Genomic DNA, 68,051 nt, shown 5'->3' with positions numbered 1-68,051 from the left:
GGACCATTTTTAAAATCAAGCTTTTATTGCATACCAGGCTCTGTGCTGAAAACATTTTATGTACGTTGTCTCATTTAATCCTCATACAATCTTATAAAACCACCATTATTATTCTAAAAACTTTTTAAAATTATTATTTTATAGATGTGGACACTAAGACACACAGACGTTAACTTGCCTAAGGTCACACTGGCAGCGAATGACAGAGCCAGGCTTTGAGGCTGTGCAGTGCCACCGGTCAGGTGTGTCTTCGTGTGTGTGAGTCAGGAGAGGAGGCCACACTCATCCGGGGGTCAGGAATGGCTTCCTGTGAAGCTGAATTTTCAGTGGGGCCTTGAAGGAGAGACTGGATTAGAGGTACTGGGTTTTGGGCTGTGAACATTCTAGGAACAAAGGTGACAGACATGTAGGGTGACCGAGGAGGAGCACGTGGGCCAGGAGAGGGGGGTGTGGGTGTGGACGGACCGGAAGGAAACGCAAGTTCATAGGTTTGAGGCCCTGACTGCCAGGTTAAGGGTTTGGGGCTTGTGGCTGGCAGCAAGATGGCCCCTGAAGACGTGCATGTTCTAACACCCAAAACCTACAAATATGTTACATGTCAAAAGGCACTTTGCAGATGTGATTAAGTGAAGGGTTTTGAGATAGGAAGATTGTTCTGGATTATGCAGGTAAGCCCACTGTAATCACAAGGGTCCTCAAAGAGGGAGGCAGGAGGGTCAGAGTGAGAGGAGGAGATGTGACGATGGACGAAAAATCAGAGAGAGGGATTTGAAGATGCTGTGCTGCTGGCTTTGAAGATGGAGGGAGGGGCCAAGAGCCAAGGAATGTAGGCAGCTTCTAGAAACTGGAAAAGACGAAGAAATGGATCCTTTCCCTAGAGCCTCTAGGAGGATGCAGCCCTGCCCATACTGTGATTTATCCCAGTGAAACCCAGTTTGGATTTCTGACCTCCAAAACTGGAAAAGAATAAACATGTATTGTTTTAAACCACTCAGTTTGTGACAATTTGTTACAGCTGCAGTAGGAAATGAATACAGGGCTGTAGGCTGAGCACTGCTGTGGGGTACCAGGGCTTTCATCAACATTGTCTCATTGCCATTTTAGAAAGCTGGATTCAACCCCACAAATATTAACGGAGCACCTCCCACGTAGAGGCACTGCGCTTAGCTATGGGGAGATAATGGCAAAAGGAGCTGGGCAGCCCCTGCCCTGGGTGGAGCTACAGTTTCATCTGAAGTTGCTCTAGCCCCCGCATCAGGGTAGAGGCTGGTGCAAGATGAGCAGATTATCACTAACTTGCAGGCTGAACCAGTTCCCAACTGGCAGTTGCAGGGCCTATGTTTGAAGGGAGTCATCTGAAGAGCTCTAAGAAGCACTTCTCAGCAGATGTGCCAGAGCCAGCCAGGACAGCCACTTGGTACAGCAAGTTTGTTCCCACTGCTGCCCACCACCCTGTCTCCACAGTGCAGCCAGAGAGTCTCATGGGCAATGCGGGGTGTGTGTGGGGGAGGTTCCCACAGGGGATTTCTCAAAGCACCAAGTAGGAGTCTCTATGGTAGGGGAAGTGTGCTGGGGGAAGGCAAGAGGGGCCAGCCACCCCCAGCTCCTCAGCAATTTCACCCCTAGGGGTGTACCCAACACAAGTGTGGACATACATGCACCAAAACACATACACCAGAATGCTCATGGCAGCACTGCTGTGGCCCCTGGCAACAACCTAGATGTCCATCAGTAGTAGAATGGATGGCTAAAGTGGGCTTTAGTCACACACTGGAACACTACACAGCAATGAGAATGAATGAACTATGGTTAAACCCAGCAACACTGATAATTCTCACCAACTTAATATTGAGCAAAAGAAGCCGGACACAACAGAATATCTATTACGTGACTCCGTTAATAAAATGTTCGCAGAGAGGCAAAAATGGATCTCTTTTAGAAGTCAGATCAGGGGTTCCCCTGGGAATGGGGGGAGGGTGGGAGCTCACAGTGATTGGGAGGCAGCACAGGGGGCTTCTGGAGTGCTGGCAATGTTCTCATTCTGGACACGGGTAAAACAGGAGTGTTCACTTTGTGATAATGCATTGGACTGTACACTTGTGATTTTTGTATTTTCTTTGCGAGTATTATATTGCAATGAGAAGTTTATTTTTAAAATTATCAATGAGCATAGTATAGTGATTGGTGTATTTTGGTGGCTGTGTGATGAGGAGGGCATTGGTTGGGAGTTACAAGGCACAGGTTCTAGACTTTACCTGCCTGGATGAGGATGCCATGTGACCCTGTGACCCCTTTTGGGGCCTCAGTTTCCTCATGCAAAAATTAGAAGCATGTGTATGTGAATTATATGATTTTTTCAGAAACGCAGCACAATGCTTAAACTGTGGCTAACCTGACTCCTTATTTAAAAAAAAAGAAAAAAGAACCTAAGACTTGGTCAGAGCTGGAGCTATTTTCCTGTTTCCTTGTAAAAGTGGTCATGTGAAGATTTGGCTCCATTACTAATGGTCCAGCTATCTGACCTTGGCCACAGAAGCAGGTGTGAGGTGGACTGGAAAGAACATGGTGGGCTTTGGGATCATTCAGTCTGGGTTACAGTTCTGGCAGGGTCCCTGTTTTAGTTGTGTGTGAACTTGGGCAAGCTACTTAACCTCTGAGTCTCAGTTTCCTCACTGGGAAAATGAGGGTGAGTGTGCCCTCTCTGCTGGGCAGGTGTGAAGGTTAAGTAAAAAGTGCCCAGGGACTTCCCTGGTGGTCAGTGGTCAGGACCCCACACTTCCACTGCAGGGGGCACGGGTTTGATCTCTGGTGGGGGAACTAAGATCCTGCATTGCCTCGCGGTGCAGCAAAAAAAAAAAAGTGCCCAGCCCTTGGTAGATGTAGCTACTTTCTCTATATTCCATGAGGTCCCAAAGTTAGGTAGGTATCCTGCTGGGACCAGGCCAAAGAAGACATCTATCTGACCATTCTGACACTTTGCTGATCCAAACTAAACAAAGCAAGTAGAGATGGCTGGGGAGCCCTTGGGGAGCAGAACCCTCCTTTACACGTGGTACAGAGACTGTGTCATGGGGGCCCCCCTACCCAGGCACCTGCCTGTGAGTCCTTGGGAAGCTGGGGCTTGGAGAGGGATCAGAGTAGAGGGAGGGGTACAGGCCAGTGTTCTGGGGCCTGTCGTCACTCCTTGTGTGGCCTTTCCAGTGCCTTGTGGATGTGCTAACAGCAGGTGCTCGGAGGTCCAACCTTTCATAATGTGCTCAACTCTGGGCCCCTCTATGAGGGGCTGTTGACAAACAGGACTCCAAAGAAGAGTCCTGGGGAATGGGGAAGGATCTTGACACACGAGGGACAGCTGGAGAAACTGCTGGGGTGGGGGCAGTGTAGCTCAGGTAAGACTCTAGAGGGCCTGGGGTCATCGCTTTTGCTAATCCAATGGGCTCTCTGAATTTCCTGGCCTCCTGTGTGGAGGTTAGTATTTTCCCAACCCCAACTCTCTCAGAGAATCCAAATCTCTGAGAGAGTTTTATTTTTTAATGACTTATTTTTTAATTATACACACACACATAAACACACACAAAATATATGTTCAGGCAAAAAAAATGGAAACACATAGGAAAGCAAAATAAGAAAATAAAAATCACCCATAATTTCATCATCAGAGATAGCTGATTTCTGTGTATATCCTTCAGATTTAGATAATAATAACCAGATATATTTTATCAGTCAGAGCTTTTGGTGGCAGGCAACAGAAACTGGCTCTGGTGATTGCTATTAGATAAGGTATAATTAGCTGCTGTATTAGGAAAACTCCTCAAATTACAATAGCTTTACACAGCATAGATTTACTTCTTGCTCACATAAAGCCCCAAATAGCTATTCCTGAGGGCTGTGGGCATGTGGGGGGGAAGCTCTGCTTCACACAGATGTACAGATACCCAGGCTGAAGCTGGCTCCATCGTTCAATACATGGCTTCCAAGGTCAGCAGCCAATATGCAGCCAGCAGACAGAGGAAGACAGAATGGAGGATTATGCAGGAGGATTCTGTGGGTCTGCAGTGGTGTCCATACTTTCCCTTTACATTCCATTAGCCAGGATTCAGTCATGTGGCCCCACCTAATGGGAAGGCTGTAGGAGGACTTGTGGAATTGACAGGATGCTGGGCCCCCCACCTTGAGACTGAGAGGTGTTTCCAGATGCTCCAGGGAGCAAAGAAGCAGGAAGCAATAAACATGGCAATCACCTCATAGCCAGGCAGGCTGGCCACTGCTGCCTCTACCAGGGCTGCCAAGAATTGCCTCCAATTCTTTCTCAACTCCTGGGGTGAGCCCATAAAAGCAAAAGGGATAGGAAAGAAAAAGCCTACAAATGTAAATTTTACCTCCCACTCCCCAATTTGGAGGTGTTTTGTCCTCAGGGGATCTCACTCCGTGATTTCCTGGGTCCTTGACCTACCCCAATAAGTTTTGAAACAGTAAGTACATAAAAAGATGCTCAGCATTGTTGGTTCTCAGTGAAATGCAAATTAAAACCATGAGGTATGACTACTCATTCACCAGAAAGGGTTAAAATAAAAAACACTGACAAAACCTAGAGCTGACAAAGATATAGGGCAACTGGAACTCATACACATTGCTGGTGTATACAATGGGAGTAACTGGAGAAAATTGTTTAGCAGTTAAAGATACACCTATTCTATGACTGAGTAAGCCCACACCTGGGTATTTACTGATGGGAAATGAAGCCATATGTTTACACAAAGATTCATACAGCAGCTTTATTCATGATAGACTAAAATAGGAAACAATGTAAAAGTCCATCATTGGGGGGGGGGTGTGGAGTCAAGATGGCAGAGTAGGAGGATGTAGAGGCCTGCTGATGTCCCAGGCCTGTCCCTCCTCACAACTAGGGCACCTACCAGGCACTGGTGGGCAACCTTGTACACCTAAGGGGATGGGAGGAATCCCCGCTCAGCTAGGTAGGAAGTGGTGGGGAAGGAAGGTGGGAGGAAAAGTGGAAGTGGGATGGGACCAGTGCCCCTGAGGAGTGGCTGGAGAAGAAGAGGGGTTCCCACACTCAGAGGGGCCCACTCACGGTGAGGGGATTAGCAGGGACAGGGAGAGATCTTCAGGGGAATAGGGGATTGGAGGGGAATGTGGCCAGCATCTCCCCTGCTCGCTTGGGCCCCAGCGAGCCTGCTGGTGTCCCAGGCCTGAACCTTCACCCTCCAGGGCCCCCTCCAGCTATACAGGTACTGAGCCTAAGCCCCCCACTCTGCCCCCCACCACCTGGGCCTTTTTTTTTTGGCTGTTGTGGTTCTGTTTTGCTTTGCTGTTTCATTTTTATTTTTATATTTTTTATTTTTCTAATTTTATTTTATTTTTTATTCTTTGTTATTGTTCTGCTCCTTTTTGTTTGTTGCCTTTTTTTTTTTTTTTTTTTTTGCCATGCCATGAGACTTGTGGGGTCTTGGTTCCCAAGCCAGGGGTCGGGCCTGAGCTCCTGTGGTGGAAGTGCTGAGTCCAAACCACTGGACTAACAGAGAACCTCAGACCCCAGAGAATATTAATCAGTGTGAGCTCTCTTGGAGGTCCTCATCTCAGCACCAAGAACTGGCTCCACCCAACTGCCTGCAACTCCAGTGCTAGATGCCTAAGGCCAAACAACCAGCAAGGCAGGAACACAGTCCCATCCATCAAAAAAGTGAGACGACAAAAAAATATGTTACAGATGAAGGAGCAAGGTAAAAACCTACAAGATCAAATAAATGAAGAGGAAATAGACAACCTACCTGAAAAAGAATTCAGAGTAATGATAGTAAAGATGACCCAAAATCTTGGAAATAGAATGGAGGCAACAGATTGAGAAAATACAAGAAATGTTTAACAAGGACCTAGAAGAACTAAAGAACAACCAAACAGTGATGAACAACACAATAACTGAAATGAAAAAATAAACTAGAAGGAATCAATAGCAGAATAACTGAAGCGAAGAACAAATAAGTAAGCTGGAAGATAGAATGGTGGAAATAACTGCTGAGGAGCAGAATAAAGAAAAAAGAATGAAAAGAAATGAGGACAGTCTCAGAGACCTCTGGGACAACATTAAACACACAAACATTTGAATTATAAGGGTCCCAGAAGAAGAAGAGAAAGAGAAAGGGTCTGAAAAAATATTTGAAGAGATTATAGTTGAAAACTTCCCTAACATGGGAAAGGAAATAGCCACCTAAGTCCAGAAAGCAGAGAGTCCCATACAGGACAAACCCAAGGAGAAACATGCCAAGGCACATATTAATCAAACGAACAAAAATTAAATTCAAAGAAAAAATATTAAAAGCATCAAGGGAAAAGCAATAAATAACATACAACAGAATCCCCATAAGGTTATCTGCTGATTTTTCAGCAGAAACTCTGCAGGCCTGAAGGGAGTGGCAGGATATATTTAAAGTGATGAAAGGGAAAAACCTACAACCAAGATTACTCTACCCAGCAAGGATCTCATTCATATTCGATGGAGAAATCAAAAGCTTTATAGACAAGCAAAAGCTAAGAGAATTCAGCACCACCAAACCAGCTTTACAACAAATGCTAAAGGAACTTCTCTAGGCAGGAAACACAAGAGAAGAAAAACACCTACAAGAACAATTAAGAAAATGGTATTAGGAACATACATATCGATAGTTACATTGAATGTAGATGGATTAAATGCTCCAACGAAAAGACACAGACTGGCTGAATGGATACAAAAACAAGACCTGTATATATGCTGCCTGCAAGAGACCCACTTCAGACCTAGGGACACATACAGACTGAAAGTGAGGGGATGGAAGAAGGTATTCCATGCAAATGGAAATCAAAATAAAGTTGGAGTAGCACTACTCATATCAGATAGAATAGACTTTAAAATAAAGACAATTACAAGAGACAAGGAAGGACACTGCATAATGATTAAGGGATCAATCCAAGAAGAAGATATAACAATTATAAATATTTATGCACCCAACATAGGAGCACCTCAATACATAAGGCAAATACTAACAACCATAAAAGGGAAAATCAACAGTAACACAATAATAGTGGGGGACTTTAACACCCCACTTACACCAATGGACAGATCATCCAGACAATATAAATAAGGAGACACAAACTTTAAATGACACAGTAGACTAGATAGACTTAATTCATATTTATAAGACATTCCACCCGAAAGCGGCAGAATACACTTTCTTCTCAAGTGCACACAGAACATTCTGCAGGATAGATCACATCTTGGGTCACAAATCAAATTAAATTTAAGAAAATTGAAATCGTATCGAGCATCTTTTCTGACCACAACACTGTGAGCTTGGAACCCAATTACAGGAAAATAAAACTGTAAAAAACACAAACGCATGGAGGTTAAACAATTCACTACTAAATAACCAAGAGCTCACTGAAGAATTCAAAGGGGAAATAAAAAAATACATAGAAACAGATGATAATGAAAACACGATGACCCAAAACCTATGGGATGCAGTAAAAGCAGTTCTAAGAGGGAAGTTTATAGCAATTCAATCTCACCTAAAGAAACAAGTAAAATCTCAAATAAACAATCTAACCTTGCACCTAAAGGAGCTAGAGGAAGAAGAACAAACAAAACCCAAAGTTAGTAGAAGGAAAGAAATCATAAAGATCAGAGCAGAAATAAATGAAATAGAAACAAAGAAAACAATAGAAAAGATCAATAAAACTAAAAGTTGGTTCTTTGAGAAGATTAAAAAAGAACTGATAAACCTTTAACCAGTCTCATCAAGAAAAAAAGGGAGAGGATTTAAATCAATAAAGTTAGAAATGGAAAAGGAGAAATTACAACTGACACCACAGAAATACAAAGGATCATAAGAGACTACTACGAGCAACTATATGCCAATAAAATGGACAACCTAGAAGAAATGGACAAATTCTTAGAAAGGTATAAGTTTCCAAGACTGAACCAGGAAGAAATAGAAAATGTAAACAGACCAATCACAGTAATGATGTTAAATGTAATTAAAAATCTTCCAACGAACAAAAGTCCAGGACCAGATGGCTTCTCAGGCAAATTCTATCAAATATTTAGAGAAATGCTAACACCCATCCTTCTTAAATTCTTCCAAAATATAGCAGAGACAGGAAATCTCCCAAACTCGTTCAACAAGGTCACCATCACCCTGATACCAAAACCAGACAAAGATATCACAAAAAAAGAAAATTACAGAACACTACCACTGATGAATATAGACACAGAAATCCTCAACAAAATACTAGCAAACAGAATCCAACAACACATTAAAAGGATCATAAACCATGATCAAGTGGGATTTATCCCCGGGATGCAAGGATTCAGCCCTATATAGGAACAAAACTGGGTCATTTGTAGAGATGTGGATGGACCTAGAGTCTGTCATACAGAGTGAAGTCAGTCAGAAAGAGAAAAACAAATATGGTATATTAACGCATACATGTGGAATCTATAAAAATGGTACACATGAACCTATTTGCAGGGCAGGAATACAGACACAGACATAGAGAATGGAAGGGTGGATACTGGGGTGGGGGAAGGGGAGGGTGGGATGAATTGGGAGATTAGGATTGACATATATACACTGCCATGTGTAAAATAGATAGCTAGTGGGAACCTGCTGTATAGCACAAGGAGTTCAGCTTGGGAGGGGATATATGTATATATATAGCTGATTCACTTCGTTGTACAGCAGAAACTAACAGAACATTGTAAAGCAATTATACTCCAATAAAATAAAATGAAATGAAAGGAAAAGAAGTCCATCATAAGGATAATGGATAAATAAATTGTGGTCTATCCATACAACAGAATTCTTCTCATCAATGCAAATGAACTACTGATACACATACAGCCATGGGTAAATCTCAAAAAAATATACAATGAGCAAAACCAACCAGACCAAAAAATATACATACCATATGGTCCCATGGATGTGGAGTTCAACAGCAGGCAGACTCAATCTGTGGTGACAGCTCAGGATCCAGTGGTCCCCTCTTATCCACAGGGGATACGTTCCAAGACCCCCAGTGAATGCCTGAAACCACAGATAGTAATGAGCCCTATATATACTATGTTTCTTCTTATGCATACATACCTATGATAATGTTTAATTTATAAACTAGGCACAGTAAGAGATTAATAACAATAACTAATAGTAAAATAGAACAATTATACCAATATACTGTAATAAAAGTTATGTGAGTGTGGCCTCTGTCTCTCAAAATTTCTTATTGTACAAACTGCATGCCTTTTCTACCTTCACTAAGCACTTACCAGGCACTGTGGCCATAACTCTTTCAGTTTGAGGTGTGACAGCAAAACTTGCTCGAATTTCTTTTTCCTTCTTCACCATTTCACAGATAGAAGATTCGTTCTCACCAAAGATCTGAGCAACCTCAGCATACAATTTTTCTTTCCTTATTAAGTCAAGAACTTCCACCTTTTCACTTAAAGGAGGCACTTTACGGCTTCTCTTTGGCATAGCTGAATTGTCAGCATCACTACTCTTGCACTTTGGGGCCATTATCGAATAAAATAAGGGTTACCTGAACACAAGCACTGAGGTAATGTGACAGTCGGTCTGATTATGGAGATGGCCACTAAGTGACTCACAGGTGGGATACGCAGGATGGCACGAGATTTCATAATGCTACTCAGAATGGCATGCAATTTAAAATTTATGAGTTATCTCTGGAATTTTCTATTTAATATTTTTTGACTTCGGTTGACCACAGGTAACTGAAACCGTGGAAACTGAAACCATGGATAAGGGGAACTACTGTAATGAGGAAACTTTCTGGGGTGATGGAAATACTCTCCATCTCTTGATCTGGGTGGTGGTCACATGGGTATACACATGTGTAAAGTCATTGATCGGTCCATTGGAGTTCTATGTATTTTACTATGTGTAATTTATACTTTAATAAAGTACTATGAAAACCTAAAAATGATAAAGGTTGGCCTCTTTTGGGGTTACAATGGCCCCTCTCAGGTTCACGCTGGGATGGGATTTTCTGAATTCTGCCCCCTTCCTCTGGGTGTGTAGGGGGATGTACTCTCTGTGGCTGCTGGGAGTGGGACTTGGACCCAAGTTTGGGACACTTGTCACCTGGTCTCTGGGAGGCATGAAGCAGGGGGACATGGTGCTCTCTCTCCCCACTGTACAGTGACCAGAGGTTTCTGTAGAGACCTAGACTCTCTTGGTCCTCACTGGCAAACAGTATACCTCGCTGCTGTTTTTTTTTTTTTGCGGTACGCGGGCCTCTCACTGCTGTGGCCTCTCCCATTGCGGAGCACAGGCTCCGGACGCGCAGGCTCAGCGGCCATGGCTTACGGGCCCAGCCGCTCCGTGGCATGTGGGATCTTCCCGGACCGGGGCATGAACCCGTGTCCCCTGCATCGGCAGGCGGACTCTCAACCACTGCGCCACCAGGGAAGCCCCTCGCTGCTGTTTTAATTTGCAGTCCTTTGATGAGCAGTGAGGTTGAACTTTTAAAATATGGTTACTGGCCATTTGCAGTTTTTTTGTTCAGAGCCTGATGTTTTCCAGGGCCCTCTTCCGCAAACTACTCATCCACTAACCAGAAAGGAAAGATATATTTCGGACAAGCAAGCATTTCTAAAGGATCTCTTTTTCGCAGCAAAATTCTGTTCTTTCTTCTGTGTTTCTCCCAGGAGGGAGTATCTTTTTAGAGGGGTTTTTTTGGTAACGACAATAGTAATAATTATAAATGGAACCAGATGATCATTAAAGTAGGTAAAATAGGCTCAAAATCCCCAAACTCGACAGCTGGTAGCATTCCAGAGCTCTCCCCACAATTTCGATACCTTCCCAGAGGCTGAGGGTCCTGCGGCCTTCTCTGTACAATATGCTCAACCCCTCCTTCTAGATCTACTCTACCCTACAAACACTCACACACACACACCCCGTCACACACATTCACGTGTGCATGTACACTCACTCACAGCCCCCCCCACCAAATGTCTGTGAGTTTAGCAGACTAAAGATGGGCTGGGATGGAGGTGAGGAGACCGAGGAGGAGCTGACAGCCCCCTTCATCCAAGATGCTCTTCCAGCTCTCCTCCCTCCTCTCTTCTCATTTGCCTCCACATTCCTTCCCCAGGACATAAATTCCTCCTCTGTGTCATGCCAGGCAATTTGCCATCATCTTTTAAGGCCCTGCCCAGAGAATCTCAAATGCCTCTCTAATGTGTTTACTAACATTGTTTCCAAAGATGGTTTCCATTCTGAGAACTCAAAGCCATCTACTTAGATGTCCGTGTTTCTTTAAATGTTACTTCCTGTCATCACAATAGAATTGCGGTGTCTCTGCTTCTGAACAGATTCCAGGCTTGTTCACCTAAGTCCTGAGCTGGTGAACAGCACTGCGCTATTCTGACAGTGCAAATAAGGGTCCTGAGTGGGACTTGGAGCCAAGAAGGATGAGCCGGGTTCAGACCATGGAGAAACTTCAATGCCAAGGGAAAGAATTTGGATTCGATTATTCCGTTCAGGGATCCATCAAAGGCTTTAGAGCTGGATTGTGACTGGAAGAGAACTGGGCTTCTGGAAATTTCACCATCTGGCTGCTGCATAAGTAGCTGGCATTGAAGGAGAGTGATTAGAGGGGGCTAGGCAAGGAGGATGAGGGCTTGTCTTAAGGCAGAGGGCAGATCTGGGAGGCTTTTCTGAGGAGTAGCCAGAGCCTCCGGTGACGGGGAAGGAGAGAGAGAGAGGAATTGATGACAGCCTGAGTGCCTAAGGGGGACACCAACTCCTCCCTCCTGGGCTGGGATAGTCTGTAATTTGCTAAGAACCATCCTTAACATGAGACAGGACCAGTCAAGGACATGGACAGATCTGAAGAAACTATTAAAGAAGTATGGCGTTAACTAGACACACAGGGCGTCCTAGAACAGTGGCGTCATGAAGGTGTCTCAGCTCAGTTCTCCTGGAGAAGGGAGAGAGACTTCAGCCTTCCATCCCACTGGGCTTTTTGTATTTCCCAATGTGATACTTCTAGGCAGATGCATTTACACAGCTCTTTGCATCAAATAACAGCAGCCAACATTTATCGCATGTTGTGCCGAGTACTGTCCTAAGAGCTTTTTACTGGGTAATTTATATATACGTGTGTGTGTGTACAATCATATATATAATCTTATATATGCCCCACAGCCCCATGAGGTAGGTACTCTTTCATAGATGACAAACTGAGGCAGCCAAGTTAAGTAACCCTTGGCCAAGGTCACACAGCTAGGGAGTGGCAGAGCCAGCATCACACCCAAGGGTGCTGATGGGTTTATTTCCTGGAAAGAACCAAATTAGGAGACAGCAGAATAGGCTTCTGGGCCCGGCTCAGCAGCTGAGCAGGGCAAGGTGGGGCAGGTCATCTTTTAAATGCACACCCTCTCATGAGGGTGAGGAGTGATGGATGTTTGCGACCTTAAGGTGCTAGTTTCATAGGTATATACATATATCAAACTGTATCAAATGGTATATTTCATTATGTGCAAGTCATTGTATGTCAATTATACCTCAAAAAAGCTGTTTTAAAGAACTGATGACAATTATATGATGAAATTAAACTATCTGTACTATTTCTACAGGAACTCTTATCTGATGTGACCGCATTGCCATGTTTGAGCGTGATGCATGAAATTCATGATTCACTTCTGAACCGAAGTGTTGCTTTGAGAATTCTGCTCTGCTTCAGAAGAGCAAAGTGTCTCCAAATAAAAACTAAGAGCCACAATAACTCAAGAAATGTTTTGTCACCTGGCATTACTGAAAACAGAACACAAAGGATGCAATGAGGCTGTTTACAACAATATAGCGATTTTGCTGAAATAAAGGAAAACAATAAATATTATTGAATAAATATACAACAGTTTCTTAAAGTGCACCACTTAAAGCCCTTTGGGGGCTTCAACTCTTAGAATCCAACTCTGCCCAGTGGTCCACACCCCACTCCGTCTCTGTTCCAGAAACACTGGTTCTTTGAAGAGGTCAAGGTCTCACACGTATCAGGGCCTTCTCCCTCTCAACCTCTAGGTCTCAACGTGAACATCACACACACAACACACGCGCACGCGCGCGCGCGCACACACACACACACACACACACACACACACACACACACACACACACACACACACACACACACACACACACACACACACACACACACACACACACACACACACACACACACACACACACACCCTCCCTCCCTGACCGCCCAGAACTGAATACTCGTCCTTCGTGGCTCTCATCAAAATGCGGAGTTAGAGGTTTATTTACCCGCTGGCCCGTGTAGGCTTTGTCTGTTCCCAGATGTGCTCCCAAGCCTCCCACAGTGCTGGGATGCAGAAGGTGCTTTCCTGATGTGCTGAAAGGACAGATCCATGTCTTGCCTCTGGACTCTGTGACCTCATGAGAGGGGTGCCCTGATGGGAACGTTGTCTGTAAAGTACAAATATGCAGCAGGATGACCACTCCCTCACTTTCTTAGTTCTTTCTCCCCCAATGAGAGGCACCCCCGACCTCTGGGGGCAGCCACTCTGGATGAAGGCTGAGCTCCAGGGGGGAAGCAGGCTCTCAGAGACCATGCCCTCACCCACAGAAACATGACAGAATCTTGGGTTTTGTCAAAGCAAGGTGGCTGTGGATAACTATTTCAATACAAGTTCTTGGAAAAACTCCAGGGGCTGGAGTGCTGGGTGTTCCCGAGTGCCGAGATGCAGGTGCTCAAGCCTGGCCAGACTGTGAGCTCCTCCAGGGCAGACTCGGCCTGCATGCAGCACTGTACTGCCAGTGCCCAGCACAGAGCCAGCACACAGCACGTGCACACCGACGATCTGCAGTGGTGCAACCAAGAAATTCCATTTTGAGAGCCCTGGCTCTCTGCCAGGCACAGGTTAATACTGTCCCCATTAATCTTTCCAATAAGCCCACGAAGTCAGTGTTCTTATCTCCGTTTTACAGAGGTGGGAATTGAGGCTCAGGGAGAGGTAATTTGCCCAAAGTCCCACAGCCAGTGAGAGGCAGGGACTCTCCAAGCAGAAGTCCTTAGGGATAGTCAAACAGTGGCCTGGAGTGACAACTGCTATCTTAGGGGCCAACAAATTAACATCCTCCCATTGGAGAAACCCTGTGACACCCCTCTGCACCCCGCAAGCACCAGCCCCACCGTTCCCGGCCTGGGTGCCGCCTGGGCACTGACCTTCTGCTCCTTTCACCACCCTAGCCTCTCATGGTTGGGGCTCCTCTCCACATCCTGCTTCTCTTGCCTCTCTGATGGCTGTTCTTCCTCCTCCCACTTCCTAAAGGCAGGTGATCCCCATAGTTTCTCCTTGCTACCTTCTTCCTCTCTCTACACTCTCCCTCTAGGCCAGCCTGTCAACCCCTTGGCCCCTCTTTGGAGGGGGCTCTCACATCTGCACGTGCAGCTCAGACCTCTCCCAGCCCCTGGTTATTCCTCCCAGAAGGCTGCTCCTGCTCTGAGACATTCAGTGGCTCCCAGGGGCCATCAGAGGAGGAACAAACTCCTCCTTGAGGCATTCGGGGCTCTACTGTACCTATCTCCACTTCTCTCCCAACTCAGAGCCTTCATCCATGCCAGCACTGTGCTCCCTGCCTTTATTCTGCTGTCCCTTCAAGCAGGATCCCACTCCCTCCCACCTCTGCCCCAGGTAGCTCTCACTGCCTGGTTTATGGCACATACCCTCCCCCTGGAAGTCCTTCCAGACCCCTTCCCCAATCACAGGCAGCTCTCCCTCTTCAGTAGACTCCATGGAGAACCTGTCCCAGGCTGCCTTTGCAAGAGCTATTTCTGTGCTTGCTTTGACTCTCCTTCCACCCAGGGTCACATGGGGAGTTTGGTACTGGGAGTCAGGGAAAATGCCCAATCTATGACTTTTAGTTTTCCCTCTGTGTAGAAGTCTCCTCAGCTGTAAATTGAGGGGTGTGGAATTGGATCAGCATTTCCCTAATTCCCAAGTACCGTCATTTTTGCTTTATCCTTGTGTCACCTGTACTATCATATACTTATATTGCTTACCTTACATATTTATCTACTTATTTTTAAAATTTTATTTATTTTATTTTATTTTTGGCTGCACTGGGTCTTCGTTGCTGCGTGTGGGCTTTCTCTAGTTGCGGCGAGCGGGGGCTACTCTTCGTTGTGGTGCGTGGGCTTCTCATTGCGGTGGCTTCTCTTGTTGCAGAGCACGGGCTCTAGAAGCATGGGCTTCAGTAGTTGTGGCACGTGGGCTCAGTAGTTGTGGTTCGTGGGCTCTAGAGCTCAGGCTCAGTAGTTGCAGCACACGGGCTTGGCTGCTCCGCGGCATGTGGAATCTTCCCAGACCAGGGCTCGAACCTGCGTCCCCTGCATTGGCAGGCAGATTTTTTCCCCCCCATCTTTAAAATATAACATTTATTGCTTAGATGGTTTGATACAGAACAGCTTTTCTTCTCATTTTGAACTTGGAAGTACTATACTACTGAACGCAAAGCGGAACGAAAAGTACCCAAACCGAACTTGTGATTCTGTGTTCATGTGGCATAAACCAGTTTTGTATATAATGTAGCAGAAGTTTTTAAGTTCCCTTTAGAAAAATATGAATTCTACACGTTTATTATTGTTTCCTGCTTAATGCATGGGCTGAAATCACTAGGATCACCTTCCTTCTGGAGGAAAGAGAGGAGCAGAGGGTGCAAAGAATGGTGAAACTTTCTGAAACCGGCATCCGACCATCACATAGCTTCCCCAGGGCTGGTGGAAAAAACAGCCCTTTGGGTTTTTTGTTTTGTTTTCACAGCCGGGAGTTTCATGTAGTGATTGAATCTCAACCTCGTGTCCATAAATCAAAGAGAAAAACAAAAGAGGGAAATGTGCACCTCAAAAAACTTTTCAGAAGATCCATATATATATATTTGTAAAAGCCCTGAGAGAAGGAGAAAGAGAATCAAACAAACGTGTAGAAACAAATTAGCTGGACCTGCAAACTAAGCTATGATTCACCCAGAGTTTAAACAAATCACAAATTTCACAGTTTAATATGGGGGGAGGGGACAGAGAAACAAACAAATGATACATCTCTCAACCTCACTAGTAAAACGTGGTAAAACCTTATCCACTAGGAGGGTGAGATGAAGGCTAAATAAAGCTTTCAATCAACAGTGATCACTAAAAAAAAAAAAAAAAAATAGTGATTACTGCGAGCAGCAGCCCCGGCTGTGCTGCGGCCTGGTTGGCAGGAGGATTCTTAACCACTGCGCCACCAGGGAAGTGCCTATACACATACCTTTTGTTTGTTTGTTTTTATTTTTTATACAGCAGGTTCTTATTAGTTATCTATTTTATACGTATTAGTGTATATATGTCAACCCCAATCTCCCAGTTCATCCCACCCCCACCCCCCAACATTCCCCCCTTGATGTCCATATGTTTGTTCTCTACATCTGTGTCACTACTTCTGCCTTGCAAACCGGTTCATCTGTACCATTTTTCTAGATTCCACACATATACATTAATAAACGATATTTGTTTTTCTCTGACTTACTTCACTCTGTATGACAGTCTCTAGGTCCATCCATGTCTCTACAAATGACCCAACTTTGTTCTTTTTATGGCTGAGTAATACTCCATTGTATATATGTACCACATCTTCTTTATCCATTCGTCTGTCGATGGGCATTTAGGTTGCTTCCATGACCTGGCTATTGTAAATAATGCTGCAATGAACATTGGGGTGCATGTGTTTTTTTTTTTTTTTTTTTTTTTTTTGGCTGCGTTGGGTCTTCGTTGCTGCACATGGGTTTTCTCTAGTTGTGGTGAGCGGGGGCTACTCTTCGTTGCGGTGCCCAGGTTTCTCATTGCTGTGGCTTGTCTTGTTGCAGAGCACGGGCTCTAGGCGCACAAGCTTCAGTAGTTGTGGCACATGGGCTCAGCAGTTGTGGCTTGCGGGCTCTAGAGCGCAGGCTCAGTAGCTGTGGTGCACAGGCTTAGTTGCTCCGTGGCATGTGGGATCTTCCCAGACCAGGGCTCAAACCCGTGTCCCCCTGCATTGGCAGGCAGATTCTTAACTAATGCACAACCAGGGAAGCCCCGCATGTGTCTTTTTGAATTATGGTTTTCTCTGGGTATATGCCCAGTAGTGGGATTGCTGGGTCATATGGTAATTCTATTTTTAGTTTTTTACTTCTGTTTTAGTTTTGTTTTTTTGGCTGTGAGGCATGTGGATCTTAGCTCCCCGACCAGGGATCGAACCTGCACCCCCTGCCTTCCAATGAAGGTAAAGTCTTAACCACTGGATCCAGGGAAGCCCCTATCTACTTTTTTTAACCTAAATAAAAAGGAAACTTTACCTTGCCTTCTGTGACTTGAAAACCAATGTCACTTGCAATAAAGGTTGCAATACAGAAAAAGTGAACCATGAAAATAAACACATAACTGATAAAGTAAGAAATGTCTGTGCACAGCCTCAAATCTTCCCATGCATAATTCGAGGAAACAATGTCCTAGACCATCAGAGGCTTTGTCAAACGTAAACAAATCTGGATGCTGGCTGAAGTGGTAAAGAGAGATTTTAATCAGTAGCAACTACTGCAATAGGGAAAAGAGACCAGCATGAACTGAACTCAACTTTAATTTGAACAGAAATAGCTGGGTATTTTAAAGTGAAAATGAAGAAGGGAGGGAGGCACCTGGGGGTTCAGTAGAGTCAGAGAAATGAAAACTTACCAAAGGTCAAGTGTAAATGCAACTAGGCCAGTGGTGTCTACTAGCTGGTATTATTGAAGTTAGAATTCTAATTTCTCACAGAGACTGGGAGACAGAGGCTCTGTCCTCAGGTGTCCTCAGGTGTTGGCTGGAACAAACAGTAAAAATTTTTGGCAGCCTTTTCTCAGGCAGGCACTTTAAGGGGGGTGGTGTTAGAGTCATCTTAGGGAGGCAGCCTTGAGCTATTAGAAACTATGCTAATGGTTGTTCAAGTCTTTACAGGCCAAGGCTGAGGCCTAGTTGAGAAGAGGGCTCAGAGGAGACTGGCTAGAGTTTCATAAAGGAGAGAATCTTTTTTTTTTTTGCGGTACGAGGGCCTCTCACCATTGCGGCCTCTCTCGTTGCGGAGCACAGGCTCCGGACCCGCAGGCCCAGCGGCCATGGCTCACAGGCCCAGCCGCTCCGCGGCATGTGGGATCCTCCCGGACCGGGGCACGAACCCGTGTCCCCTGCATCGGCAGGCGGACTCTCAACCACTGCGCCATCAGGGAAGCCCATGAGAGAATCTTTGTCAGCTTCTTCAGCTTAGATAAAAGTGAAAAGAACATAATGCATCATCGTGTGATGAGACTATGAGCCAGGTGCTTCAAGAGCTTATGAGGTAGATACTCTTAATATTATCCCCATAAAAAGGTTGAGGAATCTAAGGCTCAGAAAGGTTAAATCACCTGCCCAAGGTCAGGCAGCCAGAGGTAGCAACTGGAACCTAGGTCTCACTGGTTCCAGAGTTCATAGGCCCATTCTATGCCTATAGGCTCTGACCACCCACAAATGCCCTTCCTGCCAGTGTCACTGGTCCAGACTATTGAGTCTGGATAAATGTGTGGTGCAGGGCAGTGGTTCTCAGCTCTGGCTGCTCAGTGGAATCACCTGGGGAGCTTTAAAAGTACTGATGCTTGGGTTCCACCCCCAGAAGTTCTGGTGCAATTGGTCTGGGGTGCAGCCTGGACACTGGGATTTTTAGAAGCTCCCAGGTGATCCCTATGAACAGCCAGGTTTGAGATTTGGATGATCACTGTGTGCTAGAAGCCTTCACAGTGATCATCCCATGTGATCCTTGCAAGAGGAAGGCAGGCAGGCAGGCAGGCGGCAATGACCATGTCCTGCTGATGAGGAAACAAGCTCAGAGAGGCTAAGGCTCATATAGTTAATAACATCTGGGGATGGAATCAAGTTTGTTGACCTCCAGCTCTGAGTTCTCTGCCAAAGGTTACTGCTCTTCAGAGGTCTATTTGAGAGGGAAAAAGCAATGTCTCCAAGAACAGAAATGAGCAGCTTAATTTCTCTTGCAAGTTAAAAGTCATTTCTCACCCCCACTGAACACGTGGAGGAGGGGATAGTACTTGCCTCAGCCACAGGACCCAAAACGAGGCCAAGGGATCCCAGACAGGTGAGCAGTGGCCAACCCTTCCTGACAGTGTACCATCGGCAGAAGTCAAGGCTGGGCCGGAGCAAGGCGGCCTGCAGTTCTCTGATAGCGCTGCTTCCCACGCCCACGTTCCTGTAGTAGGTGGTGATCCTTGCTACCAGGCACCTGCTGGGAGCTGGGCACAGCCGAAGGAAGTCAGGGACCCGTTACTGTACCAGGCAGTGAGGGTCCTGCTGCAGTCTCCAGAACCACTCTCCCACCCCACCCCCATGCCCACTGCGCCCACGAGGCTGGTCCAACCTTAGTGGTTCGGAGGGGGCACTGCCCACCTTTGGGAGACCTGGTGGACGTCGCTGCTCACATCTAATGGGCGTCACTCCCCACATCTGGGGGACGTCAAGTGTTCCCAGTTGTGGGCAGTTGAGAGAGCACCGTCCACAGCTGGGGCCAGCAAAGCACCACTGTAAGTATCTGCAAGGGCTTAGGCTCACCTCAGCCTTGAAGATGCCCTGGGGGGCGCCAGCAGCTTCAGGAAATGGCCTCGGGAAATGCGACCCCAGCACGGTAGAGGGCCCCTACCCACTCCAAAACCCTCAAAAACGCAACAATCCGAGGCATGCCTCAGGGCGCATCCTGGACAGGACCAGAGGGCGGCCACACCCCCAGGGAGAGGCCGGGTGGGGACAGCGGGGCGCAGCCCTCCCAGTCCAACCCCCTCGGGGCAGGGTTCCCGCCGACGCTGCCCTTCAGGCCACCTGATCTTCGAGCCAGCCGGACCCACGGACCCACGCAAGGGAAAAGGGACGGCCCCGGGGCGGCCGTCGGAAGGCGCCCTCCACTCCGAAGCCGTCTTCCAAGCCCCCCAACATGGCCCGGGGCGGCAGTCAGAACTGGAGTTCCGGATACTCAGACTTCAGGCCGGAGGAACAGGCGACCGGGTGAGCCGGGGGGTCGCGCCGGGCCGGGGCGTCGGGGGTCCGGGCCGCTAACCCGCCACAGCGCCCCAGCTAGTCAGCTCCAGGCGCCGCCGGAACCTCCGCGAAGGTTCTGGGCCTTTGTGGCGTCACTGTCTCCTTGCGGAACCTTCCGCCGGCGCCGAATAAAACCCGCCGCGGAGGAGCCGGCGGCTCGAGTGCGGCGGTGCTGGGAGAGGAGGGTATCCCGGCGCAGGCGGGAGGGAGCCCCGGGCGGCGGCGGCGGCGGCGGCGGCGGCGGCAGCCGTGACCGTGACCCGCGGGCGGGCGGCAGGGGTGGGGGCGCGGGCCAGGGGCCCAGTTGGGGCGTCCGGGGCGCGCTGACCGTCCTGCCCGCCCCGCCCCGCAGAGGAAAGATGGTGAAGGAGACCCAGTACTATGACATCCTGGGGGTGAAGCCCAGCGCCTCCCCGGAGGAGATCAAGAAGGCCTATCGGAAGCTGGCGCTCAAGTACCACCCGGACAAGAACCCGGATGAGGGCGAGAAGGTGCGGGCCGGGCTCGCGCGGGGCCCGCCGTCAATTATTCAGCCCGGAGCTCGGGGGCTGTGAATTATTGAAGGCGGCGGGGAACCCGAGCCGCGTTTGTTGGAGAGGCGGTCGCCAGGTGCCGCGCACCACGCCGCGGGGCCGGGCCGGGCCGGGGCCGGGGGTGGTCCGAGGCGGAGCGGGCGCGGCGCGGTCAATTGGAGGGCGCTTCGCCGAGCCCCAGCCTCGCCGGGCTGGGCATCGGGGCTGGTGCCGGGGCCCGAGGCGCCGGGACCCCTCGTGAGCCCCCGCGCAGCCCATTCATTCCTCCCTTCGCTCCACAAGGGCTCCTCCGAACGCCGGGGAGGGCCGGGACTGAAACGTGGGGGCCCAGTTCTCCTAGGGTTTGCGGGCATTCCTGTCGGAAAGGCAGCCAGCAAGCCGGGAAACTGAGGCACACGCGACCAGAAGAAGTTGTGTACTTGCTGGGGACGACCGGGGTTGAATTATTTTTGTGCTCATATTCCCTGTTGATGCATAAGCCCTAGAGGTGAGTTTCTTTCATCTGAGTTAGTACCTTGGACAAACTCGGTGTCCTTCTTGAGAATGGCCGACTGGATTTGTTCTGTGTGCCTGTCTCCTGCCTGATCAAGGTTGTCAGACATTGAATAATCACCTTTTCTTTATTAAACAGGAACATGGAGATCTTTAACCTGACACATCATTTTATATGAACATTACAGGTTTCCTGTGACAAATGACCTGCAGTGGATCCTAAGTACCAATAATAATAGGCTGAAAAATGCTCTGCATCATAGTGGCCTAAATTAAACTTTTTCATCCAGCTCACAGGAAAAGAGTCAACCTGCTTGTTATGCCCAAGGAAGCTCATTACCCACCAGAATAGGTGATTAGAAAGATCAGGCATTGATCCTTGGGAAAGCTTATTGGCCTTCCCACTCCTCCTTTGACTTCTTGCCATTTTCTTTTAAAACTTGGGATATCCTAGATGGCTTTTGGGAGGTGGGGCTTTTGTGGTAACTGATAGCAATGACACCTGGGCCACTTTTGAAGCCATAGATTACCTGTCTAGCATTTAGATTCATGGAAACGACTGTAGTATCAAAATACCTGTCTGTGTTAGCTTTTCCAAGCTGGAGAAACCTGCCTAAAGAAGGTTGGCTGGGTGGCAACAGTGATAGGATATTTATATTTAGCCACAGGTGCCGAGTGTCGCTGTCACAAGTTTAAAATGCTTTCCTGGAAGACCATTTGTCTGTTACTCGTGTTCATTCTCATCTATATTTAGGTGGCTTACTGTAGCTTTTAAAGTCACTGGCTTTCTACGTGGTGTTGGTGATTCATAGATGTGCTCCCTAAATTCACTGTAGGCTGTTGCTGAGAGTAGCCTTTAAGGAGAGCGCACCCAGGCTTCTAATTTCACGTTTCAGAGGCGGCACGTGGGAAAGCCTTCTGACCCTGGTTCAGGTCAGATCTCATGGCACTCTCCAAGAGTAAGTCATGGCTGTGTGCCATTGGAGTGAGTCTGCTCTTGGTGTTCTGAAGCTTTTTTAAAATTGGACTTAACCTGTACTACATTTCTGTAGGTGTTGCCCTGCGTATACCTGCCTGAGCAGAGGTGGTTGATTTGTTTTAAACTAATATTTATTTATAGCCAGATACTGAATTAGTGTCACTTAAGTGAGGCTCTTGAAGTGTCTGGCGGGTCCCTTTCAGCTTAGAGGTGGGGGATTCTGTGATGTTCCAGGAATACTTTTCCCTTCCCACCTTCCATGAAGGGGATAAAACCCTTTAATTTAGTTCTCAGCTAAAACTTCTTCCGGCCTCTGACCATAGGCTGAACCACTGGCCTAGCCCTCATCCTAATTTAATTATGATTCCTTGTTTGCTACCTGTATTCCCTAGAAACGAAAGGGGTTGAGGAGACTGGGGACACAACTTATAGAAACTGCTGTAAAGTTCCCTAGAGAGGACTCATTCATTCATTCACTCACCAGATACCTCCTTTTTGGTCCTGCTGTGTGCTGGGCACACTGTGTACGCCTTTTCTTTTTTGTGCAAGTTTGTGTGTAGTTCTTGTCCACTTTATCTGTTCATAGGTGGAACCTTTTTATTTTTTCCCCCTAAGTTTGTCACTGTATTAATGTCTCTTCAAAAACAGACTGAGCCAGTCCGTTCCCCCTTGCTCCAGGGCAACTGAGAAGGCTATTAGGGTGTTGGTCTTTGTTTTGTGGCCTGTTGTCCTGTGTTGCTAAGCATTGGGCGGCCGGTGTTTGTTGTCAGGTGTTCTGTATGGAGTCTCTACTTTTCTGCAGCTGGCTTTCTGAAAGACACACGGGCAGCGGGTCAGTAAGCGAGTCCCTTTCAGGGGCCGTGATAAGGGGTATGTTCTTGGCTATTAACTCCAGCCAGCTTTTGAGATGAGTTTGGTCTTTTGGCCAATTTTACTGTAACTTTTAGTTTGAATAATAGATTTTTAAGTTAAAAAATCATAAAAGAGAGCATAACAGTGCAGAAAATTTCAGAATATTGAGGAAAACCCACCAAGTACACATCACTCTAACTGCTGTCCCTGTGTTTATTTCCAGGCTTTCTCCAGGGTGATTGTACATGGTCATCCTGGCACATAGGGTTTTTTTTCCTCACCACTGAATATTTTATAGTAAATACTTTTCCCAGTTGCTACATAGTCTCCAAAGCCATTTTTCCAGCTGCGTAATAATCTTACTAAAGGAACTGTGGCAAATTATTACAGTCTGAAAGGTGAGTTGGTCAGAGTACTAGTCTCCAACTGTGAGATGGGTGGGGGTCAGGCAGGGACTGAATTAGACTCTGGAGTGCTGAGATCCCACCCCCACCCCCAGGGTAGTGGGAGCCCCGCCCCTTTGTGAGGTCTGGCCTCTGGTTGAATGCCCCAAGTGACAGGGCATTCCTTTTCCTTTTTAGATTAATCATCCATTCTGTTAAGTGCAAAAGTCTTTCAATTATCCAGAGTGTTTCTAATGGACATTCTCTTGAAGCATGTTTACCTAGTACAGACGGGCCCAGAGACTCCCTGGGGGCAGCCTGGCCTGGTTGCTTTCTGATCTTCCTTACCGGGCACCTAATCCTTACACCTTATTTTCCTTCTGTGGAAAGGAGTAGTGGTGAACGATACCTACTTCTTTACAGAAATGGTGGGAGAATCAACGTACCAAAAGACCTAACTACCTTGAGTATGATTCTGATGTCTCTAAGACAGTTTTTTAAATTACCCAGTTGTTAGCTATTATTTATTAGCTATCATTTATTATTTATTAGTTACTTATTAGATCTCTATTGGGGATCTGTAGTACAAGAGAAAACCTAGTGTCTGTCAGTTTCCATATTTGTATATTCAAAGCACTTTTTTTCCTGTATGTTCTGTATTTTTTTTTTTCTTCCTAAACCATTCCCCTGGACGGCGAAGACCCTATCTCACTTATTCATTTCTCAATTCCCAGAATTGAGCCATTCACATAACAGGTATTTACCAGGTACCTTCTACAGGCCAGACAGTGTTCTAGGTTTGGGGATATGGCAGTGGACAAAGCTGACCTAACCACCTGTCCTCATGGAGCTGACATTGCAGTGGGGACACCATCCCAGCAGTAAGTGCTCTGGTATTGGGGAACAGCAAGGAGGCCAATGGCGCACGAGCAGAATTGCGGGGAGCTGGAGGCAAAGGTGTCAGTTTGGGCTTGTAGACCAGAACTGGCTTTTACTCCAAGTGAGTCGGGCCCCTTGGAGGGCTTGGGGCAGAGGACTGACGTGATTAGCTGGCAAGTTCTGGCTGCCGTGCGGAGAACAGACTGAAAGCTGAGGTGAAGGCGGAAGATGGGAGTCCAGTGAGGAGGTCACTGTGGCTATCCAGGCCAATGAGGGTGTCCTCCGCCAGGGCGGGCATGGTGGTGGTAGTGGTGAGAAGGGATGGATTTTGGATATTTTATATAGTGTTTTGATTTTATGTTAAAAACTTCCATATGTCTGCAGAAAAGGTGAGAGTGGTACAACGAACACCTGCCTTTCTTTCACCTACCTTCACTGATTATAAATAGGTCACTACATTTGCTTTCCCTGTATTTTTATTATTTGCTAAAGCTTTTGAGGGTAAGTTGCATACATCATAACCTTTCAGCCCTAAATGTTTATCTTTGGGAAAACAACATCCTTGTACATAACCACAATACATTCATCAAATTTAAGAAGTTTAACATTGAGAAAAAATTACCATTTTTCCAGTTGTTCCAGTGTCCTTTGTAGCAATTTTTTCCCCAGTGCAAGATCCAGTCCAGGATCCAATCCAGGGTCACACACTGCATTTAGTTTTCCTGTCTTTTAGTTTTGCAGAATATACTTCAATTTGGGTTTTCTGATTCTTGTCTTACAGTTGGATTCCAGGATACATTTTTGGCAGGCCTGTGACACATGGGGTGTTCTGTCTTAGGGTACTGGAGATGGACATTTGAAGGTAGCACCAGAAGGATTTGTTGACAGATGAGATGTGAGGGAAAGGAAATGAGGTTTTGGAATTGCCAATAAGTGAGCTATGGGGGAGACTATGGGAGGGGCAGGACTTTGTGGGGGAGATCAGGACAGATTTGTGCACAGTGTCTGCAGCCTGCATGCGGATGGATGCTCACAGGATGTCTGTAGTTGCATTTTATGCTAGTAACCTAGGAAAGCAGCCCTCCTGGGCTTTATCCAGTTGTAGGTTAAGCCCTGGCCTGGTCTCACTACATCTTAGCTCCACTCTACTTCTTCCTGTCTGGTGCAGCCTGAGGAGGGAGAAACTCCTTCTTACTGCTCTGTATCCTTATTCTCTGCTGTGGCCCTGCCTCTCATCCCTTAGTAATGTTTGCCCTATGTATCCCACTCTACAAAGGGATTAAATGGAAAAGTCAGGTTTCAGGTAACTTATAGACCTGCTAGTTTGGGGGGTGGGGTGTAGAATCCCTCTGTCATTGCATTTATATGGTGGGTTTGCTTCATGAACAACTCCAACCTTCGCTTTAATCTCTCTTTTTTTCTTTTGAAGTTTAAGCTCATATCCCAGGCCTATGAAGTGCTTTCAGATCCAAAGAAAAGGGACATTTACGACCAGGGCGGCGAACAGGCAATTAAGGAAGGAGGCTCAGGCAGCCCCAGCTTCTCTTCCCCCATGGACATCTTTGACATGTTCTTTGGTGGCGGAGGACGGATGGCTAGAGAGAGAAGAGGTAACTGCTTTGAGAGACATTAAGCAAGTTTTATAGTTTCCAAATTGTACGTGTTGCTGGAATCATGCCTTAAAAGGGTGTCGTTGTCATGTTTGGGGATCATTAGCTTTAGTTCATTGCTTGTTTAGGCTACCTGGAATCTCTTAGTGCATTTAGCAATTAATTGCCTGACCCCTTCCCAACATCACATATAAAGGAGCAAATGGGGAATTCCCTGGTGATCCAGGGGCTAGGACTCGGTGCTTTCACTGCTGGGGCCTGTGTTCAGTCCCCGGTCAGGGAACTAAGATCCTGCAAATGGTGTGCCCCCTCCCCCACCGCAAAAAAAAAAAAGGAGCAAATGGCGGTGAGGAGAAAGGAGGAAGTTCAAGTTCATCTTGCCCTCTTTTTCTCTCTTGTTGGGGTCAGGTTCCATTTATGTTCCTCAGGGACATAAACGGCACCTCCTGTGGTTTTAGTGATGCCTCTGCCGAGCGCGCTCGCCTCCCCTCCTGCACGCTTCCTCCCGTGCCTCCTGACTTGGGCCGGGGCCCGCGGGCTCTATTTCTGGCTGGTGCTCTGCCGTGTGCAGTGTGGCCTCATGCTCTCAGCCTGCTCAGGAGATTTTCTAGGTAACAAAATTTACCCCTTGATGTTTGAACATCTCTGTAAAAGAAACTCCTTTGCCCCTCTCTTGAGAATGCATTAGGACTAGCAGCTTCATCCCCAGAGGTGAATTGAGAGACTTAGCTGTTGGTGAAATGGCCCCAGGCCCCTGTTTTGGGTTCTGGTTCTGTTCTTCCTAATTTTTCTACCTCTTACCTCCTGCCAGGCTCTGGACTGTCACCTCTGTTACCAGTGGTCTCTAATAGCCCCCTTCCCCTGTCCTGCTTACGGCTGATACTCTGCTTTGGACCTCAAAACCAGATAGATAACCAAGCTTATTAAAATCCTGGGTGAAATCAAAATAAGCTCTGCATTGAGGTTTAAGAAGGGTGGTTTGAGGTCAACAAGAGGCCCCTGGATAAATAAGGCTGTACTTGTTCTCACATTATAATTGACTTTGAGCTTTGAAAAGCTTGGCTGTCAATTCTGTGAATACAGTGTGCTGAAAATCACGAAGTGTTTATTAGGGAAAAATCCTTACCCTGTGTTCTGGGTATGTTGCCTGCTCATATAATTGACAGTGTGGATGTGATTAAAACCTTGGGTATCCTCTTGCCTAGCTCTCTCACTGTCTTGAGATGAACAACTTCACGCCCTTAATTAAGTCATATCTCAAAGTTGACAGCCAATAAACAAGGACAGCATCTCGGTGACCGCGAGAGCCCTATGGGCAGCAGAGAGGGACCTGATGCTGTGGGTCCTGACAGGCTGCTATGGTGCCAGAGCAGACAGACTCCCACCCTGAAGATGAAAGGCCCACTGTCCTGGATGCGCGGACAAGATTTCTACAGATGAAAGAGTTCCCACTTGGCCACAAGACATAGAAGGGCTCAAAAAGTAAAGGACGTTATGTTCAACGAAGAGTTTCAGTTAAAGGTCCAGAGACTGACTTCGTGCATCATCTATAAGGAAAGGGCTCCTTTCATGGGGAGAAACTAGTTAACCAATCTCATTGGTTAACATTGCCTTGGGTTTCCTCATTGATCTCTCATTCTCAGATTTGTTTTAGAGAATAAAGATGAAAGTCTTTGACATCTATAAATGATTGAATAATGAGCTCATAGCTAGAAAGGGTATTAGTTCTCATACTGGCAAAGGGCCAGAAGGACGGGCCAGGTGTAACAGAAGCAAGCATTGCTTCCCACAGGGAAGGGAATGAATGACACAGGCACAGTTTGAGACTTCGTACCACTAAAGGTCATACGGGTAGTATTTAATACAGAGGTATATTTAATACAGTATTACTAATTGGTCTTTTTTTTTCCCTCGGTAAGGCAAGAATGTTGTACATCAGTTGTCTGTAACTCTTGAAGATTTATATAATGGAGTCACAAAGAAATTGGCTCTCCAGAAAAATGTAATTTGTGAGAAATGTGAAGGTAAGAATTAATTTCTGAATGAGTCTCATAGTTCTGGTCCCTTAGATCTGGAAACAATTCTTACTGTTTTACAATTCAGAGAAAACTAATTTATCTTTTTAAATGTGAAGGTCAGAGATTGCAAACAGGTAGCCTGAGGGCCAAATCCATTTCATTTGGCCCTGTACATTTTTTATCTGGACTGCACATTTGTTTAATATGTTGACAATTATTTTAAAAATATAAAAATCAAGAATGGTTGACCCAACCTAGGGGTCGGCAGACTTTTGCTGTAAAGGGCCAGATGCTAGGTATTTCTGGGCTTCGTGAGCCATGCAGTCCCTGTCGTAACTATTCAACTCTTATTGCAAAAGGAGCCATAGACCGTAAACAAGCAGATGACATACCTGTCCTTCCAATAAAGCTTTATTTACAAAACCAGGCAGCTGGCCATAGTTTGCTGTCCTTGATTTAAATGTAAATGTAATTAATGTAATTTTTAAAAATCTGATTTTTCAAGAAAAGTCAGATCTGGTGACTTGGTCACACATTGTCCCACAGAGAAGTGGCTGGGCTGGGTAGCCACCCTTGTGGACAGGGCTGTTTTCTCCAGTCTCCACTGGTCACACGTAGGCATGTGTGTTCTTCCACCCTGGGGTGGAAGAAAACACATTCTGTGAAGTTAAAGCAATGAATTTATCTTGGTATAGCCCAAACCACAAATGTTTGTGCTTACATGTTAACATCTGGATATTGTCTGCTTGGCTAGAATCATCCAGACTCTTCCACATGGCTTTTCATGATTGTAAATAGTCAGAATTCAAACCCCAGTGTCCAATTTCATGGCTCATTATCCTTCTGTGGTGGCACCCAGCAGAGACGCTTCTAAGGGAAGAGCACAGCCTTGTTCCTGTCTCCCCACAGGCGTTGGTGGGAAGAAGGGATCTGTGGAGAAGTGCCCAGTGTGCAAGGGGCGAGGGATGCAGATTCACATCCAGCAGATAGGGCCGGGCATGGTCCAGCAGATCCAGACCGTGTGCATCGAGTGCAAGGGCCAGGGCGAGCGCATCAACCCCAAGGACCGCTGTGAAAGCTGCGGTGGTGCCAAGGTCATCCGAGAGAAAAAGATTATCGAGGTGCACGTGGAGAAAGGTGAGGCTGCGCAGCACTAGCGCCCCACGCTGGTGGACATGCATCTCAGGTGCTGATTGTGGGGCACAAGGGTTAGGTATCTGGGAAATGAGACACAGCACAACTGGTATTTAAATGCCGTTAGAGTGTGCCGTCAGTTCCTCCAATTCCCAGGGCATCTTCCATTGACCCTCCCTGGCTTTATTTCCATCTGTGTCACCTGCCAAAGTTTTCTGGCTTACAAAACCTCTTTGTAAGGTTTTCCAATGCCCTGGATTGGAAACCTTGATTTTGGTTAACTGCCCTCTCTTGCCCTTCTCAAACCGTTACTTTAGAGTCACTGGGAGTGTTATTCCTAATGGCTTTTGTCGCTCATTGGCCGTAAAAGCTTATCTAAGTCTTCGTAGCTGTATGTCCCTTTTCTCCACACATTTCCCCTCTGTTGCAGCAGATTCTCCCAAATCCAGCACCTTCCTCCTGCTGTTCATTTTGCCTGGGGCCATCATTTTAGGGTCTTTTTCCCTCTTAGTTGTTCCCCCTGATCGTTCTGTGGCTTCCTAATCCAGCAAATGTATTTAGGTGAGAGACCAAAGTACACAAATCAACACCCAAACCAGCACACATATGGAGGGACTGAACACTGTGCCTGTGTGCCCAGAGACTTATTAGAAGGTCCCCAGAGCCCAGTGCTGCTTGTGCGTCAAGAAGCAGGCGGTGACCTTCTGCTCACAGTGCACTGTCAGCTGTGGCATCGCATGGCCAGGAGGGCGGGGAGTGCGTGGTGAACTTGCGATATGGCGGCCTCGTTTCCCACTCTCCCTGCTGCACACTTGGCTGAGGACCCTCGTTATGCCGAGGGGGGTGAGGCCTCTCGGTCAGTGGTAATCCCAGCCCCAGGCCTGCACGAGGTTGGGAGGTTTGATGAATAAAGAACCCCCAAAGGGCTCTCTGTGAGCCTTCCTCAAAAGCTTTGTCAGAAGTATGGTTTTTAAGAGAAGTGGCTAATCAGAAAGGGATGATGTTTCATAGGTATGAAAGATGGGCAAAAGATACTGTTTCATGGAGAAGGAGATCAGGAGCCTGAGCTGGAGCCTGGTGATGTCATAATTGTGCTTGATCAGAAGGATCATAGTGTCTTTCAGAGACGAGGCCATGACTTGATCATGAAAATGAAAATTCAGCTTTCTGAAGCCCTTTGTGGCTTCAAGAAGATGATAAAAACACTGGATGATCGAGTCCTTATTATTACATCCAAATCAGGTAATGTTTCAGATGTGTTTCGCTGTAGTTCTTCTGTATGTTTGGCATAATGATGCTGGCAGCTTAGCCTGGTTTCACATTCAAGGTTGACTTCTGTTGCACAAGTTACTGTGACTTGATTTTCTCTAAATTTAAAGTGATCACTAGGGGCTTTTGAGAATTTTATGAATTTCTTTTATAATCTCCACGAAAAATATTCAGTTTTGGGGAAAGAGCCTCAAAACAGGAATCTTGGGGATCTAAATTTCTACCTGGAACCTGCCAATTTAACTTAAATTTTTTTTTTAATTAACTTTTTTTTTTTTTTTTTTTTTTTTTTTTGCGGTACACAGGCCTCTCACTGTTGTGGCCTCTCCCATCGCGGAGCACAGGCTCCGGACGCGCAGGCTTAGTGGCCATGGCTCACGGGCCCAGCCGCTCTGCGGCATGTGGGATCTTCCCAGACCGGGGCACGAACCCGTGTCCCCTGCATCGGCAGGCGGACTCTCAACCACTGCGCCACCAGGGAAGCCCTAAAAATTAACTTTTGTATAATAAAACACAGCTGATAATAGGTGGTGTTTTTCTATCAAATGGTGATCTGTGCTGATTCATTCATGTTTCTCTAGCCTCTGTGTTGTTGATTACATGTGAGAGACATTTTAAAATAGAATTTTCCTGAAAAGAAAAAAGACATCGCCTGCCAGCTTATCCTTGGCGGCTTCTAGAGAACTGCCCGTCTGCACACAGGCACGGGAGCTTGAGGGAGCTGCCTCTGGACCCAAAGGGTTCTCAAAGGCCTGAGAGCTCAGCCTGCCAGCACGTGTATAGATGCCAGGCTCCCAGCTCCCAGGAGGGCTAGTGTTCACTGCAGTTGAGTCCATGTGGGCCCCAGAGGACTTGCCTGGAAGGGGCTGTGAGGAGGCCAGGCAAATTGGAGAAGGGAGAGAGGCCAGGCTGGGGCCCTCGACTTGAAGCTGCCTCCGAATAGCACTTCAGGTCAGTTGTCCATGTCAAAGAATGTCTGGACAGGTGTGGTGGTGGCTGAGCCACCCAGACATCTGTGACCCCATCACTGGCCGTGAGCGGTGCCGCTCTGGTCCCCTCGCTGGCCACAGGGTTAGGGAGTGACTTCTGTGGGTATCTGAGGTTTAGGCTAGAGGGGTAGGCTCAGAGCTGGGGTGGGAGGTAACCAGCCAATAAGCCTGTCCGAGGGCAGTGTAATTAAGACCCTGAAGTCCAGTGGAGTGAGCCACCTTGCCTCCCTAGCCTCCATCCAGGGCTTTCCTGCCTCTGTGTCCATTTCTCTCTTCCCCTTTCTGGCCTGTTCTCTTTCTCTGCCACTTTCCTCTTTGGCTTTTTCTGTTTCCTCTTTTCTGGGTGTAAGTGAAACGGAATTATATATCCAAGTCTTGATCAGAGGTTTGTTTTGGGGTTTTTTGCTTTTGTTTTTTACTTTTTATTTGGAAACCATTTCAAACTAACAAAAAGTTGTAAAAATAAAAACAGTATGAAGACCACACATATATGATTTGCCTATTGTTAAAAATTTACCCTGATTTTTCTTTTCTGTGTTTGTGTATAGATATACTTACGGATTGGGGGAAAGCACTGCAGTATAATGAAAATATGCATGAAAATTTTAAATACAGCACCTTCCTTTAGATTCCATTCTGTAAGCCTCCCAATGTACCCAATTCCTCCCCTCACTTCTGTAGGAAAGTTTGGGGATCATAGTTCACACAAAGCCCTAGGCCACAGGCTGTGAGAGGGTGTGTGCCCAAGACCCCTGGTATCATGTCCAAGACCCCCTAACATTGTCTCAGACCTGATTCCAGCCCTTCGGGGAGCATGAGCTGGGCAGCATCTTTGGGGTGCTGTGTAACTTCTTTGCGAAAGCTCGTCCTTGGCCGAGCTCCCTGGAGCAGGGGCCCCTGCCATGGGATTGGAGCCCAGTGTTCCTTGCTGCCTCCCAGCTGATCCCAGCCACAGGGAAACTGGGAGCCAAGGACGAAAGAGAGGAAGTGAGCCCCAGAGGGAAGGAAGTCATAAACCCCGAGAAACCTGTTTCCTTGCTTTTACTTATAAGGAAGGGCAGGGTGTCCAGAAAACCTTCTGCTGGAGATTTCTCCTGTGCTTTTTCTTTTTGCTCATTTATCTTTTTTGAGTCCTTTTCTTTCACCGCTTCTTTTCTTGTTTTGGCTTATTTCTCTTTCCTTCATTTCCTCTTCTCCTGCTACTGAAGTGCCTTCCTCACCAGTGGCCTTTAGGCTGTCTGAGCATGGCTGAGAATCAGGAGATTAAAGAAAAAAAAGTGCCTTAAGAGCTTCACCAGGGTGTGATCCCCCTGACTGAAGGCAGATATGTACCTCACGGAAGAGCTGACTCATCATCTCTTTCCTTCTCTTACACGTGGTTGTCCATGCTTGGTCCCACTGTTTCCCTGCCCCGCAGTGAGTTAGAAGGAGAAGCCTGAGGAGTTGTGCTGAGAGCAACAAGAAGTGTGACACCTGACAGGAGCAAAGAGACAGAAAAGCTATTAAAAACAAAGCAAAGGGGCTTCCCTGGTGGCGCAGTGGTTAAGAATCTGCCTGCCAATGCAGGGGACACGGGTTCGAGCCCTGGTCTGGGAAGATCCCACATGCCGCGGAGCAACTAAGCCCGTGCGCCACAACTACTGAGCCTGCGCATCTGGAGCCTGCGCTCCGCAACAGGAGAGGCCGCGACAGTGAGAGGCCTGCGCACCGCGATGAAGAGTGGCCCCCGCTCGCCGCAACTAGAGAAAGCCCTCGCACAGAAACGAAGACCCAACACAGCCATAAATAAATAAAAATAAATAAATAATAAATTTATAAAAAAAAAAAAAAAAAAAAAAAAAAACAAAGCAAAGACCATAACAAGCCCAGCAGCCTGGGGCCGTTTAGCTAATGGGCTCCTCCTGCAGTCAGCAGCTCTGAGGGCCACATGTGAGTCACAGCCCTGCACTGAATGACCCCCAAGCAGAGAGTCCTCCACACCCTTTATTTTAAAAACTCCCATGAGATACTTTAAAAGATTTCCTCTTGGGGCTTCCCTGGTGGTGCAGTGGTTGGGAGTCCGCCTGCTGATGCAGGGGACACGGGTTCGTGCCCCAGTCTGGGAGGATCCCACATGCCGCAGAGCGGCTGGGCCCGTGAGCCATGGCCACTGAGCCTGCGTGTCCGGAGCCTGTGCTCCGCAACGGGAGAGGCCACAACAGTGAGAGGCCTGCGTACTGCACAAAAAGAAAAAAAAAAAAAAAAAAGATTTCCTCTTGAGAGAGTTCATCCAGGGGAGTGGGATGCTGAATAAATGAGTGTTTGGGCTCCCCCCAACCATTTTTTCTGATCATTTCTTTCTTTGTCCATTTTCATTACTGAGCCGAAGAGCATACTTTTTTAAGAGACCCTTTTATCACTTTTCTTTTCATGTTTGGAAGGAAATGATACTTTTAGATTTGGGGGTGAACCAAGAGCTCTGGGGAGACTAAACTCCCATGATGCCTTTTGAAAAAGTGTAGAATGTAAGATCCAGCAAGTGCAAGCCAGACCAGCTCCAGCCCACCAGCTCATGGAGACTGCCTGTGGCCAGAGCCACCTACCCAGAAGGCTGGCTCTCCTGCCAGGTGGGATCTGGCTGGACTCTTTGAGGCCCATTCCTGCTCCAAGCTCTGCTTGAGTCTCTGAGGAGCAGACGCTCCTCCCACTCATGGGAAGGTTGTAGTGACAGCCTGACGCAAGAGGCAGGCTGACAGGTATCACCCCTGTTTACCCAGACTGAGTGTTGACTCCCAGTTCACTTTTTTAAACCAACCTTATGATGAAGGCTTCAGCCCGCTCCTCCTTGGATACACTGCAGGAGCCCAGTGTGTGGGTCAGAGAGGGTTTCACTCCCGCCCCCCTCCCTCTCATCCCCTTCACCCAGCTGGTTCCTCTGACAGGCATCATTCTGGTCGGGACCAGCTTTTTAGTCAGATGCCCCATGACCCCTGCCTTTGCCTGCTGCTGTGGGGGTGATGGTGTCTGCCCCAGGCTCTCCCAACACAGGGACTGACCTCTCCAGGCTGCCCTCCATCTTCCTGTTTCATAAGTAAACCTTCTCTGCGGCAGGTGAGGTGGTAAAGCACGGGGACCTGAAATGTGTGCGTAATGAAGGAATGCCAATCTACAAAGCACCCCTGGAGAAAGGGACTCTGATCATACAGTTTTTAGTAAGTGCATGTGTTTTATTCTCATGGCACATATAATTAAATGCCTTAATTGGGAAGGGAAGCAACAACTGCTCTTTCCCACCTCACCCTTTACAGGTTATTTTTCCTGAAAAACACTGGCTGTCAGCAGACAACCTTCCCCAGCTGGAAGCTCTGCTCCCTCCTCGACAGAAAGTCAGGATTACAGATGACATGGATCAGGTGGAGCTGATGGAGTTTAATCCCAATGAGCAGAACTGGCGCCAGCACAGGGAGGCCTATGAGGAGGATGATGACGGGCCCCGGGCCGGAGTGCAGTGCCAGACGGCATGATGTGGCCCGGTGCAGCGTGGCCCGGCTGGACTAGCACATGATGAATGTAAAGTTGGCACAATGAAACTGGCATCGCTTTAATGGCCTCGTGTTTGGGGTGTCCTGTGTATGTATGTGTTCAGCATTCTCAACTGCTGAGTGTCTTTTTGGTTTTTCTCTTGTTTTTCTTTTGGTTGTACCTTAAGTTATAGCTTAATTTATATTTAAGTGTTTTAAGTGTATATCACTCTAGTCTGCATATGGAATCTATTTACATTTTCAGGATATTTTTGAGATGCCAGTGACCGCACTGACACTTTGTACTTCTAGTGGCTTTGCCATAGTTCAGTTCCACCAATAAAGCACAGCCCAGACAACAGCACTCAGCCCCCTAGCAAACCTTCAGGCATGAAGTGGGCGACCTGGCCCACGTCTAGCTCTGCGGTTTCTTTCCCTCCCCACCTCCCTCATAATGGCAAAGTTACTGAGGGCATGATCTCAGGGCTGCTCATGTGACATTTCTGAATCTAGATTCTAGATGCTTCTAAAGAATAAAAGCACATCTGCGGGTTGGGCTTGGCTGCAGTGCCTGGTTCACGCTGAGTGGGCTGCAGGGCCAACTTGGTTCCTACTGTCCTGTGCCCTTGAATGCTTGGAATGGGGTGTGAGTGTGTCTGATCATCTCTCTTGGAAGCTTCCTGAACCTTCCAGGCCTTGCGGTGAGGACAAACCAGTGTTTTAAATGAAACGCTGATAAAACTGTTTGCCTGCTCCCCCCGCACCTTGTTTTTTGTTGTTTTATTTTCTGTTGACAGCCTTTGCAGTGCTCTCCCACCGAAGTGCTTACCTGTGAAGATAACAAAACCATCCATGTCCGCAGCAGCCTCAGTGCAAGGGAATCCACGGGAGATGCTGGTGGTTCAGCCCCGTGGCACAGCCAGCTTCCCTGTCTGACCAGTGATCCTAGATGACTTGAGGGTCTGGAAAGGCAGAGGACATCTCAGTGTTTTCCACCTCATTCTCCCAGGTTGAACTCCCTTCCAAAGGATGGTTCCTCTCCTTGCACAGCCATATCACAAAGGGCTTCCTGCTCAAGGGATAATGTTTTAGTGAGAACTGAAGTTCTCCTCTGGACTGCAGTCTGTATGGACTACCACTGTAAATGATAACTTGTTGGGAGGGATATTATTCATTAACTCCTGGCAGGTAGACTACAATTTAAATTTAGGGTTACCTCAACCTTTAGCCATTACTGCTCCTTTCCTTCCCACAACAGTCGTCATGAAGGAAAACTCCTGCCTTCTAAGCTGCTGGGTTAAAGCAGAGGCCACTTTTCAGATCCACCCTTATTGGTTATACAGTATCTGAGAGTTTGACTCAGACCAGGGACCTCCCCAGGAGGGCCAAAGGGTAGATGAGACCCATGGCAGGTAGGTCCAGCGGATGGACCAGGCTCCAGCTGGCTAGTGGGTGGGCATAATTTGCTCAAAATAGGTATAGAAAGAGCCCACCTGTCCCACTTTGACCTTTAGTCAGGAAAGACATAAAACCTATTCTTCCAACTAAGCCTATATGAAAATCAATTGACGAACGGACCACAACTCCAGGGTGTTCTGTTTCTGTGCTGTGACTGCCTAATAAATTATTGCTAGAAAACTGTCTGGTTGATGATGAGGCAAAATTACATTCAGCTCCTTGTCACGTAGAGAATTTGGAGGGTGTTGCTTAAAATTTATTCCACCTGTATATTTGTCACTTTAAAATTAAAATTGAGCTGGTATGACAGATGGCTTTGTTTGTTTGTTTTTTAATTTTCTTGAGCCCCAATGACCAGTGCTAAGTGCCAGTTTGCCTCATATTGGTTGATACACGGAATGAAGTTTCCACACTCACGGAGCTTATATTTTGGGGGTGGGGATAAATACAAACATCATGCAATGGTGACTGCAGTGAAGAAAGAGTAATGGGAAAGGGACCAGGGGAAGGCCTCTACTGGGAGCTGACCCCTGAGCAGCTACCTGAAAGCAGTGAGACCTCTAAAGGTCTGAGGAAGAAACATTCTAGGCAGAGGAAATGGCCAGGGCTATGTGGTTACAGGAGGGTGAACAAGGCAAAGAGGCAGGAGAGAGAAGCGAGGGGCTACCTAAAGAGTATGGGCTTGATTCTAAGGGTTATGGGGAGTTTGGAAGAAAAGCACAGGACCTGACATGAATCATATGAAGTTATGATCAGTAAAAAGCAACAAACTTTGGAGGGTTAGCTGCATACACCTTTCCCATTATACGCAGACCATGTCTCAAGTGGGCCGCTGAGGAGAAAACTGAGGTACACGTACCTCCAGGCAAGAGGTCAACCAGAGTAAGTACAGGTTTGAGCCTGTAGACGCTGTTAAGGCAGTAATACCCACCCGGCAAGTTACAGCTTCTCTAAAATTAATAGGGTGAAAAAGTGTGGCAAGGGACATTTTTTTAATCTATCAAATAGAAGAATGCCCAGATAGGACTACAGAATGTTCCCACCCAGTCACATATCCTGTTTCCTTCAGGATCCCATTCTGAAATAGATTAGCTTTCCTCTTACAGCTTCTGCATGACTCATTCCTTGCAAGAGTGAGCCTGAATTTCTGTACTGGAAAGTTCAGTAAGTGCCTGGATGTATTCATTTCTGAGGCAGATACTTGGTTTCACATAATGATGCTGATTCCTCTCACTGTTCTACCAGTAACAGGGCAAATGAAAAAGAAGCATGTTCAAGAACATGGGTGTTTGCATTAAGAACACTTTATGTTACAGTATAAATGGCATTTCCAATAAAACATGAAAAGATTTATACTGTATCTACAAAATTTAAGCGTTTGCTACAATAAATGCTATGTTTCTTTTAAACAAGCTAGAAAGGTAAGGAATGTCACGATCAATCTATACATTCTTTCTGCAGCATTAGCCTGGAAGACTGATGTTTAAATTGGACAATCGTAGATGTGAATTTCCTGATCATCTCCGACAGACACAATTTTTGAGCCACTTCCATTGTATTTTACTCCCCAGACCTGTAAATAAAGAGAAAAAAAAGTCCACTAACACCTTTATTCTTTATGAATGAACATCCTTATTCTATTCTCATTATACTGAATCTAGAAAAACACTGAGATGAGGATGTTCTCGTGCTTTCTGCCTTTCCTCTAACTAGGGATCTTCTATTACTACTGTTTGATTATCATTCCACTCACCTCCCAACTCAAGAAAATTTCATTTCTAAACACAAATCAAGGTATCTACAAACCTTTCAAAGATTCACAATCTAGGAAGTGACCTAATGTTGTGAAGATGGAACCCACAAGGGACCAGCATGTGGTCTCATTTATGTTTCCAGGAAGGAAAAGGCCCAACTACCCTGAGGTCGCTGCCTACGGGGATCATTGCAAACTGTGCTCCTCACCTACCTCCTTGGGCTCGCCCCCACCACGGTCAGTACTTCTCACTCTCTTATTAGAGGCCTATGAAACCTGCCTGTCCCTAGGAGCTAGACAACTTGGCGTCACACGTCATTGCTTTCATTTGCTATGTACTGAATTAACAGATTCACACCTCCTTCCCAGACAGAACTGATGTGGCAGGAGTTTTATCAGGTCAGCCTGTCACCCTACCCCTGAGTTGGGTGTTCTAGCCCTGATTTCAGTGTTGCAGCTGGGCCAGGTGATGGCCTCATTTCCACTCCAAACGTCTTCCTCTGACAGCACCACACACTGACCTTCACGTGCAAAGCAACACAGCCAGCCAGGACTTACTCCCTGAGTTAAATGTTTTAATCCAGTAGTGGAATGTCAAAATTAAACCCCCTCAACTTTGTGGGCAACAATTTAAGATTAAATGTAAAAAAGCATGAACAACTGTTAACTTTAAGCTGCATTCCAAAGAGATTCTATGAGATCGCCATAAGAGCATTTAAAATATCTTAAAAGACAACTTTATACTGCCATGGGTACTTTATTTTTTATACTACTTCCCCAAGACCCTTGCTATTCAAAGTGGTTGGAACCAGCAATGCTAGCCTCACCTGGAGCTTGTGACAAACACAAAAACTCAGGCCCAGGCCAGACCCACTGAATCAGCATCTGCATTGTTACCAGCTCCCCAGGGGATTCCTGTGCACATTAAAGGGTGAGAAGCCCTGCACTAGAATGCCTTTATCATTTCACATTCATCTTGGAGAGATAAGACTCCAGTGAAAACAAAGCCTCTTCTCCCTAATTTAAAGACTGAAACAAAAGTCAGTGATATCACTAACTTCAAACAACCTGTAAGAATTTCTGGCTTCAAGTATATTTAAAGAAAAAAAAAAATCACTTCACTTCTTTGGGCCGCTCCAAAAGAGAAAAGTGATGGCTGTGGAATGGAATGGAAGCTTCTGAGTAAGCAGGTTCTTCTTGAGCCAGCCATGGCCCAGCTCTACCCAGAAAAGGGCCCAGGCACGCCCCAGGCACCAGCTGCAGCATGTTTCAAAGAAGGCATTTAAAGGCTGTGTGGCTAGTACCCGTTTTCTGGCCTACACAGGGACATATCATGCCTTGTGGGTTGCTAGGCTGACAGCACGTCCTGAGCCTCTGCACCCCCGAGTGCGCACAGGAACACAGGCTGGATGGACATCCAAGCAATCAGAGAAGCTCAGCCCCAAGGGTCGACTGGTCTTGACAACCCAAGCAGCAAGGTTAGGAAAAGGAATGAGTTTTGGCACAGTGGTCAGACAATGCTAGCAATCCAAAGGAATTTGAATGTTAATTATGCCATACCTGATCCTGGTGATCAAAGAAGGTGTGAACACAAGTCCTCGTTCCAACATCCCAAACTTTTACACTTTTGTCAGATGAGCTATTTTAAAAAAGGGAACATTAGTATGAGAAAAGCTCTCAGACTGGTTTGAAGTTGGAAAGAACCTGCTCAAAAATCCCACACTCCTTCACTCAGCCTGCCTAGAGGCCCCCTTGGTGCCTGGGTACACAAGTGGCCATCCAGGGCCCCAAAAGGTGGCCAAGGATGTTGGCATCACTGGTTGGCTTTCCCCTCTCACAGAGCAGCTATTTCCCTGAACTTCTGATCTGCCTGGCCCTCATATTAAATGTTCTCATCAGGAGTCTCGGATGAGAGTCCTATATCCAGATGGGAGGGAGGCCCGTGAAAGCTTCAAAATAAAGGTTCTCAGAGGCTTCTGTAAACCTCTGTGCAATGCTATTAAGCCATCCATCCTCTGTTTTTCAACTGTCTTGGCCATCCTGGGCCTAAACAACACTGGGGTCTCAAAGCACAACATTTTACAAACAGATTTTCATATCTGAAGTTACTACTGTAACACAGGTATCCCTTAAGTAACTGTAGGTAGAAGCCTAGATTTATAAGGAAGAACTAAGAGCTGAACTGTTCAAAAGAATCCACTTTTGTTCCAGCTGAGGACAATTAACTTCACAATTTAAAAAACACTGCAGAAAACAAAGGCTATCAGAATTAAAAAAGGGTCTTCAAATTTTAAGGCAATTCATACAAGATGACCATCTTCATCTTCATAACATTTTAGAAACTGATAAGAATCATAAGTACCTGGAAACAAAGTGTGTGTCATCAGGACAAAATGCAACGTTCAGCACCCAGGATGCATGGCCACTCAATGTGCCAGCCAAGCTGGCGTGTTGTCTGAAATGGGAGTTTCAAATAAAATGGAGAGGTTAACTTTTGGAATACAATCACTGAAATGGAAGGTATACTCTTAATTGCCCGTTTAATTGGACCAAATCTGCTACCCTTATAATCACCACAGTATTAGTTTAAAAATTCCCTTTTCTATGAAGTAGCATCACACACTGCAGAAACAAAATTTTCAACAGCATTAACCCCAAATATGTCAATGCCACCAAGAGCCAAAAATAAGATCCTGAACAAGCAAAGCTTAAAAAGCTCAAAATAAAGAAGGCTCAGCAAGTCAACTCCTAAGATGAGGAAACAGAACCAGCAGGGGCAAGCAGGCCATCTCAGGGCAGTTCCAGGTTCTGACCCCTGCCCACCTAGTACCCTTTCCATATAGGGCCAGTGCCTTGTGTCTAAGGAATGTATAAGGATGTACAAGATGTACATCTCTTTACAACAGATGTGGCTTGGATAGACCATTTTTAAGCTAACCAAGAACAAGACAGGTCTAATTACTACAGTCATTTTCACTTTTTAAAAAAGCGAAATGAAATCACTTATGGCTGGAAAACAATCCTAAGACCCGACTGAGGCCAGCAGTTTGACCTCTGAACCCAGAAGAGTAGAGCAAACCTCGGTTAGGTACAAGGAGAGGTGGCCTCAGTGGAAAGCAGTGGGATCACAAGCAGGTAAAAGTCCTAGGTGTTCATTCAGTAACAGCACCTTAGCCAAACCACCACCTCAGCTTGGGCTTCTCGCCTGCCTTATGGGGACACGAATCCGCGCTACCTCACCGGTTGTTGGGAGGATGATGAAACTGTAGCACTGAAAGCCTTATTAAAGAAAACGGGATACTTAAGGAATTGCTACTATTTATATTGGCTCTGCTACTGACAGGCAAGCACAGTTTGAGAGAGGCATCTTCCCCCCAGACCCTAACACCCTCATTCCGCTCTAATTCCAGAAGCTGCAGTTCTAATTCCATGTCTCTTTGACAACTTTCTGTCCTCCCAAAGCCCCCAAGTTTAAACTCCCGAAAAATTCTCACAGGCCCATAAAAGGACATGCATGTGGATGATCATGGCTGTAGCACCCATCGTTGGGAAGAAGCGTAACGTATGCACCCAGTGGATTAGAATGCTACCTTTGGAAGCCAGGAACCAGAGGCACACTGATGAGCAGTACTGAGTCAAAGTATCACACACACGTCAAACACCGTATAGGGGAGACCTCAGGGGTGAAAAGGAGTGGTGACTGAGAACGATAGGGGAAAACAACAAGAGAAAGGGCCCTTGCACAGGCTTCCAATGAAACAGAGCCATGAACTGAAGATTAACTCACTTCTATACCTGTGGTCAAAAACCAACAACAAAAAATCTCCCTCATCTAGACCTGCTGCAAACTGGCTTATGAACTGACAGCTCCCTAACTAGGGCAGAGAAGTACCTTCTAGAAAACACCCCTAGAAAATGGATGTTCTAACTGTTTACCATCACTCCAAGCCAGCTACAGCCCATGGCTCCATCTCCTCAACTGTACACTACTTACCTACCCAAAAGAATTTAAAATCACAACAGACAGGATGCCTGAAAAAAAGTAGCAAGTATGTGATCCTAGTAGGTAACCCATGCACGTCTTCCTCCATAACATTCTAAGCTCAAAGCAGGGACGCTGACAGGGGAGGAATGACTGGGGAGACTGAGTGTCTGACAGGACCTGAACACAAGTCTTTCCTAGACCCAGAGAGGGAGCAGCACACTTGCTAGGGCTCTTCCTAATGATAAGAGGCAAAACAGGCATTGGTATTAAGTGAGAAGCCTTGAATCTCAACAGGTAACTTACACATCATAGATCTTGATGTAGCCATCATCTGAAGCAGTGACAAGGAGCTGCGAATCCGGGGAAAAAGTCAAGGAGCGAATGGGCATAGCATGGCCTGAAATTCACAAAGACGCTTGTTAACTGATACAGTTTCCACTAACTATGTCACTTTTAATGACTGTAAGTCACTGAGTTGCACTGCCCAGGTGCTTCAGTCAGACAGGGTACTGACTGGACCCTTCCTTCTAATGCTCTAGAAACATGCACATAACCCAGGCCCCTCCTGCTGGAGCCATTTCTCCTCAGATCCCTTCCTTGACCAACTGGACCTCAGCACACATTGCTTAGAAGAAACTCCTCTGCCACAGATATGGCCAAACACGGAAACATGCATCGTTTCTGATTTGCAAGGTTGAAGAAATAGGATGCTATTTCCCTACCAAATCCTTTGCTGTAGAGGGTAAAGGATACACTGAAGAGGTAATATATTCTCTTGGTTAGAATTCAAAATAGTACAAAAGAATACAGAGCAGAAGTCGCCCTCCAACCCTTCCCTTGTTCTAGTACCCAGTTCTCCTGCCCAGAGGTCATCATTGCAAAGGGTAGGCACAGCACTTTCATCTACCTTCAAATTACTGACAAAAAGGAGTTATTTTCTAAGCACAAAGTTCTTTAGAACCAAACATGACAGAAATAAGACACTCATATAGCTAGGATATATTAACACATAAATAAAAAGGCCTGTTCACCAAAAAAAGCACTTAACACGGTACAAGAACTAATATGTCTAGGTTATAACTAGTGACAAAACTGAACCTTAGAGGCATTTGAGATCTCCAACTGAGATTGATGTTTTGCAAATCTAAACCTCATTTGCCATTTAGCAGCATTTTAATGAAAGAATACGTCTTCCTTTGTGATCTGATAAGCCAGTTCGCACAAAATAAAACGATGAACCACACCTTCCAGCGTGTGCAGAAGTTTTCCGGTTGCAATATCAAAAATATTGATGATTCCGTCTATGGCTCCACTGGCCAGATACTTCCCATCAGGACTCTGCACAGAGAACATATGGAGATCATTTGGAACTCCATATTCTTAAGCCATCCCCACCAAACACAAGCAATCTGCTGGCTGCAGGTCTAACTGGCTGACTGGCAAACCATGCCAGTAGCTGCCTGACAAGACCAATGCAGAACGTTTACCAAGGAATACAATAGGCTAGAAGAGTAAACTGAAAGAATCAGAGAGAGAAAAAAAGAGCAACGTTTCCTTACATATGCAATACTAAGAATGAATTTTCCTCTTGTGTCCAAAGAATATTCCTTTTTCCCACTTTCCACACCAAAAATGTTCACTTTCCCCACATGAGTTCCTGTGGCCAGATACTGGGAATCAGGAGAAAAGGCCAAAGTCCAGGCATCCACTGAACAGAAAAAAGAAGGAAAAAAACTATAGTGAGAAAAGACGCGACTTTAATTTTAAAAATGTTGTGAAGATATTAATTCTATACCAATTTAGTTTAAGGGCATCTTAAATTTTTACTAAAAATGTAGACAGACAGGACAATACCAAGTGTTAGCAAGGATGTGGAGAAACCAAAATCCTCATACACTGGTGGGAAAATAAAATGGTACAGCTACTTTGAAAAACAGTTTGACAGTTTAAGTAAAAACACTTACCATAATACCCAACAGTTCCACTCAGAAATGAAAACACATGTCCACGTATCTGAATGCTCATAGCAGCATTACTCAGAATATTCAAAAACTGGAGAGAATCGAAATGTCCATCAACTGGTAAGTGGATGAACAAAACGTGGAATATCCCATAATGGAATACTCACTGCTCAGCAATAAAAAGGAACAAACTACTGATACATGCTACAACACGGATGAACCTCAAAAACATCATGCTAAAGAAAGAATGAAGATGTATAAGACAATACGATTTCACTTACATGAAATTTTTCAAAAAGGCAAAACTATAAGTACAGAAAGCAGATGAGTGGTTGCCTGAGGCTGAGGGTGGGAGCACAGATTAACTATAAATGGGCATGAGGGAACTTCTGTGGGGCACGGAAGTGTTCTAAAACCGAATCGGAGTGGTGGCTGCACAACTGTGGAAATTTACTAAAACTTGTTAAACTATATACTTACCATGGGTTAATTTCAGAGTGCAATTATAGAGGTGAAAGTCTACCTCAATAAAACTGTAATAAATGAAAAGGTACCAGAAATACTCTTATATAAAACTGTAATATGACCAAGTATTTACCACAAATTAACAGAGAATAAGGACTGGAAAGAGGCACTGTTTGTTTAAAAAAAAATCAACTAGTTTTAAAGTTATACCACACAGCCTGATTTCAAGTGTTCTATTCAAATGTTATTTGTGTATCACAGTGCTTCTGTGTAAGTCTCCAGACTCATGGGCAGCCTGGGTAAACACATGTGCTTTATATTTCCATCTGGAACACTGATAATATTTTAGTATTTCTTTTCTCAGCTACATGGGAACCTCTTCATAGGCAACCCCAAAGGGCTTTGGGAGCTTTTGGGGTCAGAGCCTAGAGGCCAAGGAATAATCTAGTTGTCCAGTGCTCGTCTAGGTCCCTTTGCCCATACCCACTCTTATATGGGAATGTACCCTAAGTCCTGCCCCTCCTGCATCTGCCCAGAAACAGAGCTTATTAGATCAAAGGGAGAGGAGAGAAAGGCTCCTTCCCATGTCACTCTCCTTATTCCTGGGGCAGGGCTCAAAGAGGTCATGCCCTTCTCAGGCCAGGGGAGAGTGAAGGCCTCTCTGAGTTTAACTCATGGTAGACAGGGGCTCCTGGCACAGATGGGTCAGCACCATATTCCAGGGTGAGTTTTAAAATAAAAATCTCTCACAAATTTTAACACACATATTCAAAGTAATAATCAATAATTTAGCTCTATCACTTTTCTTATGAAATATTTGTTTTAAAAAAGGAAATTAACTTCAAAAGTGCTCAATTAACCAAGAAGATCTGAAAAAGCTTTTATAATCAATCTCTCAAATAACTGCTTTTTAATATCTATCTTTACTCCTAAATGACTAAAGCATTATTCTAACAGGATTGTTTTCTTATTCCTATTATAATTAGCTGTTTACAGGAATAATAGTTACTAGAAAATCTGATTTTTATTCCTTGAAGTTTAATAAAATCACACTTTTGAATTATTTTTACATTTGCTTATTAACTGTTCGATAACATAGAACTTTTAGTGGCAAATTTCCTTATACTTGAAATTGAAGGAATTTTTATTCCTCAATTAAAATGTTCACTCTAAAATTTATTTTAACATTTGCATAATAAATATTTATTTAAATCACTAAGTTCCACCCCATCAGCAAAAGAGTAGCTTTTCTTTACATTGGGACATCTTGAACCATCTGATGTCGAGAGGCCCCTATGCTTCCGCCTTTGTTCTTCAATGTCAGTTTGCTGGAGCTACAGGATGGGTGAGGTGCCCAATGGAGGATGTTCCCCTTCATCTTCCTTTTCTTCTACTTCCTCACTTTCTTCTTCAGGATCTGAGATTTTCTTTCTTGTCTTTTTCTCCTTCTTCTGTTCCTTCTTTCACATTCTCCAGGCATATTTTCAAGATAGGTATAATGTAAATGTCCGTTTCCCTACATTCATTAGACCTGGACTTATTAGTTTTACCTTCAGATGAATTCAATTCAGCTGCTCCTTAGTTGTCAATAGCAATGCTTGCTTTTATTACTCACCCAAATAACTATTGTTTAATGGTATGGTATAGTTTTAGGAATATTCCTATCCAAAAAGAAAATAAACCCAACCCTCTACTCGTCTCAGTATCTTTTTTCTTTCCTAACAGTAATCTTTCAATGATCATTTGCCACACATGGAACCAGTATGTAGTTTAAGGTACTATTTGTCAGGGAAGGCAAGTTGGATACAGACACCATCCTTTTCCTTGGAACAAATCCAGTAATCATTTCTTCAGCTGTGGTGTGCCCGGGGGGTCACAAAACCACGCAGTGACCTTGGCATCATGGGAGGGCTTAGGTGTCCAAGATGAAAAGGCAGCAACAGATCTGCCTCTTCCTCCTCTCAGCTACAAAGCAGAGTCTTAGCAGACTTTGTGGGCTAGTTTGGGGACCCAAGTCCTCTGTAAGAGATGTCAACAGGGCAAGGACACATGCAAAAACAATCATCTGGGGAGTCAAGAGTGTCTGGGTAGCTTTTTTCAAATACATATCCCAGCCCACACACCCCAATAACTGTGATTCAGTGGATCCAAAATAGGGATTGGACATATGTATTCTTTAAAAAGCTTCAATAGTTAAGAATCAAAGACATGGAACATTGCCACTGAGGGGAAATGAACTCAGTTTCCAGACAACCCAGAGTCCTTAAAACCCTAGGACCATCATTCTTTCCAGAATAAGTACAGCCTACAGGGTCTACTGAACATAACCAGTGGGAGACAAATCCACCTGGGCCTCCCATCAAGGGAATTAAGTTAAGGAAATTCCTGAGCAGCTCTCCTGTAATCAACCCACAGAGGGGTGTGCCAGAGAGGGACCAGGCTCTCTGCACTCTCTACCGGTCATCACCTATTCTGGCAGAACAGGCTCTGCTCATGAATGCTATGCAGTCATTTACAAGTAAATATAAGGCTACAAGGAATCCTGAAATGTCATGTTGCTTGTTCCACATTAATCCAACATACTGAAATCATTAATTTCCATTACCTCAGATATTTATCAAGGCTAATGGACAAGATTATGCTGTCCTATAGAACTTAAAAAAACAATGGATTTGTTTCTTTAGAAGTTTCATATATCTATCATATACTAGAAACAGGCACTTTAATCATAATTAGTAGAGATTACCATGATACAGATCTATGAGGACACAGTGCTTTATGTTCTAGACCTCTATAAGGCAGTGAATGTATCAATTCAGAATATGGCAAACAGAGGACCTCTGGACCATTCAAACACAAGTCCACAATCCCAAATCAGCAATTCTGAAACTCAAAGGCGATGAAAACTGAAAGTTTTAAAAAATAATTTCAGTACCAAAATTCATTTGGTAATAAAACCTGACCTGAACTGATGTAAGGCTATTTATAGCCTGTATATACCTCTCTTAGTGTAAATACTCATGTTTAGTCGCTGAGGTATTAGTATTTGATTAGAGTGCTGCCCCCAGCCCCACTGAAGGTATTACATGACATACAGTTCATGCACCCATATTACCAGTCTCAAATCCAAAAACTTCTGAACTGTAAAACACATCTATCCCTAAAGGTTTCAAAAAGGGATTGTAAACCTCTAGTATCTTCTCTAAGAGTAAAACTCTTACCAGGTCCTGCATCTATAGACTTTATCTGTTTGCCGTTTTCCAAGTCCCAGAGACGAATGTGAGCATCAAGAGAACTGGATGCAGCAATGGGCAGGGTGTGGCTGATGTCCACAGACACCACACCCAGCTGATGGCCCTCCAGACTCCACTGTAGGTCCAGCTTCTCATCACGCCTTCAATGGGGGACAGAGAAATGGATTTCTTCATACACAACACATTGTACCTGGCATCTGAAATTCTGGGCCCCTGAAAGTATGTATTACCAATGGTCTGTGAAAAGCAGAACCAGAGAGGAAATCAAGAGCCACAGAACACCACATGCAGCCAACTTTTAGCCATGAGACTTTTTTTTTTCTTAAACTATAGGGCCTGAACAGCGAATAACAGGAAAACAAATGAGAGAAAAATAATCTGCCTTTGTATACCACCATACTACTATTGCTTTCTTGCTTAGAAAACAGTTAATACTTCTCTGATTGCAATTTGGGAGCCCAGAAGTAAAAACCCCAATTTCCAAGGCTGCATGTTAGAGGAGAGGGCACTCACCATTTCCAGACCTTCACCAGGTCATCCAGGGATCCTGTGACCACCGTCTCAGAGTTTTCTTTCTTGTTTGTCCCCCAGGCAACTGACCAAATGGCATCATCATGGGCTAGAATGGGAAGCACTTCATTTTAAAAGTCTTCATGCAACTTCTGAACTGAATGTGCTAAGATGAAGCTGAAATACTGTTACAACAATTCTGAGGTAATATCCACCTGTGCCATTTTATTGTTTTGCAAACCACTTTCCCATACAGCTTTTATTATAACTGTGGAGGCAGATATGAAAACTGGAGGCTCTGAAGAAGCTACTTGCCCCACATCACAGGTTCCCAGGTGGGGCAGCAGTGCCAGAGTGATCCAATGTCCCTTCTACTCTCGCATGCTGTCCAACATGCATTAGTGTGGAATGGCTCTCACTTCGCTAAAGTGAAACCCACCCCAAAAAGAGATCTAAAGTTGATAAGAGTTATTTCTTAGAGGTCCTTGGAAACCAGTAGGCAGGTCAACTGTAAACAGTACAGTTCTGAAAACAAATAACTAAAACAGCCTCCACACATGAGATGCCTTTTGCCACAATGTCTATTATGTTTAATGGGCCAGTGATTACTTTAATCCTTTTATAAGTATTACCTCAGCCACAACAACCCTAGGAAATAGGTACTGTGAATAGTATCTTCATTTTACAGATAAGGAATCAGAGGCTTAGAGAAGCCTAGTAGCTCACCCAAAGTCAAAAGCTAAGAAGAGGCAGAACCGGGATTCAAATCCAACCTCTCTATTAACTAACGTCTACTTTAAATTCTAAGTCTGCAAGTTGCATATCTGGCAGGCCATGCTGGTGGGTCTGCAGACCTGGTGCAGGAATATAAATGTGACAAGTGCACAAGGAGGCTTTCTTCATACCTGGCGGCATTTCTCCAGGAACACCTTTCCAAGATATGAATACAAGGGCATTCAACTTAAACAGCTGTGACTTACATACATGGCTTCCATTACAATCCCCACCCGACCCAAGCCTGCTAGCTTGCCAGCCGGATGGCATTAGCTGCATACAAGGCAGCTGACTGGCATGCCCGACTAGCTACTAGTTACCTATGCTAGCTAACCTGAAAGAATGCTTTTGGCTTAAAATTTAGACTACCTAAATGTCACCTACTTAAAGTGGAAGGGCTTTTATTAGGCATTTCACAAATTCCTCCAGGCTTTACCTACCTCATCCAGGCTGTGGTGGAGAAATGAGATACGTGTGAATAGGCCACGTACATACTCCTTTTCAGGTATGAAGTCCGGTATCACTGGCCAGTTACTTTTCCAGACTGAACTCTGACCTGCCTCCTGCTCCCATTCCCACCACTGCCTCTGCCGCACAGCCCCCAGCCCACCCCTCACACTCAGTAGTCTTGACAGAAATTCACCTTGCTGTTACTATATCCTTCACTTTCATTGAGGGTCAAAGGTCCTCTGTGAGAGTCCCTGCACTTGTTGTAAATGAAGGAGCCCGAATAAAAACCCCCAAGAGAACATCTGAGTTCAGGGCCAGGCTCAAGTTTACCTCCCCAGATGAGCTGGCATGAACAGATTTCTGAGACTCAAAGCGTTTCCTTCTTTCACTTTGATAGCTGGGAAGCTCAGAGTTCCTCAGGTGGGAAAGGTTTCCTCAGCCTGGAGTTCTCTGGTCTGTCATTTGACTCCTGCTTTTTCTTTTAAGTTAGTGGCTTGGTTTTTGTTGTTGTTGTTGTTTGTTTTTAAATGTATTTGTTTTCAGCTGCTTCTGCCAATGTTTCTGCAGAGTACAGTTGGAAACTGCATGTCTGGTCAGCATGACAAAAATCTTAAGCCAGGGACAACAGTTTTTCATAGGTAAATTTGCTTGAACAGGCAAGCTGCTTACCTTGCTCTTGTTTGAAGAGAATACTGTACTAAAAAAGAACAGAAGACACATTAAACCAATGGTCAGATTTCAGATGTGTCCCATCCCTTCCCTAAAACACCCCCTGCCCCCCAACTCACTGCCCTGCCCCCCAGTAGATATAGTCACCAGTCTTAGCTACTTCCCCTGCCTGACCTCTTAGGAGCTCCTTGATTCCTGCTCATGCAAGGTTTGTAGAGTCATACCAGAAAAAAATTAGTTCTTTAATTTTAGACAAACTATAGTCTCTTCTCCCTAACCACTATTACCCACCCCAAAAGGAGAGTAATAAATTACGTGTTTTTTCCTGCTCTGATCACCAGGAAGCTCAGAGTCCAGTATGCAGCTTAATTTTTGCAGCTGTATAAAACCACACAGTCTGCATAACCTGTTAACTCTGTCCCTAATTTTATTACAAAGATATGTTTCTCCTTTTCTGATCTTTGTTTCTTTCTCCTTTTTTTTTTTGCGGTACGTGGGCCTCCCACTGTTGTGGCCTCTCCCGTTGCGGAGCACAGGCTCTGGACGCGCAGGCTCAGCGGCCATGGCTCACGGGCCCAGCCGCTCCGCAGCATGTGGGATCTTTCTGGACCGGGGCAAGAACCCATGTCCCCTGCATCGGCAGGCGGACTCTCAACCACTGAGCCACCAGAGAAGCCCTCTTTCTCGTTTTGTGTACAAATTCTTTTAAGCTTCCTCAATCCCTTTGTAAACTGTGGTACAGACTTAGATAAAATAATCCTCCTCTTAGTGTTGTGCATTTTACTAGTGCCACCTACCCCCCTGGTGACTAGGTGCCCAGGGTCACCCTACTCTTCAGGAGAAGAGCAGGAATCAGACGCTAGTTTTCTGACTACACACCCAGACAACGTACTGGGCTCGAAGCTGCCAAAGAGACCAACTGATATTCTTTCTTTCCATAGGCCTTACCTGGTTGGTCATTTCCTTAACCAAGGATGAAGGGCTAAAGGCCAGACAGCTCTGTGGAAACAATACCAGGGTTTCAGTAAGGGGGTGTCATCAGGACAGAGGGGGCTACAGAAGGTTCCCCTTGATCAAGAAAATAAGGCAACTCTTTGGCAGAGTTGCCCGGACACTTTTCTGTGGATCAGTCCCAGGGGCCCCCTTCACAAGCCCTACCAGGTGGCACGGACTTCTTTCTCAACTAATACCTATCACCTCCCATGTTTTCTTCTCCTCAAGTTGACTATAGAGAGGGACCAGTCTCCCTCCTTTGCTGCTCTTCAGAGAGATAAAACCACAGGACCTTTTAATTTAAAATCTTATTTATTCAAAACTCAACAAGCAAATATGGGGGAGCAAAGTTCTTAGAGTCCATGCGAGGATCTCAGCCAAAAATGCCTATAAGAGCCAGCAGGCATGTAAATGAGGACATGAGCTAGAGGGAGACACATGTCTCCCAAGAGGTGCTGAAGTCTTTAAGGACTTAGCTCAGCTAAACACAAACTTAACCATAGGAGTAGATTTAATTTCTCAGGCTATAATAAGAGTTCTCAATCTTTTTTGTGTGTGCTGTAGACCCCTCTAGCAGCCTTGTAAACCCTATAAACCCCTTCTCAGGATGTTTTCAAATACATAAAATAAAATACATAGGATTAGAAAGGAAACCAAGTATGGTCTATTCTTGTTATTCCAGGCAGTTATGTTCTGTAACATCACTGAACACCGAATTAGTGAACACTGATCCATTGCTCCTAGGGGAGACACTGCATTAGGTTCCTGCAAGACTCTGGTAACATTTTTGGCAACCGAACAATACATAACTTTGTTTTATGCACGTTTCTCAAAACTACAATGAGGTATCACCTCATGCCGGTCAGAATGGCTATTAACAAAACATCTAGAAACAATAACTGCTGGAAAGGGTGTGGTGAAAAGGGAACCCTCCTGCACTGTTGGTGGGAATGTAAATTGACACCACCATTATGGAAAACAGTACGGAGGTTCCTTAAAAAACTAAAAATAGAACTACCATATGACCCAGCAATCCCACTACTGGGCATATACCCTGAGAAAACCATAATTCAAAAAGAGACATGGACCACAATGTTCACTGCAGCTCTATTCACAATAGCCAGGACATGGAAGCAACCTAAGTGTCCATCGACAGATGAATGGATAAAGAAGATGTGGCACATATATGCAATGGAATATTACTCAGCCATAAAAAGAAACAGAACTGAGTTATTTGTAGTGAGGTGGATGGACCTAGAATCTGTCACACAGAGTGAACTAAGTCAGAAAGAGAAAAACAAATACCATATGCTAACACATATATATGGAATCTAAAAAAAAAAAAAGAGGTACTGACGAACCTAGTTGCAGGGCAGGAATAAAGATGTAGACATAGAGAATGGACTTGAGGTCATGGGGTGGGAGGGGGAAGCTGGGGCGAAGTGAGAGTAGCATCGACATACATACATGACTGACTGTAACACAGCTGGTGGGAAGCAGCCGCATAGCACAGGGAGATCAGCTCGGTGCTTTGCGATGACCTAGAGCGGTGGGATAGGGAGGGTGGGAGGGGGGCTCAAGAGGGAGGGCATATGGGGACATATGTATGCATATGGCCGATTCACTTTGGTGTACAACCGAAACTAACACAATACTGTGAAGCAATTACACTCCAATAAAGGTCTATTAAAAAAACAGACACCTTATTTTACGTTGGTAATTCATTAATATTGAACTTACGGCTAACAGCACCATAATGCTTGCCTATATGAAGTTTATCTACACGTGTGTTTTCTCCATAAGGCACATCACAGTCTTCCTGCACTTAGGAACACTAAGAGAGTACTTTAGCACTGTGCTTGCGGGGGGGCATTTTAAACACTGAAATCACCAATAAAGGCACAAAAATACAAACATCATGGCACTAACAGACTGAAAACAAAGACACTTGTTTACAGCATGAGAACTGAAGCAAGAAGGCAGAATGTTTCCTTGTTCAGCTGCAGCTGAGAATGTGTGTCAGTTGACTCAAAATTTTCACCACCTCACACATGTCCAAGAAAGACCACAAAAGCACTGCAAGTACTGGTTTGGGGCCTACAAATAAATTTTAGCATGTAGATGAATTTGCAAATACAGAAGCTGAGAAGAAAGATCAACTGTATACCAAAATAAAATTTTACCAAATACAAAAATTAAATTTGTGATAGCATAACATATGTGATTCTTAATTTACATATTACATATCAAGATCTAGCAGCAAGTCTAATAACTACCATAATTTCAAAGTTGTCATGAGCTTACACAGTATGCTAAGATATGAAAGTATCTGTAATTTCTATTGGTGACAAAGTCAACCTGTCAATACTGTGGTTTGTTGACAACATTCATAATTGAAAGGAACGCTAAATTTCAGTTAGAGGTTAGAGAACATAAGGATGCAATTTTTCTTCTCACCCAAGTTCATGGCCCCCTCAATTCTATCCATCGACAGAGGAGACCATACAGCTAAGGCATCCAGGTTCAGGCTACTTGCTTTAAATTTGTAAACCCAAAAAGGCTACCGTGAAGGTTTTCCAAGGATAACAGAAAAAACAAACAAACGATTTGTAAATAATCTTTGCCAGGGTAGGAAAGACAGGTAGGAGCTCAAGCTAGTTTTGCTGAAATGAACGGTATTACAACTCTGCTTGGGCACCAGCCCTCTGCCCAGTGAAGCAGAGGCCTGCCCTCTCCCCTTCCAAATCCTGCCTCACATCCTTGCAACAGAAACAAATCCCTGCAACAGAGAGAAACAAAAGAGTAGGAAGGTTTGCAAGAAGCCAACCCCAAGAAGCCAGCCTCCTCAAGACAGAGGTGTGCTTCTATCAATGAATGCACGTTTGAGGATGTACCATGAGTCAGGCTCTGTTTTACATTCTACACATAGGTTAGCTCACTGAACCCTCTCACCCCACTTAGTAGATATTCTTATTATCACCTCTACCTTCCTGATAAGGAAAGTGAGACTCAAGAGAGGTTAAGGAAGCTGCCTAAGGTTAGTCTGACAGTAGAAGGTGGATACAAGCTATAGTATAGGCCACCAAGCTACACTACCTCTTACACCAGTTTCTTATCCTCTATAATTTAAGAGCTAAGAGGACCCCAAAGCCCTCTCTTGATACCTTCTCTCTTTAGAGAACTTTCCTCCCACTTCCTAGGCAGAATTCATTGCTCCCTCCTCAGTGTTTCTAAAGAACTTTACACATGTCCCTATTAAAGTACTCAGACAGGTCAGTAACCCATAACACTACATGGTACTTGAAGTAAAGATAACTCAGCCTGTGCTTGTACCTGTCCAGCTCGCTACCTAAGAAGACAGCGTGGCCCACCACTGGAAAACTTCGGTTAAGATAGTCGTTCCTTCTATGGACACTGACACCTTTACTGCAGAGAAACCAGCTCTAAACTCGAGCCTGCACAGAACACCCTCAGGACTCAAGATGAGGCAACCTACCCTCTCCCCTTAGGCCCCGCACGTCGAGAGGCAGCCAGGGTAAATGGAGTCACGGAAGCCACCACCCTCGGGCCCCGCAGCCTGAAGCATTCCTGAGCAAACCCTCTTAGAGGCAGCCTCGGGCCCACCCTCGCTCACCCGCCCTCCAGCCCGGGCCGTTAGCAGCTGCCTTCCCAATCGGCTGTGCGGATCAACTCACCGCCTCACTGCCCGGCTGCACTGCCCTGCGGCTCGTCTGACGCCAGTCTCCGCGCGACCGTGACGCGCGGCGATGAGCTCACGAAAGGGCGGGGCATCTCACTGGTCCCCAGGGCGCCGGCGCATGCCGCAGCGCCCCCTGCCGTCGCTACGCCGCGCACGGGGCGGACGAGGAGAAGGGGAGGAGGGGAGAGGGGGAAAGAGGCCACGCCCCGGTCACGCTGGTTTCCCCCGGGGGGCGGGGCCACTGGGAACCTGCTTCCGGAAGCGCAGTTTTAGGTTTCAGCAGCTGAGCTCTTGGCTGTTTGGGTGCCAGTCTCTTCATTTGTAGTTTGAGATTCAACTACACATGATGACTGCAAGAGTTCTGTTGCTTCAAAAAATTTTCAGTGAAATACAGCTTTGTTTTTCAAACTGCAAGTCACAACCTGTTACTGTGACGGATATCAGTTTATTAGGTCGTAACCAGCATTTTAAAACAAGGCGATGGAAGGGTGGAGGCACACACCCCATCCTCGCAAAGCTGCCCGGCTGCTCCTGGCTGCTGGTCACTGCCCAAGGCTCTCTGGGCAGGAGGGAACAGATGTTTGCGGGAGAGGAATGTCTGGGGGCGGCCCCTGAAGGGTTAAGCCTTCTTTCAGCTAGTCGTGGGAGAGAGTACAGTCTCTCCTGATTAAAACTGGTTTAGAAGTCCAAAAAGATTCTAATAGGAGGTGATGATAGTAAAGTATAGTCACAGTGAATGCAACCCTCTGAAGTATCCACGTACTCTTACCCTATCTCCACCCCCACCCCAAGTTAGAGTTTCCCAGTATCTAGTTTATTAGGACCATCTTGAGTTCTATGGTGATTTCAGGAAACTGTTAAACCGTATATCTGTTGTCCATACAACTGGATAAAGTTCATCTTTGAGGTCTTTCTGAGGAGGCTGTGTGGCCCGGAAATTTGCTGAATACACTCACGAGTCTCCCAGGGCCCATTCTCTGGTCCTCAGTCATCCCTTCAGTGACACCTCTGTCCATGGAAACTTCATCCAGCCCCAGTGGATCCCCTGCATGTCATGGGTTTAGAAAATTTGGGTCAAAGTGAGCAGACTTCAAGACTTACCTTGAATTGTCAAAAGTCTTACGTGGCATCTCGTACAAGTCAAGTTATCCCTGCAACCATTCTGGATCTATTTGACCACAGGGCATTTGCCTCTGAAGCTAAGGAAGAATGTACAAATTATATCCTCAGGCCAGGAAGCTTGTCTTGAAACTGGAGGTAATTCCTATCACATTGACTTAAGTGCTGAGTGGACCCCAGTGTTCAGGCAAATTCCACAGAACCTAGTACACAGAAATCGGGCCCTGTAATGGCTGGCATCCAGGTTCCTAAAGTGTAGAAAGGACTTAACGTCGGTCCCCAGTGCAGTGGCTTTTAGCAGTGAAGTGAGGAGTGATCCACTGCCTCCCTGTGCAACTGATTGCCAGTTTTGGCCAGTCTTAGTTTTTCCCCTTTATTTTTATTGGCAGAGTTTGTGGGTTTCTCTGGATTTTGAATATAGACTGATTATTATGTGATCTCTCCCTAACCAGGATAATTGGGCCATCTTTACTTACTCTTAGCTTATATAAAGAAGTATTTTTGAATACTCCTACTTTAAGAATGGTGAAATTTTGTCTAAAAAAATGCTTACAACTATATAGTTAAATGAATTTTAATTTGTGTGATTTGGGCTTATGTGGGTTATTTTTTTCCCTGCACATTAACTATAAATATTCCACCTCTAAATTATTCTGAGAGCACACTGATTACTTTTATGCCTTTTATCTGTTGTCAGAATACTAAGGCTTTCTGCCTTCTGTTTGCTTGCTTCCAAATCTGCTACTATTAATTTCCAATTGAAGCAAATTGTTTTGGGTATTAATTCAATTTTTGTCAGCCATTATAGTTGTTCTGAATGAAAATTCAATTAATCATCTCTCAAAAAAGAAATATAATAGATTAAAAAAAATAGAAGTTGTAAGAGTGTATCATGCACTTAAAGATACATCATATTTTATTTAAAAACTTGTTTCACATAGGCAGGTAATGGATCACAAAGGAAAATGTATTTCCTGCTGTGGGTTGTGACCAAGAAGTTTGAAAATCATTGCAGTAAGGCTTTCTAAAGACTTTCCAGCTCTTTAGTTCTATAATTGTGATAGGAACTCCAAATCATTCATTCAAAAAGGATGTATTGTGCACCTGCTTTCACCTCTAGAGCACCCCTAGAGCGCCAGGCACATGAGGTCATTGGCCTTAGTATCAGGACTGTGAAGCAAGGGTAACTGGCCTTTTTTGTGGCACGCACATCTTTGGCATCTCATGAAGTCTCAGCATAATGTTTTTAAATGCATCAAAACAACACACATAGGATTACAGAGGAAACCAATTATATCAAAAGTTATCAAAATATTTGTGAAATAGTAGTATATGTGCTTCTTTATGAATGCAGCAGGTCTAATAACTTCTGTAATTTCAAAGTGGCAATATGCATAAACAATATTTCAAGTGATCTGCAACAGCTGTAATGTGATAGGAAAATATCTGTGATTTGTCTTGGTGACAAAGCCACTGGTACTGCTTATATTTTCAGGGTTTATTGCCTACATTCATTATTAAAGGAAATATTAAATTCTAGTTAGAGGTTAAAGAAAATAAAGATATATTTTCTACCAAAAATCACAGATCCCTCAAAGGCCTGTTGCAAAGCAAATCTAGAGAGAATTACCAATGCAATGCATGCCATTTAAATAACTGTAAGTTGTGATCCTGCAGATCAGGAGGGATGGAAAGAATTTTAGAATAAAATCAAGTGAAAAATCCAAGCTCACTGTGAAATAACTCAGGTGTATAGCCTGCCCTGAAAAGCTCTGCAGAGCACAAGGAGGGCTGCTGCCCTGCAGGGATAGAGCTGTTCCCAGAGAGTGGCTCACTGTTTTTCCAGCCAGTCAGACCCAGAGAGAGGCTGAGATAAGTAGAGTGATACAAGGTCACAGTGTCCCAGGACTTACCCTCGACTCCTCTCCTCTCCACTCTATACCTCTTCCCTTCACTCAGAGTCACAGGTCTGAGCATTTCAGAAGGGAAGGAGCCTTTAGGGTCTACCGCACACGTATCTTCCTCTAGACAACCCATCATGGAGTCATCCGGCCTCCGGTTGCACACTTCCAAAGACAGGGAGCTCACCACCTCCTTGAGAGGAAGGGCTACTTCTGCTCCAGTTCCAGGAAGGCTTCGTTGACTTCCTAGAAAACATGAGAGTCAGTGGGTGTGGAGTGGGGCGCAGGTGTAGGTCCTGCTTTCTGCTCAGCACAGGCAGAGGGGTAGGCGTCTGCGGGCTGTGTCTGCCCTGTGTGGGGCTCTCAAGGAACTCCACATGGGCTCCCTGTGGTCCTCCTCTGAACCCTATCTGGCAAAGCCTGATGTCAGGACCCACCTTTCTGCGGTTCATCCCAGGCTCCCCACTGGCTCCCACAGCTGACCCAGCTCTCCCCCTTGCTGTTCTCCCTTCTCCTGTGTGTCCTGCAGGCTGCAGCTCGTCACATGGTGCCCTTTCCTTCTATGGCCGCTCCCCTCACTCCACCCCCAAAGACTCTGCCACTCTAGGATCAACTTGCACCTCCTTCTGTCTTCCTTGCTCCCCCCAACAGTCTCCCAGGCCCTTCTTGTTTTCAGGTTGGGCACATAGGGGTTAAACAACTCGGGTTCTAGAGTCAGAATGCCTGGGTTCAATCTTGGCTGCTCCATTCTGCAGCTCTGGGTAAATTATATAACCTCACTCGGCTTCATTCCTTTATCTCTAAATTGGGGATAATCATGGTACCTTCCTTTTAGGTTGATATGATGATTAAAAGAGTTAACATATGTAGAGTGCTTAGAAGAGTGCCTGGCACATAGTAAACACTCAATAAATGTCTGCTATTATTACTCTTACAATTATTTTCTGGAAAGTCATAAACACACAGTTCACCTTTAGGAAGGCCCTGAAAGTCCCAAGGTCTCCTTCCTTCACTGGCTCCGTGGACAGCTAAGGGCATTTGCATCTCTGAAGCTAATAGCCAGGGCAACCCCTAGACATCACCCAGAAATGATCTACTCTGTGCATTTCCTCACAAGGAAACTTCTAGAAAGCTATGGGAACCTTTCCTCCTCTAAAGCAGTGTCCTCACATACCCATTTAAAAACTTTTACCATGCACCCCCCCATATGTGTATATTATTTATAAATGATGTGTATGTACTACTCTGCTAATACCTTTGCATATCTTATAGACCAAATACAAAAATAGAATTTTAAAAAGATGAAAAAATATATAGTCGGAAGGTCTAATATTTTCTTCCCATATCCCAGTGGATGGTCTTGCTCACTATCTGGGGTACACAATTCCCACTCTGGAGATCCTAACATCTCCAAATTTTTGTTTTGGTTTCAAACATTTGGAGAGCTGCACTGGTGAATGTATGGATGGAGCCACGCACTGAGAAACACAACTGCACAGAACACTTGTGATCATGCTGCATAGGGATTATACAGAGAAGGAAACTGACCCTAAGAAAGGTAAAGTGACCTCTCCAGGGTCACTCAGCCGGCAAATTGCAGAGTAAGGTTGAAACCCAGGTCGAATTGGGAGATGGTTATTTCTTTTTTTATTCCCAATTCCACAGTTTTAGGAGAGGGAAAGGTGGGGCACAGGAGGTCACAAGAAGGACAAGGGTGGCTGAGAGGGTGGGGACAGAGTTCTTAACTGGTCAGAGGCAGGAGTCTCGGTTCATATCCAAACCCATAGGGAACCCATTGCTCCTTCTCCAGGTGGTCGGGGGAGGCTGAGCCAGGGAACCTCCTGGAACTGGCTTCCTACTCTGCAACCAGGGTCCCTGGGTAGGCCCCACCCAGTCTGCTGAACACAGTCCAAAGCTGCAGGCCACCAGCTCGGGGCATTACCGATGTTGGCCACAGGGTGGCAGTCACTGCCTGCCCATGGTAACGTGACCGGTTCTGCGGACAGGGATGGAGCCGCTGATATCTGCTCTCTTGGGCTCCTCCAGACCCCAGAGGCAGAAACTGCCTACTGTTCGGTCACTATGAGACCCCAAGCAAAGGGCCTCTTAGGCCTCAAATTCCTTACCTAGATAATGGAAGTCATAATACCATGGCCTAAACTGCTAGTGGTTTTCAAAGTGTGGTTCCCAGACCAGTCGCATCAGCATCACCTGGAAACTTGTTCAAAATGCAAAATTCTCAGGCTCCAGACCAGACCTGGAGCTGGGCTTCGCAATCTGTTTAAAGAAGCCCTCCAAGGTGACTATGATGCAAGCTAACATGTGAGAACCACTGATCTCAACCAAATGAGAAGATGGAAGAGGAAGCTGGGTACCAAGGATTATTGTTAAGCTCCTTGGAATGGTGCAGTGGTTCCCACAAAACCTGGGGTGAGGAGGATGGAAACGCCATATCCTTTGGGGGCCTGGAGACCAAGCTATGGGATTCCCCTTGGTAATCCCTGCAGGTGCTGGCTAGGGAGATCCCCCAAGGGAGTGAGAGCAGATGGTAGAAGCAGGGGAGAGAGAGCCTGGGGAGAGGCAGCTGAGGCCCTCTCACCCTCCACACACACCTGACTTAAGGGCTGCAGCCTGCGGGCACAGCCTGGGAACTGAACGGCCTTGTGCCCAAGCACTGATCAGGGTGGTTCTGTTCTATTTGATTCACCAGCTGCTGGCCAGGGGTTGACTCTCATTTCTTGCCCAGGGCTTCTATACCAGTGTCACCATCTTGGCTTGTATGGGGTCAGGTTGGGAACATACAAAGGCATCAGATGGAGCTCCTGCTGCCAAGGAGCTCCCAGTGATTCTTTTTTTTTTTTTCCTGTATGCGGGCCTCTCACTGTTGTGGCCTCTCCCGTTGCGGAGCACAGGCTCCGGACGCGCAGGATCAGCGGCCATGGCTCACGGACCCAGCCGCTCCGCGGCATGTGGGATCTTCCCGGACCAGGGCACGAACCCGTGTCCCCTGCATCGGCAGGCGGACTCTCAACCACTGCGCCACCAGGGAAGCCCTCCCAGTGATTCTTGCCAGGCCTCTAAACCATCCTCAACAGGGATCAGCCTTCGAATCAGAAAAGCCGTAGCCCATCGGCTTCTCCCTACTCCAGATGTCTAGGAATTAGATATCCCCACTTTATAGAAGAGAAAAGTTGGCACAGAGAACAAGGTTAATCCAGAGCACCTGAAAAGCCATGGCAAAATGGGAACTAGAACCCAGGCTCCTTGAGGCCCTGTGCAGGCTGCCTCTCTGACCTTGAGGGCTGGAGCCCCACCTCTAACTGCCTGCAGTGCCCACACCCCTCAAGAAGGGGCAGAAGCCAGGAGTGGACTCACCCTAGACTGGGAGACTGGGTCGCACACCCAGGGGAGTGCAGCTGTGCTGGGGGAGGGGCAGGGGCTGGGCAAGCCCAGCAGGACATAGAATTCTGCCGTAGCTGGGGCCCACGCGAGACTTTCTGGGCATTGTTGGCATTTACCGACTGACATAGAAAGCAGCAAAGTCAGGCTGTAAAAACAGGCTGCTGAAGAAATGGAGAGTGTTGGAAAGTGAGCCAGGGAGGCCAGAGTGGTGGGCCTGCCAGGAGGAGGCTGCGTGCCCCCAAAGGGTGGTGGGAATTGGGTGAGGAAGCTGTGAGCCACAGCCTGCAGAGAATGAGACGGGACAGGTTGGTAGGTGAGGGTGAGGAGGAAGGTGGAGAGGGGGCTACCTAGATGATGAGAGCTTCAGAGCAGCAGAAGGAGGAGGACCAGCGGTGTGCTGGTCAACGTTTAATAACAGGGTCGGGCTTCCCTGGTGGTGCAGTGGTTGAGAATCTGCCTGCTAATGCAGGGGACACGGGTTCGAGCCCTGGTCTGGGAGGATCCCACATGCCGTGGAGCAACTAGGCCCCTGAGCCACAACTACTGAGCCTGCGTGTCTGGAGCCTGTGCTCCGCAACAAGAGAGGCCGCGATAGTGAAAGGCCCACGCACCGCGATGAAGAGTGGCTCCCGCTTGCCACAACTAGAGAAAGCCCTTGCACAGAAATGAAGACCCAACACAGCAAAATAAATTAATTAATTAATAAACTCCTACCACCAACATCTTCTTAAAAAAACAACAACAACAGGGTTTTCGGGGAAGGAATCTAAACCTGGTTCATAGCATGGGCCAATTGCTGTGGTGTAAATATAGCTCCTGCAGACGATTTCAAGTTACAGACCTGATGTCACTGACCAATGCACAGAATCTGCTGCAGTAAGCTGGTACACGTGGCTCCAGCACACCCCTAGCGATTCGTGACCCAGGGTGTACAAGGGGTGCGAATACCTTACGGTGTCCATTTCAGAGGCTGCTGGAAGGAGTACCCTCTGGGAAAAGCAGGGTTGGAGTAAGGGACTGTGAAAGAGTTGAAAATATGGAGACTTCTATTTGTAAATTTAGGGGGGATAAGGATTGAGAGCAGGGTGGGAAAGGCAGGATTGCAAGGCAATGCTGAGCAGAGGGGCCTGGACTTAGGAGCCAAGGGCGCAAACCAAGCCCTGGGAAGAGAACTCACTGCCAGTAGAACTTGAGAATCCCTTCCCCTCCACAGCTTAAGCCCAAAGTCTCTTGCCAGGACAGACAGGTGCTAGCACTAAGCCGGAAAGCTTGGGAAAGCACCAGGTACCCTGTATTGAATGCACTTCTGAAGGACAAAGAGAATTGAAAAACAAAAAACAAAGGGAACTTTAGAACAGCCTCACCACAAAGCTCCTCCCTCCTAGAGCCCTAACTCAGAGAGGGAGCTAAGGTCCAAGCCGCACACCCGAGAAGAGTTTCAAGTGCGTTCCTGTGATGCTGCGTTTCCAGCTGAAAGCACCAACTTTTTTCCTTGTCTGCCACTGAACCAAAATTAAGAGCAGAAGCCTTAAAGCGCGTGGAGAACTTGCTATGCGGTTATGTCAAAAGTGCCCCAAGAGGCTGTGTGGCGTGGCAGCCAGAACACGGAACCTCACATTAGGAGCTGTTATTATTATTGCCCTTGTTATTTTTATAATTCCTATTTCTGAGCACTTACTGCGTGACAGGCATGAAGCTGGCATTTCACCCAAATTGTCTCCTTTAACCACTGGAGGTTCTGGAAGGGAAAGTTTCAGGCTGGTCTCTGCCAGAGCCCTCTCTGGGCCTTAGTTTCCTCATCTGTCTGTCCAGGGAGACCATAGGCTCTGGGGCACCTTCCAGACTTAACGTTTGGTTCCACCTCAGCTGTCCTAATTGAGGAGTTCAGCCCATTGGTTTGCCATGCTGGCTGTGAGCTGCTTGTGTTGCACACAATTAAACTGTATTCTTTACTGTGCTGGATGCTTTCTGCACAGCCCCCTCAGGTCCTATTAACCCCAGGTTTCAACCTGCTTGGCCTCTGTGTAAGCTGATGGCACCTCCCCTCCCCCCGACTCTCCACCTCTACCCTCCTGCCTGGGGAGCTGCTCCACATTCACCAGGAAGAGTGGGGGAATTATGGTTGGTGTGGCAGCCCTGACCAATGGGGGGTGGAAGCTGAGGGGTAAATGTTCTCCCATTGTCCCCTGAGGGAAAGTTCTGAGACATCTCTTAGGTGGTTCTTCAGAAGGCCCCAGGGGTCAAACGCCAGCCTCACTGGGGGGCCAACTCAATAATGCATCCTCGATTTGGCTTTTTCTTCTTCCCCATTTCACCTGTCTCTCCCTCCTGTTCCCGGGATCACGTTCCTAAGTCAACCCCCCAGGTGGGAGTCTGCCTCAGGCTCTGCTCTGGGGGGAATCCAGGCCGAGTTTCCAAGGGCCCATGGCTGAGAATAATCTACTGTTTTGATAAAGTGGAGTAACTCCGTGTGAAGTTCTCACTCCCCTGCATTCAGAGATGTTTTCTGGAGGGGTAAGAAGGCCTGTGGAGGGACTTCCCTGATGGTGCAGTGGATAAGACTCTGCGCTCCCAATGCAGGGGCCCAGGTTCGATCCCTGGTCAGGGAACTAGATCCCACATGCATGCCGCAACTAAGGAGCCCATGTGTTGTAACTAAGACCCGACACAACCAAATAAATCAAAATAAATATTTTTTTGAAAAGAAGAAGAAGGCCTGTGGAATGGGGGAAGCTCCGAGGAGGCTTGCTCGGCCCCAGGGAGCGGGTGTTAGGAGAAGATCTGTAGCCGGGGGAGATAAGCGAGGAGCCCGTGCTGGTAGGTGGGGGTGTCGACCAAAACCCATCACACTGGCGCCGGGAGGGCGGGTAGTTGCTCCTGGGGGTGTCCTGTGCCTGCAGAGCTGAGTTCTTCTCTGCACAAAGGCCTAGATGGAGAGGAACTGACCCAGGTCCTCCATGGACCTCAGTTCCAGAATCAGGGAAAGCAAGGCTGGGGAAGGGGCTCAGGTAAACGAGGCCCCCAGCCAGTAGATATCAGCTGTGAGGCCTCAGTCACGAGAGCGCAGGTCCTGCCCAGCTGAGGTCTGCAGGGGAGAGGCAGTGTTCAGGTGGGGTGAGGAGGCTGTATTCCCTGGAATAGCTAAAAGATAATAGCATCTTTGACCTGCGGAGACCCGGGGTGGGGGTGGCAGGGGTGGGTGCCTGAGCCTCCTCCGCAGACTTCTGCAGGGCAGTGCTGGTCAGAGGAGTGAATGCGGGCTCTGACCTCGAGGTGGGGCCCCAAAGACGTGTCTGGACCCACAGCCAGAAGGCTCTTTGTCACAAGCACAACCATCCTGCAGGACAGGTACTGCCTAAGGTGGGTGAGCCTCCTGTTCCGGGGGATGTATAAGCCGTAGTAGCGAACTGCCAAATGCAGGGCTGGCAGAGCAGACCCCAGGATCACAGTGTAGCCTCCAGGCTCTCCCTGCTCTGTATGTACTGCCCCCTCCTCGCCAGTCACTGTGGAATTGCTCCCATTTCTGAGCTGCTGACAGCAGCGCCGCAGAAGGCTGAGAGAACATTAGAACCAGGACAGGCTCTAAGCCTGGCACCCCTCCATCCCCCGTAGATCATCAAATCCACACCAGGATCTCCCTGGGCACCCCAGCCAAGTAGGCACCCAGATCTTGGGGCCTTTTGCTGTGCAGACCTGTAAGATCCAGGCGAAGTCCCCACCCACTGCGTTTGGGGCCCTCAGTCTGGGCCGTGGCCTACCTCTCTGGCCTCAGTGCTGGCTCCCCTTACAATCAGACCCCTCTCTCTCAGCTCACTGGCTCCTGCTCTCCCAGTCTCCAAATCCAGCTGGCCATTCAATGCCCCGCCCAGCCCATGCAGGAATCCTTCTCTGAGGCCCCCTCAGGGGCTCTTTTTGTGTCTTTTCCTGCAGGCCAAGGAGTGAAGAGAGACAAAGCCACTCTGAGGGGAAGGTGGAGGGAGGGCAGTAATAGGATCAGATGTGCTCAGCTGATGGACCAGTGGGGTTTCTGGGTGCTGGGGGAGCTCGCTCCATGACCTAGCCTCAGGACAGGGAGCCAGAAGGGTAGAGTGGGGAGCAGGGCTCAGGCCTGGGGCTGTTGAAGTCTCCATGACAACCAGGCTGAGACTACCAGGGTGTGGCTAACCCTGTGGAGGGGGACGGGTAAGGGATCCCTGCGGTGGGAAAGGGGGCTGGAGGCAGAGCTTCAGCAGGGGAACGGAGGGGCTTCAGCAAGTCCTGCTGGGAGGTGGGCTGGGCAGCTCAGAACGGTGAAGCCACACTGTTCCCCTCTGCGCTGTGCCTCTCTCTGGGGCCCAGGGCCTCCCCACTCTGGAACCCAGGCTGACCTGCCCTGCTGGCTGGAGCTGGGCCTCTAGAAGTCCATCCCTACCTGTTTCCTGGCCCCTCTCTGTCCCTAAGCCAGAGGAGTGCCCCCAGGCAGCCCGATGTCATGACATGCACTTTGGTGTCAGGCTGGGTTCTAACCTGGGCTTGGCCACTACTGAGAGAAGTGCCTTCAGCTATTTACGTCTCAGTTTTCTCATCTGTAAAAGAGACGAGAACTTCTTGGGGTTGTTATGAAGATTCAGTTAATGAGATAACTGTGCCACACTTAGCACAGTGCTTGGTTCACAGAAAGTGCTCCATACATAGGAGCTATTAGTGGTTGAGTCATTAGTTTTTGTTATAATCTTTCATTTTGCTGAAAGGCAAACTGAGGTCTAAGAGAGGGCAGGACTGACTGAGACCCCACAGTGGGCTGGCCACAGAGCGGGATGTGAGCTGAGCCCCTGACGCCTACTCCGTCCGCAGATATCTGTCCCTCTAGGGCAGGTCCTTTGGCTTTCAGTGAGGGGCCAGCTATGACTTCAAGGTTGCTGGCACTCCCTCCATCCCGTCTCCCATCCTCCCCATCTGCTCTGTATCTGCTTTTAAGAAGGACCTGGCCTTCGTGGGCTTCAGCAAGGAGGGAGGCCAGGCCCTGGGCTTTAGGGAAGGTCCAGGTCCTTTACTGGCTCGGTGGGAGGGTGATGCTGGCCCTGCCCTTCAGAGGATGGGGAAGCCCAACTGTGCCCCAGAACCCTACACAGCCTCCTCTGGGACTTGTCCAAGGAGTGAGGGGAAGGGTTTGGGAGGGTCGTCAGGAGACTTGGGTTCTGGCCTCAGCTCCGCCACCAACCTGCTCTGTGCTTGGAGCACATCACAGCTCTCTCTGAGATCCAGTTTTCTTAGTCACACAAACACGGGCCCTCTGCAGTGGCCAAGGTCTTAGTCAGCCCAGAAGGGTACTGAGCTCTGGCCTGGCAGGGGATAATTCTGTCCTCACAGAAAGTGATGGCTCCTTGGACGCCAGGCCTTTGGGAATGGGGTTCCTGCTCTGTAGTGGCTGCCTCTGCAGACCCCTTGTCGATTAATCTGGCAGCTCACTGTCCAGGAGCAAGTGGTCTTTGAGAGGCATAATGTATCCGTGTCAAAATGAGCTATGGGATTTACCATGGGGCCACGACCACTCCTCCCTGCTCCATTCCCTCCCCCGACAGCCTTGCTTTGTCATTCAGTCCCTGGATTTGCATGCATCATTGCCCAGCCACACTTTGGTCAGCTGGTGGCCACAGGGGCCTCGTTGGAGGCCCATTATCGGCAGTTGGTTGTGAAGGATGATGGAGGGCAGGCCCATCTGTACACACATTAGGCCCTTTGTCTCTGGATGTGGTGGGGAAGATGAATGAGGCCTGTCGCTAAGCCTCTGCTGCCGGGGGGACATCAGGGACCTGGGACAGACCTTGGGCTGGGTACTAAGGGGAAAGTGGCCTGTGCTCACCTCCGCGGACAGAACCAGATCAATCAGGCTTGAACAGAGACAGCTGGAAGGAGGCAATAGTGAAGAGGGGCCCCAGAAAAGCCATCCGAGTCAGGTGGAGTTTCTGCTTGACCTATGCCAGTGTTTCCTCCATTACAGCTGATGCTCGATCTGATGGAGCTGGGGTTCCATTTGCATCATGTTAAGTCCAGGCTGACAAAGTTCTCAGACCAGTTGATTCGAACTCCCCACTCTATGGTGGGGGAACTGAGGCCTGAGAAAGCCAGGGACTTGCCCAGGGTCACTTCAGGAATCAGCAGCAGGGCCAAGACAAGAACTACTGTGATGAACTTCCATAGATATCCCCACCCCATTTGGCACCGATCCAGCTCATCACACCCTTGATGACCCTGAGACAAGTTCATGTTCCCCAGGGCAACAGAGGGCAGAATGGAGCTTTTGTGCATTTTGGGGCTTTTAGGGGTTGAGCTTGAGGCTGGGCTGGCCTCTGGATGTAGGAGACTGTCTTGTTTCAGAGGTTTAGGCAGGGCCAGCAGACCAGCAGAGATGGGAATGGAGGACCTGAAGCCGGGAGAGCTGCTTCTAGGCAGCATGCTCCAACTTATCCATCTCCCATGGCTCCCCATGGACCCAGGGCACAGTCCTACCTCCTTGGCCTGGCACCGAAGGCCCTCTGTGATCTACCTCTGTCTACCTCCTGTGCCCATCTCAGGAAGGCATCCAGTCTCAATGCCACTGGCCCTGAAGAACCTTCCTCTAGACTCACAGTGCACTGCTCCAAGCACTGACATACGGCCTGGTTCTGAAGATCATTTCCATGCCTCTCCTTCAACTGAATTATATATGTTCTGTGCCTGGCTTGGGTCCCCAGTTCCCAAAATCAGCGTAGGAGCTCAATGAATGAGGAATGAATGAAGTGACAAAAGGCCCAACCCTTCCGAAAAGCATTTCAAGGATACTTGCCAAGAGCCTTCGCATGGCCCTACCTCTGTCTCAGCAATCCCACTC

At 46.7% G+C, this 68,051-nt stretch overlaps 2 protein-coding genes across 7 annotated transcripts; one reads left to right on the top strand and one right to left on the bottom strand.

The window, feature by feature from the left end:
- The first annotated feature begins 19,745 nt into the window (after nt 1–19,745).
- On the top strand, nt 19,746–36,723 carry DNAJA4 (DnaJ heat shock protein family (Hsp40) member A4). Of its 4 annotated transcripts, none has more exons than XM_081226809.1 (8): nt 19,976–20,136; nt 20,522–20,660; nt 25,717–25,897; nt 27,817–27,921; nt 28,825–29,052; nt 30,061–30,291; nt 34,398–34,498; nt 34,595–36,723. In XM_081226809.1, the coding sequence occupies exons 1-8, from the start codon at nt 20,066–20,068 to the stop codon at nt 34,808–34,810; spliced, it is 1,272 nt and encodes a 423-aa protein (XP_081082935.1). In that variant the 5' UTR covers nt 19,976–20,065; the 3' UTR covers nt 34,811–36,723. The 4 variants fall into 4 exon arrangements, with proteins under 4 accessions (XP_081082934.1, XP_081082935.1, XP_081082937.1 ...); XM_081226811.1 differs by lacking the exon at nt 19,976–20,136 and adding an exon at nt 20,319–20,338; XM_081226810.1 differs by lacking the exon at nt 19,976–20,136 and adding an exon at nt 20,335–20,354.
- Nucleotides 36,724–37,551: 828 nt separating this feature from the next.
- SKIC8 (SKI8 subunit of superkiller complex) lies at nt 37,552–54,834 on the bottom strand. 3 transcript variants are annotated; one of them, XM_081228060.1, is made up of 11 exons: nt 54,775–54,834; nt 51,035–51,085; nt 50,087–50,114; nt 48,197–48,302; nt 47,651–47,823; nt 43,563–43,711; nt 43,248–43,341; nt 42,307–42,400; nt 40,381–40,473; nt 39,579–39,657; nt 37,552–37,838 (listed from the first exon to the last, which is right to left on the bottom strand). In XM_081228060.1, exons 2-11 carry the CDS (start codon nt 51,044–51,046, stop codon nt 37,749–37,751), a joined length of 918 nt encoding a protein of 305 aa, XP_081084186.1. In that variant the 5' UTR covers nt 51,047–51,085; nt 54,775–54,834; the 3' UTR covers nt 37,552–37,748. The 3 variants fall into 3 exon arrangements, with proteins under 3 accessions (XP_081084186.1, XP_081084187.1, XP_081084188.1); XM_081228061.1 differs by lacking the exon at nt 54,775–54,834 and adding an exon at nt 54,714–54,746; XM_081228062.1 differs by lacking the exon at nt 54,775–54,834 and adding an exon at nt 54,576–54,678.
- Nucleotides 54,835–68,051: the final 13,217 nt, after the last annotated feature.

The sequence above is a fragment of the Mesoplodon bidens genome (assembly GCF_964165515.1).
Source record: "Mesoplodon bidens genome assembly, chromosome: 3".
NCBI classification, from domain to species: domain Eukaryota; kingdom Metazoa; phylum Chordata; class Mammalia; order Artiodactyla; family Ziphiidae; genus Mesoplodon; species Mesoplodon bidens.
This window is presented reverse-complemented; position numbering and strand designations above follow the sequence as displayed.

What these genes read in the sequence shown, in the direction of transcription:
- SKIC8 (XM_081228060.1), bottom strand. An exon ending in TCTCTTCAAACAAGAGCAAG is followed by an intron (nt 48,303 to 50,086) that starts GTAAGCAGCTTG and finishes TTCCCATTCTAG; the next exon opens with CCCATGATGATGCCATTTGG. An exon ending in TCTTTGATCACCAGGATCAG is followed by an intron (nt 37,839 to 39,578) that starts GTATGGCATAAT and finishes CTTTATTTACAG; the next exon opens with GTCTGGGGAGTAAAATACAA.
- DNAJA4 (XM_081226808.1), top strand. Translation starts at nt 19,747, where the DNA reads ATGCGACCCCAGCACGGTAGAGGGCCCCTACCCACTCCAAAACCCTCA. An exon ending in GATGGCTAGAGAGAGAAGAG is followed by an intron (nt 25,898 to 27,816) that starts GTAACTGCTTTG and finishes TCCCTCGGTAAG; the next exon opens with GCAAGAATGTTGTACATCAG. An exon ending in AATTTGTGAGAAATGTGAAG is followed by an intron (nt 27,922 to 28,824) that starts GTAAGAATTAAT and finishes GTCTCCCCACAG; the next exon opens with GCGTTGGTGGGAAGAAGGGA.